The sequence below is a fragment of the Eulemur rufifrons genome, chromosome 15, assembly GCF_041146395.1.
Source record: "Eulemur rufifrons isolate Redbay chromosome 15, OSU_ERuf_1, whole genome shotgun sequence".
NCBI classification, from domain to species: domain Eukaryota; kingdom Metazoa; phylum Chordata; class Mammalia; order Primates; family Lemuridae; genus Eulemur; species Eulemur rufifrons.
In genome coordinates, this window is record NC_090997.1 from 4,487,101 (window position 1) to 4,553,436 (window position 66,336).

A 66,336-nucleotide genomic window follows, 5' to 3' on the forward strand; every position below is an offset into this window, starting at 1 on the left:
GAGAATGTTCAGACTCACATGATCAAACCACAGACCACACAGGGAATACTGCAACCCTCACGTGTCTCCCACTTTTGTTCATCTCTCAGCATGTGGCTCCATCCTCAGCAGGCTTTCCCCTGCTTCATGGGAAGCATGACCGCCAGCCTCACTGCACTCACATCCTTACCATGCCTCCCCAAAGGGGAAAAAGCTTCTCTTCCCACTCTAGCTCAGAAAATCCCAGGGAAGGACTCTGATTGGCCATCTTGGGTCATATGACCAAGCCCTGCAGTCTGAGTGGCAGAGTTCTATGATTACCAGTCATGTGGTTAGGCTGAGAGAGAAGTAGTTCTCCAAAAGAAGGGATTGCTGTTTTTGCAGACAAAACGATAGATAACTACTTTATACCACCAGGGGAAAATTGCTCTTAATATTTGGTCTTTAGTGCAAGCAACACAAGCCATGCAGATGATGTAAGTAGAAAAGGAAATTACTAGAGGATAAAAGGAGCCTTCTGCTTCTAGCATCATGGCATCATGGCTGAGAATAGCTAAACCCTAAAAAACATATTTTTTTGAGATATAGCTGATCTGACAACAGATAGGGTATGTCTCCAAAGATACCACATCTCCTGGACAAGGGAATGGGGCCTGGTCAGGGCCAGAGCAGCAGGCAGTTAGATATACAAACCCTATGTCCTAAGGACTAAAGATTTGGAGATTTTCATGTATAAAATATAGCATATTTATGACATAGTTAAAGAAATAAAAGATATAGTCACAAAGAAACCACTCAACAAACCCTATCCATGTAAAATTACAGTAACAAGGTAGAATTTGAGGATGCAAACAGAAAAGAACAGACCTAAAATACAGGACAAAACTAACCAGCCAGGCAGGAGAATGTGGCCAGCATCAAAGTGTTCTGAGGTCTGTCTTGTATTATTTGGGGGAGGGGCGAATATACTGTTTAGCTACACATTGTTAAGCTATATATGCATTTTTTAAAAATCTGTTTACAAAGGCATAAAACACAGAAAGTTTGAAAGTAAAAGGAGGGGAAAAGATAGAGCAGGGAAATATTGGCATAAAACTCACCACCTCTTCACGCAGCTCAGATCTCCCTCCCGGGGCCACCTTGCAGCCCAGCCTCGACAGGCAGGTCTGACTGTGGCGAGTGCTCTCAGTGTCATTTTTTTGGGAACTTTTCCACAATTATAAAATATGACACACACAGAAAAATGTACAAGACAAAAATGGGCAGAATAATTATAAAATGAACACGAGAAGCCCCCCTGTGTTTTATCATGCCTCAGTAACCATCCTTTTATGTTACTCATGTCCTCCCATTTCGTTACAGTTCCATATACTTATGCATCTGAAATACTAGAAATTAGTTTTGTCTGTTTTTGAACTTTCTACAGACGGAATCATTCTGCATATATTTTTTTGCCTCTGGCTCTTTCTCTCAGCATTGTTAGTAAGGGTCATCCAGGTGGTTTCATGCAGTTGCCATTCACTTATTTTTTATTACCGTATTATATTTTATTGTACTACTGTGCCATAATCTATTTATCTATAGCCCTGCTAATGGGTGTATGGATTGTTTACAGTGGGGCTATCATGAGCAAGGCTGCTGTGAGCATTTTCCGTGTGCCTCCTGTGTGCGTGTGCGTGTGTGCGTGTGCGTGTGTGTGCATTTCTCCAGTCCGGTGCATGTACCCAGGAGTGGAATCGCTGGGTCATAGGTCAGGCATATTTTCAGTTTCACTAGATAATGCTCATGCACCCATTTACACTCCCAACACATCCTTGATGACACTTGGTCTTGTCAGATTGTAAAACTCTCTCTGCTTTTGTTATATGTAAATAAATTCATTTCAGCTTGGTTTTTGAAAGATAGTTTTGTGGGGCAAAGACAATTAGGAATAAACAGATGGATTTTTAAATGGAACTTTAAAAAATATAAAAGTTGAAATTTAAAACCTCATTGAAGGCATATTAGATACAGCTGAAGAGAGAATTAGTGAGCTGAAAATAAATCCAAAGAAATTGCCTAGAACATAGCACAGTGAAACAAGGAAAGAAGAGTTTGAAAAGATTTTAAGAGCTGTGGAGGGTAGAATAAGAAGATCTAACAAATATTTGATCAGCATCTCAGAAAAAGAGAACAGAAAAAGAGGAGAAGATGAAATGAATTTGTAGAGATAATGACTATGATACCTCCAGAAGTGATAACCGACATAAATCCACAAAGAAAGCACATATCCCAAGCAGCAAAATAAAGATAAACCCAGGCATGGATAACTTGTAATAAAAACACAGAACACCAAAGACAAAGAGGTGTTTGTTTTGTTTTGTTTTTGCTTTTGTTTTTTTGTGACAGAGTCTCAGTCTGTCACCCCTACTAGAGTGCAGTGGCATCATCATAGCTCACTGCAACCTCAAACTCCTGGGCTCAAGCGATCCTGCTGCCTCAGCTCCTGAGTAGCTGGGACTAGAGGCACTTGCCACTGCACCTGGCTAATTTTTCTACTTTTAGTAAAGACGAGGTCTCACTCTTGCTCCTCAGGCTGGTCTTGAACTCCTGAGCTCAAGCAGTTGTCCCACCTTGGCTTCCCAGAATGCTAGGATTACAGGCGTGAGCCGCTGCACCCAGCCCAAAGTGATCTTAAAAGCAGCCAGAAGAAAAGGATAGATCCACCTAGACTCAGAAGTCACAAGAGATGCAAGAGACAATAAATGCTGTCTTCAAAATGTTCAGGAAAAATAAATGTCAGGCAAGAATTCTGTGCCCCACAAAAATTAGCATATCTTTATTAATATTGGATAAAAATAGTTTTAAGATTTCAAAAAACATTATCAACAATAAAGTCTGTACCTAAGGATAGACATCAAATCAGTTCAAAGATTCAACTACTCTAAACACATAATTAGAGACTCTCAAATATATGAAGCAGAAATGCACAGAACCAGGCCAGGCGCGGTGGCTCACGCCTGTAATCCTAGCACTCTGGGATGTCGAGGCAGGAAGATCGCTCAAGGTCAGGAGTTCAAGACCAGCGTGAGCAAGAGCGAGATGCTGTCTCTACTAAAAAATATAAAGAATTATCTGGACAACTAAAAATATATATAGGAAAAAAATTAGCTGGGCATGGTGGTGCATGCCTGTAGTCCCAGCTACTTGGGAAGCTGAGGCAGGAGGATTGCTTGAGCCCAGGAGTTTGAGGTTGCTGTGAGCTAGGCTGATGCCATGGCACTCTAGCCCGGGCAACAGAGTGAGACTCTGTCTCAAAAAAAAAAAAAAAGAAAAGAAATGGACAGAACCGCAGGGAGGAATCAAAAGGTCCAACAGGGTAGTAAACATTTTAACAAAACTCCTCCAACTTTAATATGTCAAGCAGACAAAAGTCAGCAGAGATATAGAAGATGTGAATGATGAAATGAACAAACTTTATCTACTGTGTAGAAGTCTGCACCAAACAATTAGAGAATTCACATTGTTCTCAAGCACACATGGAATATTCACCAAAAATGATCACGTCTTAGTCAGAGAGCAAGTGTCAAGAAACGCAGACCCCGGTCTATAACCACAATGCAATTATGTTATTAGTCATGAACAAAACAAGTTAAATAAAAATTTTCCATACATTTGATAATTTAAAACACAATCTTTCAAAATAAGCCAGGTTTGGAAGTTGGAGGAATATGTGGGAATATAGATTTTAAAAAGACTGGCCATACATTAATAATTACTGCGGAATCTGGCTGATGGGTGCCGAGGAGTTCATTATATATTCTCTTCTCTTTTACGTATTTAAACTTTTTCCGTCATAAAAAGTTTTTTTAAGGCCGGGCGCGGTGGCTCACACCTGTAATCCTAGCACTCTGGGAGGCCAAGGCAGGAGGATCGCTCAAGGTCAGGAGTTCGAGACCAGCCTGAGCAAGAGCGAGACCCTGTCTCTACTAAAAATAGAAAGAAATTATCTGGCCAACTAAAAATATATATAGAAAAAATTAGCCGGGCATGGTGGTGCATGCCTGTAGTCCCAGCTACTCGGGAGGCTGAGGCAAGAGGATCGCTTGAGCCCAGCAGTCTGAGGTTGCTGTGAGCTAGGCTGACGCCACGGCACTCTAAGTCGGGCAACAGACCCAGACTCTGTCTCAAAAAAAAAATAAATAAATAAAAAGACTTCAGGGCTGCAGTGAGAGCAATGGTGGTGGGAAATACGTAGCCTTAGAATCTCAGAGAAGAAGAAAAGCTAAACATCAACACACTAACGGTCCACGTTAGGGAAAGAACTGTTGCATAAATAACAAGAAAGGGGCTGTCAGGAAGTGACAAGGAGCAGAAATTAATAGGTAGGAAATGTGGGAGACGATCAATAAAGTCAAAAGTTGGTTCTGTGAAAATACCAATTAAACTGGCAAATCTCTGGTGAGGCTGATCAAGGGGAAAAAACACAAGAGGGAGAAGTCACAAACAGTTAGAAATGCGACAATTAGGAAACCTTGCCACCGATGCAGTGGAGATTAGAGGACGAAGGACGTGAGGGCAGTTGTGGGACCTCAGGAGGGCGAGAGAGTGCAGGCCGGCTCCCGTGCCCAGGGCCACTCCACCGGCCCGCATCCCTGGGAGCCAGAGCCCAGCTCGCCACCGTCCTCCGGGGGACAGACCTCAAACAGCTCCTTGTCCTCACGCTGCTCGGCAGCTCTCGGCACCCTGTGGACTGGGGAGCCTCGGAAAGTGTGTTTCTGCCATTTTCCTTGGAGAGACAGGCCTCTCCAAACTTAGGACGTGTGGTCAAAAGAGGCTGGAAATGCTTAAGATGGTAAATTTTATATAATGTGTTTTTTACCAAAATTTAAAAAAAAAAAAAACACCAGAAGCTAGAGCAGCCACAAGACATTTCAAAGGGCCACTACAGAGAGCAGGGATGAGGAGCCGCCAAAAGCTTGAAGTCTGGGGTTTTGCCCTCCTTGCAAGCTAAGGGGTCAGCCTGCTGAGGTTTCATGGGTGGTGGCCGAAGACCCAAGACTCTGGGGTCAGAGACAAAGGACTTTATTACTCAAGGCACAGCTGGCACGTAAGGGTTTCAGGTTTGTGATGGTTCCTCCTGCCCCACAGTCCCACGGAGCGAGGTGAAGCACCCACTTGCATCCTGGGCGCACAGTGGGCTTGCGTCACAGCTGAGGAACCCCAAGCTTCGGGAACTTAAGTCTTTTTTAAGAAATGACAAGCAGGCTGGGTGCAGTGGCTCACGCCTGTAATCCTAGCACTCTGGGAGGCCAAGGCAGGAGGATCGCTCAAGGTCAGGAGTTCGAGACCAGCCTGAGCAAGAGCGAGACCCTGTCTCTACTAAAAACAGAAAGAAATTATCTGGCCAACTAAAAATATATATAGAAAAAATTAGCCGGGCATGGTGGCACGTGCCTGTAGTCCCAGCTACTCGGGAGGCTGAGGCAGAAGGATAGCTTGAGCCCAGGAGTTTGAGGTTGCTGTGAGCTAGGCTGACGCCACAGCACTCACTCTAGCCCAGGCAATAGAGCGAGACTCTGTCTAAAAAAAAGAGAGAGAGAAATGACAAGCAAATCTGCCTGACCTTTGCTCTGGAAGGAGACGTCCTTAAATAAACCCCTGCTTAGGAGCAAGACTTTATCTCTATCTTCCAAGACTGTCAGATATACAAACGTCCTTGAAAAGACAGCCCAGAACAAAGGTATGCGTGTCATGGAATTCAAGCGCAGGACGGGTGCCGGCGTGGAAAGCAGAGGACACAGGCTGCACAGTCGAGCCAGGCCCGTGGGGGCCTCTCAGAGGAGCAGTGCTGACGGACAGCCATGGACAGGGAGAGCACCAGGGAACCCAGATCCTCGCAAGAGCCGATGTAATGGGGAGAAGACACGCTAATGGCTGGTCATCCTGCCAGCCAGGCAGGTGGGCGCTCCAAGCTAATCTTAAATCTATTTTGAAAAATGCAGAAATATGACACATCTCAGGTCCAAGTGTTTAGACAGGTGCCATTGCTGCAGAAGGGTCTGTCTCCACCATCCTTTCAGGCCCTCTCAGGGGCCCACCCCTCACCCACCCTTGGCTCCAGCCCCATTCCAAGCCCCTGGCTGCCTTCTACCCCAAAAGAGCGCTGGCAGAGTGAAAGGGATATTATTCGTTTTTACCCCATCTCACCCCAAAAGAATTCTAAGTAACCTCCCCAAAATACATAGAGAACAAGATTTTTTAAATCAAGAGGCAAAATTGGGGTAAAATAAAAATGAAGGCAGAAAAGACAAAGCAAAACCAGGAATAAGTTTAGCACCCACTGGCCGGGCAAGGTGCTAAGTGTCCACCGGGCAGATGAGTGGATAAAGAGAACGTGTGGCTGGCAGCAGCAGCTCACCCCTGTAATCCCAGCACTTTGGGAGGCTGAGGCGGGAGGACTGCTTGAGGCCAGGAGTTTGAGACCAGCCTGAGCAACATAGTGAGACCCCATCTCTACAAAAAACAGAAAAATTATCCGGACATGGTGGTGCACACCTGTAGTGCCAGCTACTCAGGAGGCTGAGGAAGGAGGATCACTTGAGCCCAGGAGTTTGAGGTCGCAGTGAGCTATGATGAAGCCACTGCACTCTAGTCTGGGCAACGGAGTAAGACCGTGTTTCAAAAAAAAAAGGTTAGCACCCATGGCCTTAATCATGCACCCTGGTAATCCAGGGCTCCCTGGATTGGGCTCTGAGTTTCCCAGCAGCCAGAACAGAAAGGGAAGTTACATTGTCACAGGGTCCGAAACATAAACACAAGACAGTCAATCAGGAGAAATCTGGCCTTTCAAGTACTACCGTGGGAGAGAGGTATCTTCCCTGGTCCCCTCCGAGAGAATACCAGGTGACGCAGTGAAAGCATCCTCAGTGCTGTCCCTTCCGCAAACTCCGCAGCACATCTGCTGTGACGCTTTCCTACAGCATCCCTCACTGAAGGTACACACAGCCCACACTTTGAATCAGTCACAGAAATTCTAGGCGGGCCAGAACCCCCATGGACTTCTCAAAGGTCTCTCAGAAAGAGTTACAGGGCTGACTTGGTACCAGGGCCCCACCTGCTAACCGGACCTGCTTAGACCTGCTCTGACCTCATCGCTGCCTCGCGCCGCCCTCACAGACCTGTGTCACAACTGGGCCTCCACGCTGTACCTGGGCCCAGGCCCTTCTCGCTTCCCTCCCACCACGGTGGCAGACGTCACTAACTCACCCAGCACTGGGCCTCAGGCTCTGCCCAGGCTTACACGGGAAGAGGGCTGTGACAACGTTGCAACCCATGCAACTGACCAGAGATACCCAGGACTCTACCTCAGCAAGAAAGATATAAACAACCTAAAAGGAAAAGAGGCAAAGGATCTGAATGGGCCTTTCAAAAGAGAGAAGCCACTTGTGTCCAATATACACGAGAAGCTGTGCAGTCTCACTAGTCATTAGAGAAATGCAAATTAAAACAAGAATGAAATAACATTTTACACCCAACAGATTGGCGAAAATTAATATGCCCAACAGGAGCAAGTGAAGAAATGGGAGTTGCACAGTTTGTCGGCGGGAGTGTAAACTGGTACACCCACCATGGAGGACGATTTGACAAATCTTAGTCAAGTTGAAGACACACAAGCATGATGACCCACGATTTCCATTTCCAGTCGGCACTGCAGAGATACCCTTCTGTTTCTCGTCCAAGGAGATGTGATCAAGAAGGTTCTCTGAGGCACTGATCACAATCATGAAATATTATGAGCAACATATTCTCAGCAGGAGAGTAGATAAACTGCATTATCATAAAATAAAAGATACAGAGATTACAATGGGTGGATTAGATTTACATAGATCAGCACTGATAGATCTCAAAAGCATAAGGTTCAGATAAAGTAATTTGCAAAATGATATGTAATATACCATTCATGTAAAATTTTAGAACACAAAACAATATCATATATTGTTTATGGATATATGCCTATTTGGTAAAAGTTTTTTTTTTTTTTTTTTTTTTGAGACAGAGTCTCGCTCTGTTGCCCGGGCTAGAGTGAGTGCTGTGTGGCGTCAGCCTAGCTCACAGCAACCTCAAACTCCTGGGCTCAAGCAATCCTCCTGCCTCAGCCTCCTGAGTAGCTGGGACTACAGGCATGCACCACCATGACCGGCTAATTTTTCTATATATATTTTTAGTTGTCCAGATCATTTCTTTCTATTTTTAGTAGAGACAGGGTCTCACTCTTGCTCAGGCTGGTCTCGAACTCCTGACCTCGAGTGATCCACCCGCCTCGGCCTCCCAGAGTGCTAGGATTACAGGCGTGAGCCACCACGTCGAGCCTGGTAAAAGTTTTAAAACATGTTTGGGAATGAAAACTACTTCAGAGAAGGGAAAAGGAGGGAGGCCAAGGATGGGCTTTAGTTCTTTCTGTAACACATTTTCTTTTCAAAAAGAAAACAACAAACTGAGGCAGGAGGATCGCTTGAGGCCAGGAGTTCGAGACCAGCCTGACCAACATAGCAAGAGCCCGTCTCTACCAGAAATAGAAAAATCAGCCAGCGTGGTTATGCATCTGTAGTCCCAGCTACTTGGGAGGCTGAGGCAGGAGGATTCCTCAAGCCCAGGAGTTTGAGGTTGCAGTGAGCTTTGATGGTGCCACTGCACTCTAGCCTTGTATGACAGAGTAAGACCCTGTCTCAAAAAAAGAAAAAACAGATAAGCCAAAAAATAATTTTTTTTTTTTGCCTTTGTTATCTGGGCGATGGGATGGGAAGGTGAAAATATTAAAAACAAAATAACCTTGTTGGAGGATATATAGATGTTTTATATCATTTTGTGTACTTTTCTTCATGCATCAAATCTTTCAATTTTGTAATAAAAAGCGAAACAAACAGAAAGAGTGCTGTGACCCCTAGCGACTGGTGCGGGCGGAGCAGGGGAACAGGCAGGAGAGGTCACTGTTCTCCACGCCTGCCTGGAATCCCAGCTTCTCTGACCTCCCGAGCCCCTGCCCACGTCCCAGAGATTCGGCACCCCCACCTGACAGTAGGTCTTGCTGGCACCACCCAGCTCCCCCGAGGCTGCCCGCCCCCCCGCCAGAGGTGGTCACCAGGATCTGAGAGGCGGACAGCGGGAGCCTGCTTCACGCAGCTCCCCGGGTCCCCAGACCTGGCCTCACTGGAGACCTGCAGGGAGCCCCCAGTTTTCAGGCCTCATCCTCGGCCTTACCCACCAACTCCTCCAGAAGGGGCTCTGTCCCCTCTCAGGGCAGCTGAAGGCTGATTGTGACAAGAGGCTCTGTCCAGGGGACCTTCCCCAGGGAGACGACACACCCTTCTCATTCACAGCCGGGCCTGTGCTTCTACCCAGTTTTTATATTGACTGCTTTTTCAGCCATTTATGAGCAAATCCTTCCTGATAAAAGTTTTTAGGTTTTTTCTCTTGGTGGAAGAAGAAAATAAAGAGTGGGGAGGAGAGCAGGAAGCGTGCACCAGAGGATGGAGTGACAGGCGCCGGCCAGGGTGCCCACGGAAATGGAAGGTTTGAGGCAGAAGCCGCAGGGGGTCAAGCCAGCGAGGTGGGTCACGGGGCTCACCTCGGGGCCACAGGGGCCTTCTGGGAAGGCTGAAGGCTGGGACTTTGACCCGCAGACCAACAGATGGCCACACCTTCTCCTGAGGGTCATTCCGACTGCTCCCCTCTCTCCAGCCGGGACCAGAGCAGCCCCCAGGCACTGCTGGTAAGAGTCCAGGGGTCCTGTGGGACCCAGCGTCCCCCACACTGCTGCCCGGACACCCTGGCTGCTGCCTTAACCATGGTGCTGGCCTGGAAGTGTCTCAGGGCAACAGACAGACACTTGCTACTGGCACCTAAGCCGCCAGGGAGATGGAAGCCCCACCAGTGAGGAGGGCTGGCCTGGGAAAGTTGTCTGAGTTCCAAAGTCACGCTCTGGGTTCCTGGTCCCGGGCAGGAGTTAAGGCCACAGGCCCAGCTTACGTGTCTTCAACGACCAGGAGAGTGGACGATGCCTCCAGCCTATCCCCAGCCAGGGTGTCTCACCGGGCCACCGATGTGAGACTGGAAAGGTCGCGGGATTGCAGGCGTGGTAAATGGAGACATGGAGCCGAATGCGGATTCCCCTCCGGAGCTCCCGGAGGGTCCTCACCCCCATTCCTGCCTCACCTGCACTGGACCCCCTCGGGCCTCCTTCCCTGCCTGTACAGCTCCCTGGAGGCCGCAGGGGGCCTCAGAGCCGAAGTTTTCCTGTGAAAGACAGGCTGGGAGTGCCCGGCAATGTCACAGCCCAAGAGGCCCCCGGCCCCCCGGCGGTCCCCGACCCCGCCACAGCCCCATGTTCAGAGCAGGCGCGGCGACGCCGGCCACTGCCACGAGGTGGCGCCAGGAAACCGCGCTGAGACTCCCAAACCCAGCGCGTCCCCTCCGCAGGCCATGCTCCTCCTCCTCCCTCCAAATCGGGACCCCGAGGCTCCCAGGGCCTCCAGGCCACCGGCTGCCGCGGGTCCCGTCGCTCCCAAACCCGCACTGGGGCCCCAGTTCACAGGGGAGCCGGCTGGTGGCACCTCCGTGTGGTCCCAAGGACATCTCGTTGAAGGAGCCCATCAGGGGTGCAGCACACCCTCCCTGCAGGGCCCTGGAGTGCGCCTTGCTCCTCCCGGATTGTGAAAGCGGCAGAGGGAACAGAACGTGGAAGCGAAATAAGACATTGCCACCGGCAGAGCTCGCGCCGTGCCCTGCTGGGGCCGGTGCCTCACACCAGAGCTCCCCAGCCTACGGTGAGTTGTATAATTATTTCATTATATTAATATATTACAGTGTATTAATAATAGAAACAAAGTGCACAATAAATATAATGCACTTGAATCATTCGGAGACCATTCCCGCCTTCCCGGTCCTTGGAAAAATTGTCTTCCGTGAAAACAGTCCCTGGTGCCAAAATGGCTGGAGACCGCTGCAATACAATACAGTATTGCTGACCTTTATGGAGATGCTCCTGCTGCTCCCCATTCTGTGGACTGAGAAACCAAAGCCTGGAGGGACTGGTGCCCTGCCAGGCTGCGCAGCCACACCTGGGCCCCTCAACCCCACCGAAGGGCAGAGGTGCTGACCACTGCGCGTGGCCAGGAGTCACCCAGGGTCCTGCACCCTGAGCATGCCGGGTCCCAAGCACAGGCCCCCTCCGTCCCACCCCAGAGCTGGAGCCCTCTGCACCCCCACACCTCCTGTCCCGGGAAGCAGCGTGAAGTCATAGGAAGAACAGGGGCTTTGGAGCCCGGAGATCCGGGCTATAGCTTGGTCCGCAGGTACCGGCTGTGTGATCTTGGGCAAGTCATTCAACTGTACTCATGCCCAGCCTGGGGAGTTCTATTAGAAACTAGATACATGAAATAAAATACCTGGTGTGTAGCGGGTGCTCAATAAATTATTATTAATACAGGAGTGTGGACTGACTCCTAGTTTGTGCCAGGTCCTCCGCTGGGGTTCCAGGGACCCCAGAGACGAATGAGATGTGACTGCTGCCCCCCAGGAGGGACTGCTGAGCAAGATAAGATTCCCACTCTTTCCCAGAGATCCAGGAGAGCGAGATGTGGTGTGACGGAAGGGAACCTGGAAGGCTGCAAGAAGAGGTGGCACTTTGCTGACCTTGACTGTGGTGGCCTATTTCTTACATTGCAGATTAGACATGTGCTGCAGATTATAGCAATTGTCGCTACCTGTACTGAGGCTGGTTCTTCACCCACATTCATTCACCGAATGTGTATTGAGGGCCTTCTGGGTGCCAGGTTCCCTGCCAGGTGCTGGGCACAGCCCTGAACAGCAGTGACTGCCCACCTGGGGGAGAATGGACGTCAAAGAAGTTGCGACACAAACACGCTCTGAACTCCCGTTAAGGTGAATGCCTCACGGAGCGTCGGCAGTCAGAGCCCAGGCGGGCATACCAAGAGTGGCGTGGCAGGGGCGTCCTCCCTGACGCAGGCAGTAAGAGGGGGTGTCCTCAGCAGCAACTTTTAAAACAATAAGAACGACTAGAAGCCAGTCTGCTCTTCATTATCACTAAGCACAGCAGTTCTAAACAACGTCCTCCCCCCAGATTCTTTTGGTGGTTTAAGACCTCAACAATTGCTTTAGTTACTGTTGACTTTTACCAATACATATGTAAGTCTCAAATTAACACATTTTTATTACTTATGCTTTAATAAACATCGCATGCTACTTGAAAATTAATTGGGAGAATTCCCAGTTATTTAGCCACTCCCCAACGCTGGGAGACAGCTTCCCGTGGTCAGCGGATTCAGAACTGTTTACACTCGCTGCAAAGTGTTCTGGAATCCCTGTTGTACTATATTGTCCCGTGGTTAAACATTGGGTTTGAAATAAACGTTGGTAGCATAATTTTATGTGACCACTGGAGTTTTTATTTGTTTAAAATTTTTCAGCTGGGAAGATATTTGAAAGCCACTACAATCAATCCCCCCCCCAAAAAAAACACAGATATTGACATTACTGTAATTTCTGGAATTTATTGTGAAATGAATTTTTTCTGAATTTCTGCCAAACTTATCCTTATGTTTAAGGCTTTCCCTAATTATTTGTGCATCTGTTGCTTCATGTGAAAAGAAATATTTCCAAATAAAAATAAAAAATTTTTTGGTCAATTATGATTGAAGATAGATTGACAAAACTGCCTGCACTATTTTTAGAACATGAATATCAGAAGATCGATTTTGACAAAGTCTTGACAAATTTGCAGGGGTCTGGAAAACAAGGTGTAATATTATTGATTACTGCAACACATGTAGATATATATTTTCCTTCTTGTCAAAAAAATGAATTAATGTAATTAAAAAGTAATAACCCACTACTTTTTTTGTTCTATCATATTTGTATTATTTTTACTAGGATGATTACATATATGAAATTCAGTAAAAAAAAAATCTAACTGTATTTTTATTGGCCGTTATTATTAGTCATGTCACGATTATCACTGGAAATAATGTTTTATAGAGATGAGGTGTTAAAAAGGTTTCCTGCTCTGGTGTGGAATACTCCAGGCGTGACACTGCAGTGAGCGAAGGCGTCCCGGAGTGAGCGACATGCTGAAGGGTGAGCTGTAGACAACCAGGAAAAGAGGGTTGAGGGTGCTCCAGGCAGAGGGGGGAGTGAAGCCCCCAGTCAAGGAGAAGCTTGGTGTGTGGGAGAAGCACCACTGCTACTGTGGCTACGGCAGAGTAAGCAAAGTGAAAGCCCGGCAGGGGCCATGTGATTCGGGCAGCACTTGATTCAGGTGTGAGAAAACCCAAAATAGTGACTTAAATTAGATCCCATAACAGCATCCACTAACCAAAGCCCCAAGGTAGGCAGGCGATCTAGGGCTAGTGTGTATCCCAGTGTCAGGGACCAGGCTTCTTAGTCTTAGTATTCAGCCTCAGCACTGCCTTCCTCCTCGTGGCCCAAGGTGGCTGCCAGAGTGTCAGCCATCATGTCCGCATTCTTGTCAGCAGGAAAGACGAAGGGGCAAAAGAAGCCCCACCCCATCCTCACATGACACCAGGACATGCTGCCTGTATCCAGTTGGCCAGGATTTAGTCATGTGGCCCCACCTGGCCACAAGGGAAGTTGGAAAGTGGGTTCTTTAAATGGTTGTGCCCAGCTACAAATAGGAAGTTCACTTTGTAAAGAAAAAAAGGATGAATAATGGGGAAGGGGCAACCATTCTGCCGCATCATGAAAAGAATGTTGGTTTTTATCCTAAAAGCAATGGTGAGCCACTGAAGATTTTAAGACCAAGAATAGCCCGGCATGGTAGCTTGCTCCTGTAGTCCCAGCTACTTTGGAGGCTGACTCAGGAGGATCGTCTGAGGCCAGGAGTTTGAGGCTACAATGAGCTATGATTGTGCATGTGAATAGCCACCACACTCCACCTGGGCCATCACTAATTTAAACAGAAAAAGAGGAGGAAGCGGAGAAAGAGAAGAAGAGTATGATCATCCTTGCATGTTAAGAAGAGAATAAGGAATGGATGGGCAAGCCAGGGCAGCTTCGGGGGAGCAGGTTAGGAGGCTACAGCAATAATCCAGTACGGGGGAATCGGATGTGGAAGGAGAGGTAGAGGATGGTATCAAAGATGCCAAGACTGCTTGCTGGAGGGTGGAAACAGTTACAGAGTTTGGCAAGAGTGGAAAAGAAGCAAGTTTGTCCGAGATGACATAGTTCATTGTAAACTTTTGACACCCAAATGGGGGTTTCAGGTGGGTAGTGGATACACAAGTCCAGAGCACAAAGAGAGGCCTGACAGGCAGATCGGAGCGTGGGGTTCATGGGGAGGACATGATATTTAACGCCAGGGACCAGTGAACACAGGTGCAAGTGAGAAGGCCGAGCCTGGGACGTCTGGCAGAGAAAGGCTGGAAAGACAAGAAAGTGGAGAAGGAGCCTGAGAAAGAGGCCGAAGACTGCAAGAGCAGCAGGAGGGGACACATGGAAGCTAAGGGAACCGAGTGTTTTGATTAGAGAGGGAAGGTGGCCCCCATGTTAAGGCCAGTGGAAGGCTTCCCCTGCCCACGGCCTAATCTGGCCCGGACTGCTGCAGAGGCAGGAAAAGGGTGGGAAAACCTAAAGTCAGCAGTCAGCAACCTGGGTGTAGACCTGGCTCCAACACTGCCCTCTCCAGAACTCAGTTCCTCATCTATAAAATGGGACATGGCACCAACTACCGTGGCAGATACTGTTATTGCCTCTCCACACCATGCCTCCTGACTCCCTAACAGAACCCCAGTTTTATTGGGGTAACTGTGACAGAAACTACCAATTGACCCAATATCCATTCTCCTTTCTTCCCAAGAAATGGAAGTTCTAGCTGAATACATGACTGTCTAGCTAAAGACTACATTTCCCAGCCTCCTTTGCAGTGAGGTGTGGTCATGTGACTGCAGTGGATTGTTACAGGAAAGGAACCCTGAGCTTTGGGAATCTGAATCTTTTATAATGGGACCTGGACAAACTTGCCCTTTGATCTGGAGGAAAACACTATCTTCCAAAGCTGTTCGGCACAGAAACCTCCTTGAAAAGACGGAACAAAAGGCAATGAAAATATATACAACTATTATATGTCAACTTAAAAATACAAGGAAAGGCCAGGCACAGTGGCTCACACCTGTAATCCTCACACTCTGGGAGGCCGAGGCGGGAGGATAGCTTGAGGTCAGGAGTTCGAGACCAGCCTGAGCAAGAGCAAGACCCCGTCTCTACTAAAAAATAGAAATTATCTAGACAACTAAAAATCTATATAGAAAAAATTAGCCGGGCATGGTGGCACATGCCTGTAGTCCCAGCTACTCGGGAGGCTGAGGCAGGAGGATCGCTTAAGCCCAGGAGTGTGAGGTTGCTGTGAGCTAGGCTGACGCCACGGCACTCTAGCCAGGGCAACAAAGCGAGACTTTGTCTCAAAATATATATATATATATATATATATATATATATGAGAAAAAAAGGTAATTGGTGCCTCTGCTTAAATGATATATAGAAACATGAGAACATGGAGAATTAATTGTCTCCCAACATTGCACTAATATTGGATTATGAATGAATAATGGTGTTTTATGGCCACTAAAACATGAGGACAAACTGTTGGCAGCTTCTGGGAAAGCTTCTCTTCTTCTTTCACTGTATGTTGTCATGTCTAGACAAAATGCTTGGTGACAGGCGGCCATCCTGTGACCATGAGGGAAAACATGGCCAGCACCCTGGCAGTCAGAGAGATGAAGGTTGAAAACAACCTTGGTCCATGATGAAGCTGTTGAGCCGCTCAGTTAACCAGCACTGGAACTGCCTCACTCTGGCCACCTTGTTAAAGAGAGCGTGCATTTCCTCACTGCATTTGAGTCAGGGTGTTCAGGTATACGCAGCCTGAGCCTTGCTCACCAGTACAGCAAGCCTCCCTCCCTCCTGGAAGGCTGTGGGGCAGCGCAAAAACCCCAGGTAAGAAGCCCGGGGCGCTTCCCCGTGAGAGACAGAGCTGGTGCTATCAGGGCGTATGGGGTGAAGTAGCTCATGCAAAACCGTGGATACTAGTTGTTTGCTGCCTAACAGTAGGGGACTGGGCCAAGTGACGCCTTGGGGTCCCTTCCAGCTCTGAGCTCTACAGCTGTGTGACCCCACCTACTCTACCCAGCACAGCTGCACCTACATTCCAGGGCCAAGGCTCAGGGGGGGCCCTGCACATCTCCTGGGGTGGTGGATGCGGACAGGAGTGCAGGCAGGGGAGGTTCCCACTCGGTGCTCCGAAGGGGAGCTCACTCCGCCTGCGTTCCCACCGTTCCCACCGCAGGAAGCCCCAGCAGGGCACTAGGACAGCACTCTGCCCTCACCCTGGAGCAGCAGGCTGCAGAGCCAAGGCTCTGGAGGGGAGCAGACTTTGGGGGTGGGGACATTCAGAGGGGAGTCTGGACCACGAGGGGGAGGACCCTGAGGAAGAGTGAAGGCTGGTGACACACGCAGTTTCACAGCGTGGCTTAGCGCTGTGGGTGACAGATGGTTTATCAGATCGGTTAATCGGGACTCATGGGCCCTTTGTTATCCTCCCACGGAGCGCGCTGGTGCAGGTTGGCAGGGGAGATTTCTGGGGATGCTGGCTTTTATAAGCTGAACGTGATTCTCTCAGGCACCCTGAGCCAGGTGGTCGCGGTGGGGGCGGGGGGAGGCAGTGCGGGGGTCGGTATCTGGGGGAAAGGAAGGTATTTTATCACTCCTCAAATCCTTAAATTACTCTCCTCCCAATTAAACTCAAAATTTAGGCCAGGTGTGGTGATTCACATCTGTAATCTCAGCACTTTGGGAGGCTGAGGAGGGAGGATCACTTGAGGCCAGGAGTTTGAGACTAGCCTGGGCAACTAGTGAGACCCCCATCTCTACAAAATTTTTTTTTAAAACATAGCTGAGCATGGTGGCACATGCCTATAGTCCCAGCTACTCGGGAGGTTGAGGCAGGAGGATCGCTTGAGTCTGGGAGTCTGAGGCTGCAGTGAGCTGTGATGGTCCCACAACTGCACTCTAGCCCAGGCGACAGAGCAAGACCCTGTCTAAAAGAAAATCTAATGTAACTATTGAGCATCTAAAAGGTGCAAAGACACGATTTCCACCCTCTGCTGGCTGGACATGCTGGAGGGGGCAGATGGAACAGGCAACATCACTCATCGTTCAGCTTGCTTCCTCCAGGCAGCCTTCCGGGAGCAGCACGCTCCTCAAGCCCCCCGCCCCCCACTGCTCCTCCTCTCACCCGGGTTACCCTCCTGCTCCCCAGTCTGCCCCGTAGCCCCCCTGGTGGCCCCCCGTCTTAGCTCAGTCAGCACCTCCACCGAAACTGGCCACTGTGGACTCCACCCACCGGGCTTGTGTCCGGCACGTCGCCAGGCACAAGGAGCAAGGGGGGGCGAGATGCTGTGAGTGGCTCAGCCTGCTCCGGGGTGAAAAGGAGATGAAGCCCCCTCTGGGAGACCTGGGGGGAGACATAGGGAAGAGACGAACAGAAGGAAGGGGCTGGGCACGGGGCTGCCCTGTCAGGCAGAGGGAACGGGTGGCAGACCAGACGTGGAGGGCAGGAGGACAGGCGCGGGCGGGATGGAGGGAGGCTGTGGGTGGCCTTGGTGCTGCAGGCCACGGGGAGCGGCGAGAGAACTCTGAGCAGGGAAACTAACCATCGTAAAACTGAACCGGAGCAGTCGCGATGTGCCCAGCACCAGTACAGGCATTTGACGTGGACTCGCTCTTTTGATCCTCACTCCAACCCCGCAAGATGCATATTAGCGTCCCCATTTAATGGCGAACGCCCTGCAGAGACCAAGTGGCAAAGCAGGACTTGAACCTGAGTCTCTCCTCACCAGGAGCTGACATTTATTGAGCACTGACTGTGGGCCCCGTGCCTTCTAGACACCATCTCTCTTAATCATCACAACTGCCCTGGCGGGAACTCGTCAGGGGTCACTTAGGCTTCAGAGGCCCTGCCTGCATGTCTAACCACTATGCGACGGTGTCACTGCCCTCACCTCCGGAAGTGGCGTCCGTCTTTACCCCCGTGAAGCTTTCAGCACAGGGCGGGCACAGGGTAAGTCCCCAGCGCAGGTCAGCTCCTGTCTCCTGCCTTGCAGACCTGCCTCCGGGAAGCAGTCCTGGCCCCGTGTGGCAGCCACCTCCAAGCTGATGCCCAAAGATCCACACCTCCTGGCACCGATGCCCAGGTGTGGCTCCTCCCACACGTCGCAGGGTGACTGTGTAACCGACAGAATATTGCAGAACTGACAGTGTGGGGCTTCCAAGGAGGCACCAAAGGCATCGCACCACCTGCCCTGCTCTCGGCCTGGGTCACTTGCTCTGGGGAAGCCGCCACCGTCTCAGGAGGACACCGAAGCAGCTCTACGGAGAGCCCACAGGGTGGGGGCTAAGGCCCCCTGCCAGCAGCCCAGTGAGTGAGCCACCGTGGCAGTGGCTCCTCCAGCCCCTGTCAAGCCTTCAGACAACTGCAGCCCAGGCCAGCACCTCCACTGCAATCTCACGAGAGACCCCAAGCCAAACCACTCAACTAAGCGGCTCCCAAATCCCGAGCCCCACTCGCCAAGTTGTGGAATAATCTGTTACTCATTAACAGACAACTAATAGAAGCTCCATTCGGAGTCCCGCCCGGAGTGCAGGCATCTTCACCTCTGTGAGCGTATCTCCTCAGACTCTCCGCTGAACTTCAGAGCTGTGCAACCGGCGGCCCTCAGGAAGGTCCCTCGGGCGCTGGGAACTTGGCACGGCCCCGACATGTGTCTCTTAAATCCACTCCCTACCATGGTCCAGGCCCTCTTAGTCTCTCCCCTCGATTACTGTAATAGTTTCCTCACGATTGTCCTGCCTTGCATAAAAGACTGCAAAGAACAAAGTCTCAAAATACCAGTGGGTTACACGAGACAAGAGTGTATTTCTCTCTCTCATTCAAGAGGGCCAGAGGCAGGCAGTCCAGGGCTGGCACTCCGAGCAGTGGCACCAACATCCCAGGCTCCTTCTGCCTGGCTGCTCTGCCCCAAGCTTTCCTCGAGGTCTAAAATAGCTGCTCGAACTCCAGCCATCATATCCACATCCTAGCCATTAGAAAGAAGTTAGCTAGAGAAAAAGAAAAGATCCCTTCCCTTTAAAAACATATTGTTCATTTCCCACTGACCATATCTAGCAAGGGGAGAAAGGAAACACAGTCTATTTTGAGGGTCAAAATGTGTCATGTGCTCAGCTAAAAATACAGAGGTTTAGCAGGCAGGAAGAAGGGGAGACCAGGCCTGTGGGACAGTCTTTGCAGCACCCTCCACACTGTTACCCAGTAACAGGGTTTTATTATTACTTGTGTTTGTTTATTCTTCATTATAAAATATTACAGCTTAGAAAGCTGAGGCCCAGAGAGGAGTCACAGAGTTGGTGGCTGTACCACCAGTAGACCCCCACCCACCGCACTCCCTCCCCCTCTGGCCTGCTTTCTCAGCAGGGATTATTTTATAATCAGAGAGATAAAACACACAAACATACAACAAAAGAGCATTCCACTTTGACCTAAGTTACAAAAGAAATTGAGAACAACTATTCACAGTTACATCTTTTAAAATTAAAAAAAAAAAGGAGGTGACCCCACGTTTCATGGAGGCAAACTCTTTCCTGGCCTAATTCTTGGAATCGGGAAAAATTATTACACTTTACTTTCTTTTCACCTCAGGTTCTCTGCCTTGAATTTGTAGAACAGAAGCCCTTTTCTTCCTTTACATAAAACTTATTGTTGGGTGATGTTAGTAATGGGAAACAAAGACGAAATATGTTGGAGCTGCTTAATTATTTTTAAATTTAATTTTACTTTCTTTCTTTTTTTTTTTTTTTTTTTTGAGACAGAGTCTCACTCTGTTGCCCAGGCTAGAGTGAGTGCCGTGGCATCAGCCTAGCTCACAGCAACCTCAAACTCCTGAGCTCAAGCAATCCTCCTGTCTCAGCCTCCCAAGTAGCTGGGACTACAGGCACGCACCACCATGCCCAGCTAATTTTTTCTATATATGTTTTTAGCTGTCCATATAATTTCTTTCTATTTTTAGTAGAGATGGGGTCTCGCTCTTGCTCAGGCTGGTCTCGAACTCCTGAGCTCAAATGATCCGCCCACCTCGGCCTCCCAGGGTGCTAGGATTACAGGCGTGAGCCACCGCGCCCAGCCTACTTTCTTAAATTGACAAAAATTGTATATAAGAGCTGCTTAGTTATTATTATTATCATTATTATTATTTTGAGACAAGGTCTTTCTCTGTGCCCCCCGCCAGAGTGCAGTGGCCTCATCGTAGCTCACTGCAACCAACTCCTGGGCTCGAGTGATCCTCCCATCTCAGCCTCCCGAGTAGCTGGGACTACAGGTGCGAGCCACCATGCCCGGCTAATTTTTCTATTTTTTGTAGAGACAGGGTCTTGCTCTTCCTCAGGCTGGTCTCAAACTCCTAACCTCAAACAATCCTCCTGCCTCAGCTTGCCAAGGTGCTAAGATTACAGGCATAAGCCACCGTGCCAAGCCTAAGAGCTGCTTTGTTTTTAACAGATGGCATAATATAAAAGAAATGAACCTGAATTTCAGATTTAGCGTGTAGTATATACACGGAATGTTAACAGTGTTGAGAGTGAGTACAAGGGACTTTCCCTTTGGGGATTATATATTTCTGTACCATTTGAACCTTACAATAAGCATGCATTGCACATATAAGTTAGAAAAAAGACATAAAATACATAAAATACAGTCTATACTCTTGCTAAATAATATATGCTTATTATAGAAAATACAGAAATATACAAAAAGAAAATTATAATTACCCACATTTTCACCCTTTAAGGAGATCACCACTGTTAATATGTTGGTAGGGGCCGGGCGCAGTGGCTCACACCTGTAATCCTAGCACTCCGGGAGGCCAAGGCGGGTGGATCACTCGAGGTCAGGAGTTCGAGACCAGCCTGAGCAAGAGCGAGACCCCCATCTCTATTAAAAATAGAAATTAGTGGCCCAACTAAAAATATATAGGAAAAACTAGCCGGGCATGGTGGTGCATGCCTGTAGTCCCAGCTACTCGGGAGGCTGAGACAGGAGGATCGCTTGTGCCCAGGAGTTTGAGGTTGCTGTGAGCTAGGCTGACGCCACGGCACTCTAGCCCGGGCGACAGAGTGAGACTGTCCCAGAAAAAAAAAAAATACGTTGGTAGGATGCCTTCACTCTTTTTCCCACACATGTATGTGTAGAGAAATAAATAGATGATAATAGATTTTTAAAACAAACTCAGGCCATTCTCGATATAGTTTTTTTCAACATTTTGTTACGAGATTTTTCCGACAGCAAAGCTAGAAGGATTGTTCACTGAACGCTCATACTCCCCGCCCGTATTCTCCCATTAATACCATACTACGCTTGCTCTATCACACAGTTACCCAGCTGGACATAATTTTTTTTTAATTATCATACAGTAATACTGACCTCTTTCGGCATACAGTTCTGTAAATTTTACGTGTGCAGATACATGTAACCACCTTGCCAATCAAGATTCTGAACAGTTCCTTCAAGCCCCAAAACTCCCTCATGCCATCCCCGTAGGGCCACACCTTCCCCCGCCACGAAACCCTGGGAACCACTCATTTTTCCTCACCATTGTTTTGTCTTTTCTAGAATGTCATGTAAATGGAATCATATGGCATGTAACCTTTTGAGACTGGCTTCTTCTATCCATGCTCTTACACACACCAATAGTTCTTTCCTTTTATTTCTGAGCAATATTCCATGCTGTGGACGTACCACAGTTTATTTATCCACGCACTCAGTTTGGGTTGCCTCCGGTTTCTGGCGATTATGAGAAGCTGTTTGCACATTCTTGTACAGGTTTTGGAGAGAATATAAGTTTTTATTTCTCTAGGGTTAGTATCTAGAAGGGGGAATGCTGGCTCACTGTGGTCTAATTTGCACTGACCCAACGGCTAACGTTGTTGAGCGTCTTCTCTGAGCTTACTTGCCATCTGTATACACTCTTTGGTGAGGTGCCTCTTCAGCTCTTTTGCTCATTTTAAATTTGGTTGGTTGCTTTCTTACTGTTGAGTTTTGAGAGTTTTTTTTTTTTAATGTATTCTGGATATAAGTCAAATATGTGATTTGTAAATATTGTCACTCAGTTTGTAACTTGTCATTTCATTCTTTTTTTTTTTTTTTTTTTTTTTTTGAGACAGAGTCTCCCTTTGTTGCCCGGGCTAGAGTGAGTGCCATGGCGTCAGCCTAGCTCACAGCAACCTCAAACTCCTGGGCTTAAACGATCCTCCTGCCTCAGCCTCCCGAGTAGCTGGGACTACAGGCATGCGCCACCATGCCCGGCTAATTTTTCTATATATATTTTAGTTGGCCAGATAATTTCTTTCTATTTTTAGTAGAGACATGGTCTCGCTCTTGCTCAGGCTGGTCTCGAACTCCTGACCTTGAGCAATCCACCCGCCTCGGCTTCCCAGAGTGCTAGGATTACAGGCGTGAGCCACTGCGCCCGGCCTCATTTCATTCTCTTAACAGTGTCTTTCACAGAACAAAGGTTTTAACTTTATAATGGCCAATTGATCAGCTTTTTTCTTTCATAGATCATCCTTTTAGTGTCATGTTTAAGAACTTGGCCTGGGCCGGGCGCGGTGGCTCACGCCTGTAATCCTAGCACTCTGGGAGGCCGAGGTGGGCGGATCGTTTGAGCTCAGGAGTTCGAGACCAGCCTGAGCAAGAGCGAGACCCCACCTCTACCAAAAATAGAAAGAAATTATATGGACAGCTAAAAATATATATAGAAAAAATTAGCCAGGCATGGTGGCGCATGCCTGTAGTCCCAGCTACTCGGGAGGCTGAGGCAGTAGGATCGCTTGAGCTCAGGAGTTTGAGGTTGCTGTGAGCTAGGCTGACGCCACGGCACTCACTCTAGCCTGGGCAACAGAGTGAGACTCTGTCTCAAAAAAAAAAAAAAAAAAAGAACTTGGCCTGAAGTTTAAACTGAGGTTCTTTTTTTTTGCATGTGGATGCAGTACCATTTGTTGTAAAGACCATCCTTTCTCCATTGAATTCCTTTTGCACCTTTGTCAAAAATCAATTGCCAGGTCAGGCGGGGTGGCTCACGCCTATGATCCCAGCACTCTGGGAGGCCGAGGCAGGAGGATCACTTGAGCTCAGGAGTTCAAGACCAGCCTGAGCAAGATCGAGACCCCATCTCTACTAAAAATGGAAAAAATCAGCTGGGTGTGGTGGTGCACACCTGTAGTCCCAGCCACTCAGAAGGCTGAGGCAGGAGGATCCCTTGAGCCCCGGAGTTGGAGGCTGCAGTGAGCTATGATGACGCCACTGCACTCCAACAGGGGTTGACAGAGAGACTCTGTCTCAAAAAAAAATAAATAAATAAATTGGCCATATTTATGTGGGTCTATTTCTGGACTCTCTATTCTGTTTCATTGATTTATATGTCCATTCCTCTGTTGCTATAGAGTATATCCTAAAATCAGGTAGCGTAATTTCTCCAACTTTATTCTTTTTCAAAATTGTGGTAGCTATTGTAGTTTCTTTGCCTTTTCATATAAATTTTTTTTTTTTTTTTGAGACATAGTCTCATTCTGTCACTCTGGGTAGAGTGCAGTGACATCATCATAGCTCACTGCAACCTCAAACTCCTGGGCTTAAACGATCTTTCTGCCTCAGCAGCCTCCCGAGTAGCTGGGACTACAGGTGTGCACCACCACGCTGATTTTTTCCATTTTTAGTAGAGACGGGGTCTCGCTCTTGCTCAGCCTGGTCTCAAACTCCTGAGCTCAAGCGATCCTCCCAGAGTGCTAGGATTACAGGCATGGGCCACTGCGCCTGGCCTCATATAAATTTTAGTATTAATTTGTCTATAGCTGCAAAAATTCCTGCTGGCATTTTGATTGGAATTGTGTTAAATCCATAGATCAGTGTTATGGGTTGAATTGTGTCCCCCAGAAGGATATGTTGAAGTCCTAACACTTAATACCTCAAAATGTGACCCGAGTGGGAAATAGGGCCATTGTATAATAGCTGCAGTTAAGAGGAGGTCAGAATGGAGTAGGGTGGCCCTTAATCCAATATGTCTGATGTCCTTCTAAGAGAAGAGACACAGAGACATAGACACACAGGGACAACTCTTCGTGACAACTGAGGCAGAAGTTGAAGCGCTTCAGCTGCAAGCCAGGGAACACCAATGACTGCAGGCAAGTCACCAGAAGCTATTAATAGAGAGACGCAAAGAAGAAGCCTCCCCTGGAGACTTCGGAGAAAGCACAACCCTGCCCACATCTAGATTTCAGACTTCTGGCCTTCAGAACTGTGACACAATAAATTTCTGTTGTTTTCAGCTGCCTAGTTTGTGGCACTTTGTTATGGAAACCCTAGAAAACCAATTCAATTAGTGTGGGGAGAAATTACAGCTTTACTATGTTGTGTCTTCCAATCCATGAGCCCAGTATGTTTCCCCACTTATGTAGATCTTTGATTTCTTTCAACAGCATTTTGTAGTTTCAGCATGACATCCTGTGTATATTATGTTAGAACATCCTGTGTATGCTGTGTAGGTTTTGTTATGCCCAAGTATTTCCTTTTTTCTTTCTTTTTGGAGCTATTATGAATAGTGTTGTCTTTTTCATTTCAGTTTCCAATTGTTCATTGCTAACATATGAAAATACAATTGCATTTTGTGTGTTGATCTTGTATCCTGTGGCAATGACAAACTCAGTTCTAGGAGTTCCAGGAGTCTTTAGCATTTCTGATGGCATTTATTCTATTTTAAAAAATTATATAAATTGCTATAAAACATTCTCTCAAAATTCACTCTTAATTTCACCAATTCCCTCCTGTTGGACATTTCTGTTGTTTACTTTTATTATTATTATAAATGATGAAATAAATTTCAGATTCTGGGACATAAATCTCTGACCCCTTTTCTAATTATGTCAGAAAAGAGATTCCTAGAAATAGGATTAGCAGGTCAAAGGTCTGAACCTTCCTCAAGTACTACACATGACTCAGCTGCTTTCCAGAAGGGTCAAACCGACTCATTCCCATCAGCAACATGTGAGAGGACTCCGTGGGCTGAAACATTGCCAGCACTGAGAATTATCATTTTAAAATTCTTTGCCATTTGATGGGAGAAAAATAGTATCTTCCCTGTATTTCAAAGGAATCCTTACAAACTGCCAACATGTCCTACCCCTGTAAAACCTTCCATGGCTCCCCATTACCTTTTTTTTTTTTCTTTTAGAGACAGGGTCTCATTCTGTTGCCTGGGCTAGAGTGCAGTGGCGTCATCGCAGCTTACTACAACCTCAAACTCCTGGGCTCAGGAGATCCTCCCGCCTCAGCCTCCCGAGTAGCTGGGACTGCAGGTGTGAGCCACCGCGCCCGACCCCATTACCTTCTGACTAACGTCCCTGCCCCTAGCTGACGGGTGGGCAACCCAACATCCAGCTTCCATTTCCTCTCTCCACTGGCAAGTTCTCCTGCATCCTTTCCTACCCTGTAGCAGGCATCACCACACAGTTGGTTATTTCCAAAACCCACTAGCCATGCTCTTCCGGTCTGAGCCGTGGCCCATGCCGTCTAGTCCGCACGGAATGCTTACCTGGCTTGTCTCTCCCTACCTCAGCTCGACTTATTTCCAAAGGGGTACCTAGAAAAGGTTTAGAGGGGCAGATTTGGAACTAGACTTGCTGTGTTCCAGTTAGGCTCTGCTGCGTGGCCTTGGGAAAGTTACTTAAGCTCTCTGTGCCTCAGTTACCACAACTGGAGAATGGCAATAAGGATAGCAGCCACCTCACTGGGTTGTCATAAGCACATCAGAAGTGTGTCTTGGAAGTATCGATACATCTCGGCTACCATTATTATTATTAGTCATAGCTGCCCCCTCCCTGACCTGGTCTATTGCCCACAGGAAGCAGCCCACTCTGTCGCAGCTCTTCCTCCATGGTGTTGCGTGTTAAATGCCTGAGCCTCCTGTTTCTCACTTGAATGAAGCTAATAAGCCCACACCTGCTTCCCAGACTCACATGATGATTTAAAGAGCTACAGGTAACCACATGCACTCCCCTAATGATCACCATCTCTGCCCACCCCCATCCTTGGAAGGAGCAGGATAATAAAAAGAGCTGCAATTTACTGAGCACTTACTGGGTGCCAAGCCCCGTGCTACCTCACTTAGTGTTCGCCCTGCCGTATGGCAGTCAGGGCCCAGGAAGGAGATGGAATCCAACCCAGAGGGCTCAGGGGACTTTAATGGAACGGCTCTTTGCAGGGGTAGTGGCAGCATGAGGGGATCAACCCGGGGACTGGCACCAGCAGTGATGAGAAGTCATTGCGACTCCCAGGGCTGAAGCTGTCCCAGGGACAGCCGCAGCTGCAGGGACCAAAACAGGGCCAGGGCGGGGCCAGGAGTACCCTGCCTTCTCTCCCTCCTTCCCACAGACCTCCTGCATGAGGTGCTGCCCAACAGAAAGCCAGCTGGCAAGAGAGCCGGGGGCCCAGGCCAAGAGGTTAGCCTCACTGGCACAGGGCTCGTCAGATGAGGGTGGACGGGGAGGGGAGGAGGGAATGAAGGCAGAGTAGGGAGCACAGGGAGGCAGGATTCTCCTTCTCCGTTCCATTTTGCAGATGAGAAGATGGAGGCCTAGAGACATGAAATAACTTGCCCGCTATCACAGCTGGGAAGATGCAGCTGGAGGAGAGCAAGGCTCTGAGGCCCTGGTCCCTTGGGCCAGCCTCCTAGGACAGGCACCGGCAGGGCTCAGGGGCAGCGTCCGGGGACCCTATCCCCTCCTCCCCTCACTCCTCTCCCACTCCCACCTCGTCCGCCCCACCCCCGCGCCGCCCAGACTGACTAAGGGTCCCATCTCTCTTTCCTCTGTGTCCTTCGCACTTTGGCTCTCCCCATTTCTTTTCCGTGTTCCCGGCTCCTTTCGGTCTGTGCCTCCACCGCTCCCGGCGTCCCCACGGTAGGCTGTTCCTCCGCGCTCCATCCGTCCTCCTCGAGCTCAGTCTCCCCGCGACTCTTCCCTCGGGCCGGCTCCGAGCGTCTGGGCGCCGCATCTCCGCGCCACCGCGCGCTGCTCCCGCGTCGCAGGCCCGCCGCTCCCTGCGGGCGGCAGGCGGCAGGCTCGCCGGCGGGGGGCGGGCCGCGCAGGGCTGGCGCGGCGCCGGCCTGAGTCACACGCATGAGGCAGCGTGAGTCAGGCGCGGAGGGAAGTCCCTGCGGAAGGGGCTTTCGGGGCCGCAATCGAGTCGCAGGGAAAGAGAAAGTGTTCGAAGGACCGCTTTGACACAGTGACCTTGTGTGCGCCTGAGCCGGACACACGCCCACACCCTCCCGCAGACGGCAGCTCGCACACCCCCGCCACCGCGGCGGCTCCCAGGTACGCCGCCCGCCGCCCGCCAGGCTGGGGCTGGGGCTGGGCCTGTGTCCGTGTGGGGACCGGCGAGGCGGCCGCCGAGGGTCCCGCTGCTCTTACAGTCTGTGCCCTGCACCTCCGCTGGGCAGTCCGGCTCCCACCTTCCAAAAGGCGTGGCGACAGCCCCCCAGCCGGCGTTGCTCACCTGCGGCCAGACCCCAGACCCGACCCCCCAAGGTGTCAAGAAGGACCCCTGACGGTCTACCAGGGCACCTCCTGGAGCCTGGTGGGGTATGGTAGAAGGAGGAGCACAATCTGAGGTCCTACAGCGCCCGCCAGAGGGCCAGGGACGAAACCAAGCCCCTCCCAGCCTCTCCTCCTAATCCTCTGAGGTTGCCTGCAATCAAAGGGTTCGATTCAATGACGGAAATCTTTACTGAACACCTACTACGTGCCAGGTTCTAAAAACCTGAGATAAACAAAACAGTACAGTGAACAAAGTGCCCTGCCTTCCAAGAGCAAGCATTCTGGGTGGGGGAGGGAGATAATAGTAAAAAATAAGCAAATTATCTAGACCAGCTCCACCCAATAGAAATAGAATGGGAGACAAGAATGTGATGTCAAATTTTCTAGTAGCCACATTAAAATGGTAAAAAGAATCACATAAAATTAACTTTAATAATATATGCTATTTAATGCTATATATATCCAAATGTAACCATCTCAACATGTAATTAACATACAAAAAACTATTAAGTTTCTCTACTTTTTTTTTTTTTTTTTTTTTTTTGCACTAACTCTTGGAAATCCAGTGAGTACTTTTACTTCCAGCACATCTCAGTTGGGACTGGCCACATTCCGAGTGCTGGTGGCCACATGTGCCTAGGGGCTACAGGAATGGGCCGCACAGCCCTGTTAGATGAGGGCTGTGGAATATCGGGGAAGCAGAACTGGAAAGAAGAGCTGAGTGAGGGCTGGGGAGTGTCTGACCTGGGCAGTCTTGACCAGGGTGGTGATGGCAGGACTCCACGTAAGACCTGCAGATTCCCTCAAAGACCCGAATCTAAGCTCTGCCACTGCCACTGGCCTTGGCAAGTCACCTGACCTTGCTGTGCCCCACTTTCCTCATCTATGAAATGGGGACATGGCATTATTCCGCCTGTGAGATTGGAGTAATACACCTGAAACAGAGAGGTACTCGCTAAGTGCTACCCTTATACCAGGGCACAGCCTCCCAATCTCAGAGTCACATCCTCCCCACCCTCAGCACTTGAGGGCCACCAGAGGCAGCCTAACCCTCCACCCCAGCCCCAGCCCCTATATCTTTTATCCATTTTTATCCCTTGTTACAGCAAAATACTTAATCTCCTTGGGCCTCAGTTTCACTGACTGTGTAATGGATGTTTTTGAGTTCTTGGGAGAAAAGCACTGTAGACTTCCAGGGGATCAAGCCACCCTCTTAAGATGGACCCAGGCCAATGCTAAGGTGGGTGGGGGCACTAGGTGCCAACCTCACCTCTCCTCTTTGGGAACTGGAAGAAAAATTGGCCTTCTTTTCTGCCCATGCCAGCCATTCTGCCCTCAAAGCCCCTTCCCACCAAGGACAAAACTGATGGGAATGGGATACATTTGAACTGTGGACAGATTCCAGGGAGCAGGGGTGAAGGAGAGGGCCCCCAGCCAAGAGGCTGCTGTGGGAGGGACTTTGGGTCACCTTTGCACATCTCTCCTCCTCCTGGGCTGGTCCACAAACCCAAGGGAAGTATGGGGATCAAAAATCAGCCCATTCCTGGGGACCCCTGGGCCCAGGACTGAGGGTGCAGCAAGGCTGGAGGTGGGGGCTGGGAGCAGGCCCAGAAGTGCCCAGGCACAGGAGGCTGCAGGGCCCAGGCTTGGGACGCAGATCCACCCTTGCTCCTCACCCAAGGCCTGAGAACTGGCCAGGCACCCTGGATGGTGACACAGAAACCTGGCTGTCAGCAGCTCCTGCCTGGCACTGCCCACAGCAAGCTACATTGCTTCTTGGGGAGTCCCTGGAAGCTGCTAGTGGTGCAGGCCGCTGGTTTTCTCTGCACACTAGCTTACCAGTCTGCCCCCAGAGACCCCACCTGACTCTCCACGGCATGCCGGGTTCCGAATAGCTGTATTTCCCGCCACCCAGACCTCAGAGATAAGGCAGGGGTGGGGACAGGGTGTCTCAGCATGGGTTAACCACCAGATTCACACTGTCCAGCCTCCAGGCCACACAGGTATTCTAGTCCCACAGACTCCCTAGTGGCCATGTTCCTTGAAAGTAAGAAGACAAGCTGCCAACCCAATTGACAGTGAGAACTGGGTTTTGGAGGACATGCCAACCGCCAGGATTTATGGGGTGGGGAGAAGTTCTGGGGACTGGGTGAGCAGGGAGCTGGCGAGGAGGTTTAAGCCAGGTTGGCAAGGAGTGGGGAGCCGGCTAGGCTCCTCCCCGCCACCATCTCCCACCCAGATTCCAGACCAGCAGGCTTGCCCAGCTCAGCCCGCCTCCCTCCTCCCTCCTCCGCTCTCCCACCAGTGGCTACCTCCCCTCCCCTCCAGCTACCCGCTTCCTCCACCCCTCCCCCAGCCCCTTTCACTCTCATTCATCCATCCATTCACCAAACTTTGCAGAGCACCAAGGCCCCCTTAGGCCGTGGTGGAGGCTTGCTTGCCACTATGGGGAAGAACAAAACAAAGCCCTGAAGGATTCCAGCGAATCTCCAGTGTGGGGTGGCCCCTCCTCCAGTCCACCTCCTTCCAGCCCAGCCCCCCTGCTCTCAGTTCCATCTCCAGACTTTGGCCCATGGCTTGTGGGGCTTTAAGTCCAGCTCCAGGCGACCCATGTGCTTCTAGGATCAGGCAGGCAGCACCTCCCCCCACCCATTCCCAGAATGGAGAGCCCAGGACCGCACTCGCAGTCCTAAAAAAAGTTCAGGGTGTGGATTCAGGGTGGCCTGGAGTTCTGGTCTCACATTTGATGTGACCAGGACACATCTCCACAACCTGGGCAGCATCCCCTAGCTGTGCCGCTCCTTCAGCGGTGCAGCCTGCAGAGGCAGAAGGAACCAGCCCAGGGTCATTGTTCCCCATTCACAGTCCAGGACACACTTCCACTTGGCTTAGAAAGCAGGCAAGAGGCCGGGCGCGGTGGCTCACGCCTGTAATCCCAGCACTCTGGGAGGCCGAGGCGGGCGGATCGTTTGAGCTCAGGAGTTCGAGACCAGCCTGATGCAAGAGCGAGACCCTCATCTCTACTAAAAAAATAGAAAGAAATTAGCTGGACAACTAAAAATGTAAAAAAATTAGCTGGGCGGCCAGGCGTGGTGGCTCACGCCTGTAATCCTAGCACTCTGGGAGGCCGAGGCGGGTGGATCGCTCAAGGTCAGGAGTTCGAGACCAGCCTGAGCAAGAGCGAGACCCCGTCTCTACTATAAATAGAAAGAAATTATCTGGCCAACTAAAATATATATAGAAAAAATTAGCCGGGCATGGTGGCGCATGCCTGTAGTCCCAGCTACCTGGGAGGCTGAGGCAGTAGGATCACTTAAGCCCAGGAGTTTGAGGTTGCTGTGAGCTAGGCTGATGCCATGGCACTCACTCTAGCCCGGGCAACAAAGCGAGACTCTGTCTCAAAAAAAAAAAAAAAAAAAAAATTGGCTGGGCATGGTGGCGCATGCCTGTAGTCCCAGCTACTCGGGAGGCTGAGGCAGGAGGATTGCTTGAGCCCAGGAGTTTGAGGTTGCTGTGAGCTAGGCTGACGCCACGGCACTCACTCTAGCCCGGGCAACAGAGTGAGACTCTGTCTCAAAAAAAAAAAAGAAAAAGAAAAAAAAAAAGAAAGCAGGCAAGAATGAGGGACAAGAGGAACAGAAGGAACACCTGAGAGTTGGTCCTCGGGGCCTGTTCCCCAATGGGTGTGACATGGATGGGAGCAGGTGGCTAAAGTTATAGGACTTGAGCCCCCACATCCTAAAGCTGGCTAATGCGCTGACATGGACCTCCAACCCCAGTGAGTGGTCTGGAAGGCAAACCCAGCCCAGGGCCTCAAGCCAGACTCCAGAACTGTGGTCCCCAGCCCCGCCCCATCCGGGCCGCATCACCGCCTCAGCTCCACCTCCCCCCAACACTTCAGTGGAAAAATGATCTTCCATGAAACTTAGAAACCCAGCCACACAGCAGGAGGTGACCACAGGTGAGCCAGCAAAGTTTCATCTGTATTTACTGCGGCTTCCCATCACTGGCATCACCTGAGCTCCGCTTCCCCCCACTAGCTTCGCCTCCCCCGTCCATGGAAAAATTGTCTTCCATGAAACCGGTCCCTGGTGCCAAAAAGGTTGGCGACCGCTGCTCCAGAAAACGCCCGAGCACCTAGATAATGGGGTCACACGCACGCAGTTGCTGCCCTAGCATGCTTCCAGCCGCCGGCTCACAGTGTATTTTCCGCCGTTCCTGCGTGGCAGGAGACATCACGTTTGGGGCATTTTACCTGCAGAGCCTATAATATTGAACTCTGGACTGCACACTGTCAGATAGTTACTTAGACCAAAGGGAAACTATTTTGTTCCACAAAAAGTGTAAATCTTACACTCCCCCAGCCCGACTCACACTCTGGTGAGCTGCCACCACTGCCGGGTCACCAGCAAGCAAACCACCAACTGGTCTGCCCCAGCCAAAGGGACAAGGCAGTTGGCAGGTGGCTGCCAGCTCCCATGACTAAACCTGAGACCAGGTGAAAAAACCAATTCCATGAACTGGTGGCTACCTATAAAATCTAAAGATAATGCCTGTTAGAAATGAGTTTGTGAACAGGAAAGCAAATGACGACAGCACAGAGGTTTTCACCTGGTGACACAAAAAATATGTCTCTGAAAGGTACAGAAGCCCCGGTGCATGTCCCTGCTGGGCCACCCTGACATTCCCGCAATGATTGCTGGGTTCCCTGCCCTTCTTGAGGTTTGGGGACAGATGCCCTGTGGCTTAGCCTTTTGTGGCTAACAGAAACCACGTTGGCTAATCATTCTTCATTCAACACATTTTTTTGAGTTTGAACACTGCTCTAGGCCCTGGGGATACCCCAGTGAACACAAAAGATAAAATTCCCTGACCTAATGGAGCTGGCATTCCAATGGAGGGAACTGGACAGAAAATATCGCACATATCATTTATTATTTATAATAGTTAAATAGGTGAGTTAATTATATAATATGTTAGGAAAAATAAAGCATGGTTAAGTGGCCGGGGGATTGCAGGGGAAACGTATGGTCTAAATGCTGTAGATGAGTAACATTGAACAGGGACCTGAAGGAAGTGAGGGGGCTAGCCCTGAGGACATCAGGGGGAAGAGCGTGTCAGGCAGAGGGAACAGCAAGTGCAAAGGCCCTGAGGTGACCTCATGCCTGGCAGGTCTAGGGAGCACTGAGAGGCCCACATGGCTGAAGCAGAGAGAGCAACAGGAGACGTAGGGCCTTGGGGGCCTTTGTGAGGACTTTTGTTTTCCCTCTTTGTGAGATGGGAGCCCCTGGAGGATTTTTAGCAGAAGAGAAACATGCCTTACATTTCAGGCAGAAGGAGATTTAGTATCAGGAATTAGGTGCTTACAAAACCATCAGAAGAACTGGAGGAGCCGGCTCCAGGCTGGGCCTCCTGGAACAACATGACTGAACTGCCGGCCTCTGCCCCGATGAGGGGGTAGGGAACCAGGAGGCCCCACCGGAATCTCGGCTGTCACCTAGGGGCAGGAGGTCTCGCTGCCACCACACCTGCCTCTTGATCCCCACAAAACTGGTGACGAGACGCTGGATGTGCTGCAGAAAACCCATGTCTCCAAAGCCCACACAGCACTATTTCCCTCCCTCACCTCTTTGGTGGGACCTAATTCACATCCACAACTAGCTTCAAAGGAATGCAGAGAACAATGACTAATGCCAGCCCACAGCCCCAAGCCCATCCGCATGCCAGACACCCCGCTGCCCCCACCTGCCTGCCTCCAGGGCCTCTTGGGAGGCTCCACCCACACCCCAGCCCCTGCCCTCTGCTTCCCCAGGCCCCCACTGAAGCATGTAGAGTGCTGGTGAAATTGCCCATGTACTTGTCTGTCCCACCCCACCCAATGTAAGGCCCTTGAGGACAGGAAATGTAGCTACCCATTGCAAGGCCCCATCCTCAGCGCCCATGGTGGTACCTGGAGGGATCCGTCTGACCAAGCTGGGCGAAGGCAGCCAGGCCACCCAGCCTGGGAGTAGAAGCAGTGGAGGAGAAAGGTGCAGAATCCTAAGCTATTTAACTGCCCCAAGACTCAGTTTTAACACCGTAAAATGGGGGCAATAGCATCACCGACCGGTATGGATGCCAAGGGATCTGAGAGAACTATGCATGCAGTGTGTGCTCATCAGCTCCACCTTTCCCTCAGATTTCTTCTGAGACTGGAGAGGGGCTGGGCTTTCCTGGGGATCCAGCCCTGACGAAGGAAGCTGATAAAGTCCATGGCAATTTGGGGCCATGCAGGGTGGGTCACTAGCTCACAGTAGGGAAGCAGAGAGGCGCGTGCTTCCTGGGCCCTCCTTTTCACTTGAGAGGTTTTCCCTCGAAAGTTGGAACAAGAAGAGGCCCTCCTCCCACTCTAGGCCTGCCAGGCTTCCTGGCAGCAGAGCTTGTGGTCAGCAGAGCCCGGAGGCCCGATCCTGCCAGATGACCAGATGTACTAGTAGCTGGGTGACTCTGGAGGAGAGTGTTCAAACACTACATATCAGGATGACTCTACTTCCATCTTGCCTGAGTCATTCCTAGTTGATACGGGCCGGGGTCAATCCCAGTTGGAATGGGCCAGGTCAGGTTTCTGCCCGATGTCTAGAGCCCTCTTTCACTCTTAAGTGCCCTACTCGTCTGCTAAAGCTGAGCATACATATCCTATGATCCCGTAATTCCTCTCCTGGGCATGTGCCCAATAGAAATCTGCACATCACCTCACCAAAGACATATTCTAGAATATTCATGGCAGCACTACATGTAATAGCCCCAACCCAGAAACTATCCAAATGCCCTTCAACAGAATGGACGTATAAATTGTGGTACATTCACATCATGCGACCATGCAGCTGTGAGAACGCAGCCACACGCATAACATGGGTGAGTCTCGCAGACATAACGTTGAGCAAACGAAGCTAACCCGGCGTGTACATGGTGTGTGATTCCGTGCGTATGTGCACAGAAAGAGGTGAAACTAAATGATGCTGTTGAAGTTCGGATGGCGGTGACATAGCCGGGCTGGAGATATTCCATTTCTTCATCTGGGTGCTGGTGACACAAAGGTGTTCACTTTGTAAAAATGCTTCAAGCTGAACGCATGATTTGTGCAATTTCAGCATGTATAGTTTTCATCAGTAAAAGGTTTACTTCAAAAAGTATCCTGGTTTGGACAACAGGTTACACAATTCTTGTTCTTTCCTCCTCCACCCCGTCCCCTCTGCCTTTCACGTTGGGCTCGACACAGTACATGCTCACACCTTAGCACCAACCCTTCGGAAAACCGCCACTAACCCAACCACTAAATGGAACCACCCACCCTGGTCTTTTCATCTACTCTTCTAGAACATAAGAATGGCAGTCAGCTGTTCTGAGAAATGCAGTTGACCTGAACTCCCCATTCCCTGGACATTCCTGTTGGGTTCACTGAAGCTCACTCGGCTGTCTATGAGGGAGTGTTTAATCGGACTCTCATCACCTGAAAATGCTGCCTGTGGAGAAGACTGGTTCTGATATCAACCAACTCCTCTGGGAACTGTCAGACCTTGGCCAACTGGCTGATGCCCCAGGCCTAGAGAAGCTCCCTCTCCCTGCCTGCCCTGTCCCTCAAGACACCCACCTGTCCAAGTTTCATGAAGTCCTGCTGCCCATCTCCTCCAGGACTTCCCTGACCACCCTGGGGTCCTAACTTCTCCTCTTGCAGCTCCTGCTAAGTCTTTTTTTAAGCACCTGGGCCCAGGTCTAAGTTTCAAGAGTACAGGGAGGGTGGGTGGGGCAATAAATAAATAAATAAATAAAGTACAGGGAACTTTGCCTGCCTCACGGATTATACCCAGGAGTTCAGACCAGCTCCTGGTGAATAGTAGGTTCTCAATAAATTCCAAATTAATAAAATGTTTTCTATCTCAGCATCTCCCGCATTGTTATTCAGCTTTCTCTAGTATATTCCTAATCCTGATGCCTCCAGACATGAGATTTGCCGGGACAGGATCTACATCTTATTCTTTTTATCCCTACCACTCCCTCTTCTGCTCAGTGCTTACTGAAAGAGGAAAGAAGGGAAAGGAAGTGAATTCAGGGTATTTGCAATGCACAAAGTATGGGGTGGGGGTCAGTGGGTAGAGAGTTATTTGGATTTCAAGGGTGTGGGTAATCCTGGATGGCAACAACCTACTATATTTATTTGCCTACGAATTTATTTATACCTGCCTCCTTCCAGCGAGGGTTTGAGGTGGCTTACAAAAATACACACAACACAAGGTAAAAAACAAGTCGGTGAGGAAATCAAGACGAGCGAAAAAGAAGAGTGGGAAAAGTAAGATCAAGTCGGCTTGGTAGGAGTGGGCCCAAAAGTTGGCCAAGTCTTCCCACAGCCCACTCGAGGCAGAAGTCCCTCTTAGGGAGGGCCACAGGTCCCACACTCTCACACCCGGACGGGGAGAACCGCCCCGCGGTTGGCCACGGCCGAGCGTGGGGGCCGACAGGACCCTCTCCGCACCGCCCCAGCCGCCAGTCCCAGAGCCCGGGCCTGGAAGCCGGGGCGGCCTTGGGGAGCGCTGTGTCTAGGGCTCGCGGCTCTAGGAGCCACCCTTGGCCCAGGCCTGGGGGCCCAGCTTGCTGCCACGGGCCTGTGACCTGGGGGGCGGGGGAGGTAGAGACTGAATGGCCGCTCCTCCACTCAACGCTGCACAAGTTCCCGAGCTCGGAACTTAATGCCCTCCACCAACTCCACTCGCGGCCTACTAAGCGCGAGCTCGGCACCCAGGGCACAAAGATGGAGGGAGCAGCGCGCTTCCACTCCGCCCCACCCCCACCCCCAGGCTCCAGACAAAGGGGCAGGCCGCCCCTCCCCCAGCCTCTCCCCAGCGTTCCCCCTCCGCCCTCTTCTCCCCTCCTCTCAGGCCGCCCTTCGGTGACTTCCTCTCCCTCCAGGGGCGGCCCCGGGACTTCTCAGGAACTGCGTTTCACCTGGGCGCGGGGCGGGAGCCAGCGCGGAGGGCGGCCTCAGGCCCATCCCCAGGCCGGGCCGGCCCCTGGCCCGCGCCCTCCCCTTTGAACTCGCGCTCTCGGCCTCCAGCGCCTTCCCGCCCAGCCACCCCCGCCCCCACCCGGCCGAGCACGTGCTGCCCGGGGCCCAGAGCGCCATCCCGCTGCCCCGTGGTGGGGGCTGGGCCCACTCCCCGCTCTGCTCCCCACCCCCACCGGAAACATTCCTGAAACATTCCTGAAACTAGGAGGCCCGGCCCCTCCAACTCCCCACCCCGCCTCCACTCCGGGCTCAGGGTTTTCCTGCGTCCCCCCTTCCCCGCCAGCTCGCCCCCTGAGGAGGGGGCTGGGCCAGGGCCTCGGCTGACCGGGGAGGAAGAAGGGGAGCAAAGAAAAACATGAGTCACAGCCGTGTGTCACTGCACCGCATTGCAATTCCCTGCATCACGGGAGGTGTGGAAGGCCGCCTCAGGGACAGGCGCCGGGAGGTGCGCCCGAGAAGGCCCGGGCCGGCCTGCAGGGCGCGCCGCCCCGACTGCGCCCTCTCTCCCCACCGCCTCCCGCCATCTTCCCACTTGGGCTTCCTCTTCGCTCCGCGCAACAAGTCTTTGTTGGGCCGGGCGCCGGGCGGGCCGGCGTGGCGGGTGTGCGCGCACACGCACTCCCTGCCCTCAAAGCGCTTCCAGGCGACCTCTGGCCCACCCTTTTTTTTTCTTAAGGCACAACGAAAGGGATCAGGGCCCAAAGTGGGACCGCGAGGCTGCAAAACACCATCCAGGTCACCTAAAGCAATGAACCCTCCCTCGGGTATACCTGCAACCAACCTGAAACAAACGAACCAATCGTTTGTTTCGCTTGAAGGCTCCACCTTGACTGTGGTTCGCTCGTGGCCTTTAATAAACTAAAACACTTTGGATTTCACAAGTTTCACGTTTGAATTTCACAAGACTTGTATTGCACCAGTTAGCCACACGCGGGTTGACACTGAAATGCACATGCTGACACCTGTCCGCCCCGGGGAAATCTGCGCGCCGTCTGTCTGGGCGAAGGGGGAGGCGTGTAGGCCGCAGAATTCTCCCAACTAGCGCGTTTCCCTGCACCCGCTCGGCCCACGTGGATGCCCGCCCGCCCCCGCACGCTCTAAGGGGCGCAGACCACACGCCCAGAAGACCCCAGAGGGGACGCCCCCCGGAACCCCTGCTCCAGGGAGGAAGGACGCCCAGCTCTCCCCCGTGAAAAGCTCCTTCGTGACTCCTCTGCGTGGGCCTTCCGGCATCTTCTCGGCGCGGGACCATGAGGAGTGGGCTGTCCCCTCGGCTTCGCAGCTCAGGCCTCCCGCACGCCCCTCCCCGCCGTCAGCACCCACCCGCGCGGCGGCGGCTGGCGGGCGGCCGCCCTTTTAAATCCCCGGACTCATTGGCCCCGCCCCCTCAGTGACACGGCTGGCGCGGGCGGGCCCGTCCCCCCTGCCCCTGGGTCGCTCTTTTTAAGCTCCCCTGAGCCGGGGCTGCGCTCCTCTAATTGGGACTCCGAGCCGGGGCTATTTCTGGCGCTGGCGCGGCTCCAAGAAGGCGTGAGTTCGCGGCCGCTCTGGTGGCTTCTTTTTTTTCATATCTATAATTTAATTAAATTATTTATTTATTGAGGCCGCGCACGGGCCGTGCCCAGCTTCCTGCCCCTCGCCATCCTTCGGGGGAGGGGGAATATTTTTGTCCCCCCGCCTGGATGTGACATATAAATACCCCGCGGGGGCCTGGGCGGCGAGCACGCGGCGGCGGCGGTCTCTGAGCGCCTTTGCTCTCTCCCCGGTTTCAGATCCGCATTTGCTACCAGCGGCGGCCGCGGAGGAGGCAGGCCGGTCCTCGGCGCCCAGCACCGTCGCTACCGGCAGCCCGGAGCGCGCACCGCAGGCCGGCGGCCGAGCTCGCGGTGAGTCGTCCCCGGGGCCCGCGGCGGCGGCGGCGGAGGGGGGCGCCCGCACCCCCGCCTGCACGCCGCCCCTCCTGCGAGCCGCCCGGGGCTGCAGCGCGCGCCGCCGGCTTTATTCCCAGGCCGGGGCGGCGCGAGCCGGCGGCGGGGGAGGGCCGCGCGGCGCGGGGGCGGGCGGCGGGGCCCGGCGGCGCGGGGAGGACGCCCGCACCCCTTCCCCCGCGGCGCGGACGCCCTGCGGGGGGCGGGGACCCGGGAAAGGCGCGCGGTGGGGGAGGGGGCGCGCGGCTGCGGCGAGCGCGAGTTGTGCACCCGGCGGAGCCCGGTGCACCTCGCGCGGCGGCCGCTCCCGCCCGAGCCCGGGGCGGGGAGAGGCACGGGCTGCGGCGCCGCGAGAGAGTGGGGGGTCGGCGCCCCCTGCAGCCTGGGGAAGTTCTGGAAGTGAGGGGGATGGGAAGGAACCCCGAAATTCGGCCCTCCTCCGTCTCGGCATTTCGCCTGGTGTCCCCTACGCAGATGAGGCCGAATCGCGGGCCTGGGTTTGGGGCTTCACCCCGACCCCACCTCTGGCCTGGCCCGCGCCTCCTCCGCCCCCAGGGCCGGGCCTGCCCTCCGCCCCCACAAACTGGTTTCTCTGCTTTGCTGGGCTCTGTTGGAACTAGTCCCTTTGACTCCCCGTTTCTGTTTTTTCCTGGGGTTCTATTTTGCGGGGAGGGCGTGCAGCGGGAGGGGGCTTTCTTCCTCTCCCCCGCGCCATCGCGCGCCAGGTTTCCTGCCCCAAGGCGGGTTTGGGTGCCCCCTCTGGCAGGAAGTGGGGCCGGTGCACCCGCGTGGCGGTGCATGCGGTCGGGGTGCGCTGGTTTCCCGCGCCTGCAGGAGTGGCCTGCGCCCCTCCCCCCGCGCGTCTTGGCCCCTAGTCCCGCCAGTCGGCCTGCAACGGCCTGGTGCAGACACTTGCAGAGTCACCCTAGGTCCGGCTCTGGAGCAGGATGCGACAGGGTCTTAAACCAGCCTCTAAGCGGGAAGCAAAGTGGCGGGCTGGAAGGGCCACCGGGAACCTACTCCATCCTGCTAGCCAACTTGCTGTGTGACCTTGGGCAGCTGATCAGGCTTCTCTGGGCTACCTTTTATTTATTTAATTTTCAAAGTAAAGGCCATGATGATTTCCCAGCGTAATTCTTGCAGAGTCTTTAGGCGTTCGAGGAGCTCACAGAGGTGTACAGAGACAGGCTTGAGGCCCCAGAGGGCTCAGTGCAAACTGAGGGATTGGGTTTGGGCCCTAAATGTGGCTTCTCCGGGACAGGCCTCTGGTGTTCAGAAACAGGTGGAGGAGACAGCGCTTCTTGGCCTCACGTGAGGGCCTTAGGCCTTCGTTGAGTTCCTGGGGGGGTTGGCCGTGGGGGAGGGGTGGACTAAAGGGTCCTCAGCAGCAGGAGATGGGGGAAGACACCAGATGGTACAAGTAAGGCTTCCAGGGAGACCCACCAGGATCCCCAGGCAGGCGGGCACAGGCTCTCAGGGATTCCAGACTGGCTTTGCCCAACTGGAACCCCCTCCGTGAGAGGCCTCAGGCAGACCTCATGTGAGGTCAGCACTCATTTAGCTGATTAATTTTGATGTTTAGTTTGAAGGGGGACCTGTGGTGTAATATAAGATTCTAATCACTGCCTGTAATTATAGAGCAGGCCAAGCCACTAATGATGGAGCAGGATAAATCACCAACCACCTTGTTTAAGAGGGTCTCCAAGTCTAAAATATTATAAAATAGAGTAATTACCAGACAAGTTTTGCTGTCTGGAGGGTCTCTAGATGCTTGAGGCCGGGGTTGGGGAGGCAGTGGGGGGCGGGGAGCTCAGGCCCTCCAAAAATCACAAGTTTGTGAAAATGTTTTTTCCTCTCATTGGGTTAAAATTAGAAATTGCTTCAAAAGCTGAAAAGAGGAAAGAAAAATCATTTTCAAATGGTCTAGTTCTTATTTTGGGTAGGGTGAAGGTTTCTTTACGGTGTGTTAAACTGTTAACCTAGTTTGATCCTTGAAGCAGTCTGGAGAGGTGGTCAGGTGCCCCATCGGTACCCCCCGCTCACGGATTGGGAGGCTTTCGGAAGTGGAGCTGCTGGGCCCGCCTTTTACCAGGGGCAGGCAGGGATTGGTCACTGGGAAGGCGTCACTGTAGGTCTCTTGGATGTCATCTGTCTGTAACTTGGGAGTGAGGAGTGGGATGGAGGTAATGGAGGACCCTCGCTGTTCCCGAATAACACAGTGCAGACCCTCCTTGCAGCAGGGCGTATTAGGTAAACTCAGAAGAATTGGGGTGAACCAACCCCCAGCAGGCCTCTGAGAAGAAGGAAGATGCTAGAAAAGGACCAAGAAGCTTTTAGGGTCAGCCCTGCCAGGGCTGCAGGGGGCCAGCTAGGGTGTGTCAGGAGGGTCCGTGTCAGCTGGAGAATTCCCTGACTGTACGTGGGCAGAGCAGGGGTAAGGGGAGAGAGGAGGACACCCTTCAGCTCTGGACCCCTTTTCCTCTCCCACTCTGCCCACAGCAGGCCCAGCCATCTTCTGCCGTCAGCCATCCCCATCTCTGAACGGGGGCTTTACCCTCAGAGCAGAGGAGAAGCTGGCGGGTGGGCACCAACCCCGGTTCGTGATTCACACTTTTGCGTTTTAGCGTTTAGTTCTGAGGCTTTAGTTCTGAGGCTTGGACCTTACCCGTCAGCAAGCTGGGCAGGGGATTGTCGGCCATGGCTGCCAGATCCCAAGGTCTCGTTCTTTCCACTTTCCTTCCTGGTCCCCTCTGAACTGCCCGGGCTCCCCTTAAAGAAAAGGCAGCTGGGGGTCCTGGCGATATATCAGCCCCCACCGTGCCCACACCTTTGCCCCACCCATGCAGCTGGGTCTGGGCTGGCTATATCACCAACCCTGTGGGGTGGTGTCAGGCAGGGCAACAAAGAGCCCTTCTGAAGAGAAGATAAGGAGCTGATTAGGGCCAACGGCCCTGCCCCACCCTGTGGCAGCATGCTGGGGTGGCTGTGTGCTGGGGTGGCAGACCCCTCCATGCTGAGCAGGGTGGAGGCCTGGGGTCCACTGGGAGCCGGCAGTTCTCTGCAGTGTGCCTTGAGGGTAGGGGGTGGTGAGGGGTTAGGAAGTGGCCAGAGCGAGATGTTTGTTTAAATCCACTCTTCCCGTCTCCCAGCATCCCAGCCATCACTCTTCCACCTGCTCCGAAGAGGAGGGAAGATGAGCGAGTCGAGCTCGAAGTCCAGCCAGCCCCTGGCCTCCAAGCAGGAAAAGGACGGCACTGAGAAGCGGGGCCGCGGTAGGCCGCGCAAGCAGCCTCCGGTGAGTCCCGGGACAGCGCTGGTAGGGAGTCAGGTGGGTGTCCGAATCTTTGCCTCGGGGGTACCCTTTTGGGCTAGGGAGGGGCCTGGTGTCTCAGCAGGTGGGAACATGGTGGGGGGTGCAGAATCATTCCTGGGTGTGTGTTTACGTGTCCTCCCCGCCTGTGTGTGCTCCCGCCCCGTGTGTGATTCTGGTCAGGTCCTCCCGAGACCCCAGGAGAGAGCTGGGGCCCAGGTATTCAAGGTGGGTTCTGAAGCCAGTGCCTATGCTGTGGTAAACCACCTACTTTTTTTTTTCTGGTGTACTGTGGACCAATGAATTAGCAAATGAAAATGAGTGCACATAAAATTACTGTCAGTTTGCTGTAAAAGTTTCTAAGTAACTTACTGTCAGTTTCTGTACTTGTCGTCCCAGGCTGGTTCTCGCACAGGCCACACTTTGGGTCGTCTTGGAATGGGCTTTGCCCCTGGTTCTTTCAATGGAAATCGAAGCCCAAGAAGTAAAAAAAAATGTTGGGGGATTGTTGGCAGTGGCCCTCAGAACCCTGGTGCTGCTCCCCACATAAGATCTCACAGGGCGAGGCAGCCTTCCTGCCGCTGTGAGGCATCCTAGGGAGCGTGGCCAGCTGGGCCTTTGTGGTGAGATCTTTGCTTCCCAAGAGGGAGCTGTCCCCCACGCGAGGGCTGGCTGGAGAAGCCCAGTCACTAACCTTTGCTGGGGAAGAGAAGGAATCAAGCTGATCCTTGCCCCTTAAACTTCCGGGCAGAGTGTTGCACCTGCAGGTATTTCCCACCTGTAAGGTGGAGTGTGGTCTGTGCTGGCCAGTCTCAGGGCCTTAAGGAGACATGAGCTGTGAGGAGTCTGGTGGCATTCAACTGCCACCTTCAGAGCCAGGGGTTGGGGGACTTGTCCTCCTCTTGGCCTGTCCCTCACCTGTTAGCTGTGGTCATGGGGGGAGCCGTGTTGGGTTACTGGAGCATGGTTATCATAAGCAGCCCGTGGGCAGCTGCCCTGGGAAACAGTAGCTGCCGGGCTTTTACCGCCTAGCTTCTATGCATTATGCAGAAGCTTTTTATTCTGTCTTGAGCTTATTAAAATTTCAGTGGCAACAATGGCAGGGATCTCTGGGGTCCAAGCGTAATTCTTCTTCCCTGGAGACATCCTAGGAGGGGTCCCTTCCCCCTTGGCTGCGTCCCCAACAGTCTCCAGCCAAATCATCTAGAGGGGTGGGCAAGTTATCTAGACGGGTGGCGGCGGTCCCGGCCCCGTGCTAGATACTTGCACACATTGACTTTCATAACACCCTGCAAGGTAAGTCTCGTCACCATTTACAGGTGAGGAAACTGAGGCCCCAGCATGGTGTCCTCAAGATGAGTGGCAGAACTGGGCCTTAGGTAGAGCCACCTAACATTGTCTTTCTGTCCCTGTGACAACTTTCCCAAGGGTCTTCTGACCATTCTGTTATCTCAGAAACCCCCAGGGACTCAAGGGGAAGGTGAGAAGGAGCTTTGCAAAGATGGTCCCGTTGAGGCCCTAGGTCCTGAAGGGCTTGTCACCGGGGCTCACGTGGACTCCTGGGTCGAGTGATTCTTGCTGACTTGACCCCGCTGGGGTGGAGCAGAGGGGGCTCTGTCTTCTGGCGGCGCTGAGAAGGTGGTGACCGTGTCTCTGACTGTCCCATCTGTCTTTGCAGAAGGAGCCCAGCGAAGTGCCAACACCTAAGAGACCTCGGGGCCGACCAAAGGGAAGCAAAAACAAGGGTGCTGCCAAGACCCGGGTGAGGCTTGAGATAGGGCCACTGCTGGGCACATGTGGAGCAAAGGTCCCTCTGATTTCTCCATGGCCACGGCTGGGGGGAGGTCTGGGAAGGGGCTGGCTTGTCCTGACGCCGCAGCCCCTTCCCTGGCACAGGAGTGGCGATGTGTCTTTGCTAATTGGGGAAAGCTGACTGGTGACTGAGGCCTCACTTATATGGGGTTGGTCCTGCCCAGGACAACAAGGAAATCAAGGCAGAAGTCCTGCAGCGGTAGAAAGTCCTGGTCTGGAGAAAGTCCGAGTGGGCAGAGTGGAGGCCTCTCTGCTGAGCCCTGGGCTGAGAATATTACCTTCTGCCCTTGGGTGCCCTGGAGCCTGAAGGGGTGGGGACAGCAGCAGAGGCCAGATTCACAGTGGCATCAGGCTTTCAGAAAAGTTGTTTTGTTTTTTATTTTTTTCTAAGACACGACTCATATCCTCTGAGTCATGGGTGGAGGAGGGAGTAGGGGGCGTGTGTGTATGTTGAGGGGGGCTAGTGTGGCTGGCCAGTCATCGCCAGCTGGGCTTGGGTGGACCTGCTGGGTGCGAGTCCTGGACTGCCCTGGACAGAGGTAGGCAGGTCTGCTCCCCCCACTGTCCCAGGCATTGGTCATTGGGTGACCGCTGTTGAGCAGTTTTGACTGAGGGGATATTTTCTCTAACCCTCTAGAAAACCGCCACAACTCCAGGAAGGAAACCAAGGGGCAGACCCAAAAAACTGGTAGGTGATGAAGCAGAGTCTGGGGCTCCCCTCATTGGCTCTGAGGGGAGGGTGTTGACACAGGTGCCTAACCCTAAGCACAGGCCGTGGAAAGACTGCTCTCCCTGGACTGCGGGGCCAGGAACGGTGGGGACGGTGCCCGGGGCGGGAGAGTGTTGCCCAGGGCTTCGAAAGGGCTGTGCCCATGAGAAGTGAGGGGTCCCAGGTACAAATTGGGCCACATCCTGGCCCGCTCTAGTGGAGGGGGTGTTCCTACCTCCCTCTGCTCCTAGAACAGACTCAGAACCACTAGGACTCTTGGGAGCCATCCAGTCTGTCCCTCCATCACAGAGATGAAAGCCACAGGAGGAGGCAGTGAGGCCTGTCCTCGCTGTGATGGGAGCCCGGGCCCGGGTCACTGCTGGGTGGGAGTTGCTCACAGAAAGCACCTCCATTTCTGGGCCCCCAAATAGCTGGTGGGGGCCGGGTGGCTGAGGCGGGAGACCACGGGTACCTCTAGGGGTACATTGCGGGTAGGGCCACACCAGCCTTCCAGCTCCTGGCAGTTTCTTGCCCCTAACCTGCCCCCTTAACTCCAAGGCTTTCGCTCATTCCTCGAGCTGAGCCACCACTGGGGTGGGGGTGGGGGTTAGGGGGTGCTGCTGGCCAGGCCCCACGAGTGAGTAACAGGAAACAAGTTGTTTTGGAGTTTGTGCCTGTCACGGGGGCTGTAGCCCCATGTGTGGTGTCCCAACATTCCCGCCCAGTGAGTGAGCCCCGGCGGCACACACTTCCCCTTCCTCCCCACCCTGGCCTGGGGTCAGCCCTCGGCCACCGGGCTCTCCTGTGGGATAAGGCCACCTGGTTCCCCTGCACCCACCGTGGGGCTCGTGTGCCCTCCAGCCACTTCCTTCCCGTGTCCCTTCCCTAGCCCCCCTCCTGTGTGGAGCCGTGCGGGAGCCGTGCGGGAGCCGTGCGCTCTGCGTGCCCTGGGCTGTGCCCTCCCGCCCCCACCTCGGGCAGGGGCCGAGGGGCCTGGCTTCTGGCTCTGGGTGAGAGCAGAATGTGTGTGGGTTTTTTTTCCTCCTTTTAAATTCTTCCTTTTTATGAATGAAACCCGGCCGTAGAGGTTGCTGAGTCACCCACACACTCAGCCCTGACTCATCCCCCTTCCAGAGAGCCGGGAGTGCAGGGGGCGTGGGGGCCGGCCTCTGGGGGTGGAGGAGGAGGGGGCCGGGCCTGAGCTCACACTTACAGCTCTGCCCACCTCACAGGAGAAGGAGGAAGAGGAGGGCATCTCGCAGGAGTCCTCAGAGGAGGAGCAGTGACCGCGCGTGCCGCCTGCTCCGCCACGGAGGAGCAGTGTCTTTCTGGGACTGGACAGCTTTGCTCCGCTCCCACTGCCCCCTCCCCAGGCCCCCATCACCACTGCCTCTGCCCGCCAGCCCCCTGCCCTCACCTCCACACACTACAGCACACCAGCCGCTGCGGGGCCCCTGTGGGCCGCGTGGGGAGCAGTGTTCCCCTGGCCTCGGTTCCCAGCCCCCTCCCGCCCGCGCACACACTCGCCCTCCTGGACAAGGCTAACGTCCCACTTAGCCGCACTCTGCGCCTGCCGCGTGTCCGCTCCCTTGGTGGTGGGGACATTGCTCTCTGGGCTCTTGGTTTGGGGGCCCCCTCTCTGCTCCTCCACTGTTCCCTCTGGCTTCCCATAGAGGGGCCTGGGAGGGCTCCCCTGGCCTTAAAAGGGGCCCAAGCCCCATCTCATTCTGGCATGTCCCAGTCCACTGTCCTGGCAGCAGCAGGTGTGGCCAACGGAGGGGGGTGCTTGGCCCCCAGGATGCCCCCAGCCAGCCTGTGTCTTTGTCACCATGCGGGGCTCACACCCACTTTCCTTCCCTCCCCACCGACCCTTGTCCGTGCACTAGGTTGGACAGCCCCCTTTGGGATACAGGAAGGAAGGCAGGAGGGATGAGTCCCCTCCCCCTCTGCACAGGGGCCCCAGCCCACCTCGCCCTGAGCCTGGGATCTGAGTACCTATTGGAATGATGGAGGTGCAGTCCCCCTTGTCCAGGAGAGGCCCAGATTCCCTGTTGGCGGCCTCCTAAGTTGGGCTGGGTCTGTTTGCTGTACTCCACCTGCTCCCACCCTGCACCGGGGCACCAATAACAAGGAGCTGGCCCTGCCCCCGCCCAACCCTCCTGCTCCTCCCCACCCCCCAAGGTTCTGGTTCCATCTTTCCTCTGTTCACAAACTACCTCTGGACAGTTGTGTTGTTTTTGTTCCATGTTCCATTCTTCGACATCCGTCATTGCTGCTGCTACCAGCGCCAAATGGTCATCCTCATTGCCTTCTGTTCTGCCCGCATTCCCCTCCCCCAAGATGCTCTTTGTGGGGAAGGGGGGCTGGGGCGCAGCAGGCTGGGTTACCGACCACCCCAGTCCCAGGGAAGGTGGGGCCTTGCCCCTAGGATGCTGCAGCAGAGTGAGGAGGGGGCCCAAACTGACCATGAAGGGTGTAGGGGCCACCTCCTCCCCCTGTTCTGTCGGGGAGGGGGTAGCCATTATTTGTCCCAGCCTGGGGCTCCCCTCTGGTTTCCTATTTGCAGTTACTTGAATAAAAAAAAAATATCCTTTTCTGGACTGAAGTCTGATGTGTGTGCAAGAGTCTGGGATAGGCGGGGCAAAAACCAAGGGTGCAGTGGGTGGGGGTCTGCCTTGGGAGGGGGTCTGCCCCAGGCTGGGGGGGAGGACAAGCAGCATTGGAGTCAGCTCAGTGAAACTGACCACACCCCTCGCCACAAAACATTTTATTTACAAAATATATATACTGAATGCTATACATCCCATCCCTGCCCTGTCACCATGGAGACAACTCAAAAGCCCTCTCAGGTACTTATGCCAAAGCCAAGTCCAGGAGGGTTAGAGAAACCAAAGCTGACTGCCAGCCCCACTCCCACCCCGGAAGGAAAAGCTCCCCCTGTTGGCGCCTGGGGGGCGGTGGCAGGCTCCGCACCCACGGAGGGCTGAAGGCCTAGGGCGGTGAGGCAGGGCGTGGGCAGTGGGTGCTGCTGGGAGGAGGGGGTATGGCGACCTGGTACCCAGCAGGGGAAGCTGGGTCAGTGCAAGTGGGAGGGGAAGCAGAACGCAGGGCTCTGGACGTCCCAAGGCCCCCCAAGTTCTGGAGGCGGGGGCAAGGGTGTCAGGTCATGTCTTGACATCCAGCAAGGGCATCCGCTTGTGCTGGTAGCCGCTCTGCCAGCCGTGTACCACCTGTTGAGACCACACCACAGGCTGGGCTCTGGCTCCTGGGAGTCCACAGCACTTGGAGGAGGCACTCACTATGGTCACAGCCCAAGTGGGGGGCACTGAGGGCTCTGGTTTCAGTATGGGTGAAAACAGGGCCGCCCCCACCTCTGCCTGAGTCTGCACCCCCAGAGCGCTCACCTTGGGGTCTCCCACATCAGAGAGTAGCTCCTGCTCAGCCTCATGCAGCTCCTCAGCAGGGTCGTAGCTGTACATGGGGAGCAGGTGATGGCGAAGCCGGTCCACTCTGGGGAGCCAGGAGGGGTCTCAGCCCAGCGGGCCCCCACGACCCTCATCAAACACCTGACTGCCTAGTTTCCACTCCCTACCCCAGGGAGGGGCACTAACAGTGGGCGCCTTTTGGGACATACTGTGGCTCCCAAAATACAAGCCTGATTGTACGAAGGGGCCTCTCCCCAGTGAGTAAACTGAGGCTGGGTGGGGAAAACAAATTTCAGGCTTGTAGCAGGATGGCTGAGGGACATCTTACAACTGCGCAGACAACCCGGATCCTATGGGAAGAAATGTAAGCAGAACACAGATCGGGGCCGGGAGTAGAACTGCGGTCAGGGACACTTACCGCTGCTTCTTCTGCACATACATCACCTGGAACAGAGACAGCACTGTGGAGGCTGCTGAGCCCAGGACAGCCCACAGCCAGAGGGGCCCCACCTCCACACCCTTCACAGGACAGCTGAGACTGTGCAGGCCAGCCCACCCCACCCAGCCTCGGCCACAGCAAAGGTGTGGGTGTCTATGTGTCTATGTGGGGGCTCCTTACCACAGCCACCACCACCCCAACCAGGGTGATGAGGAAGAAAGGCCCCAACACATAGCCCACCATGGAGTCGCTGTTGGCCTGGGGGGCATTGGGCACTGTGGTGTTACTCATGACATCGGCAGCAGGAGGGCTGGGTGGTCAGCATGGGCAGTGGTGCCTCGGGAGGGCGCCTCCACTGGGCTCCCTGGGGAGGAGGAAGGGAGGTTATCCATTGCACCCAGGGTGACATCCAGATTCTGGATCCCTCCCCGAGGGCTGGACATCTATGGAAACTGGTCCCAGGTCAAACACTGGGAAGAGGATCCTCCAGGTGAAAGCACTGGGTGTAACTCTCCAGTGACTCTCAGCAGATCGAGGGTGGAAGGAAGGGCGCAGGGGAAAGCTCTGATCCGGGCCCCGAGTCCCGGCCAGCTCCTATCCCTCCATCCGATGCTGGCCAAACACTGGCACGTCTCCACTTCCGGGGAAAGATGAGGTGCAGGTTCCCAGCTCCTGCCCCAGACCTCCTGGGCCGCTGGGTTGCCAGCACCTATCCAGTGGAGCAGAAGGGAGAGATCAGGCTAACACAGGAAGGCCCTGCGCTGCAGCCGAGGGGCGAGGTGGGAGCATTTGAAGAAGCCGGCGTCCATCCTGGTCCAATCCCACACTTCTGGCCATGGGCTCCATGCCCTCCTTGTCGCTGGTGTCCCCTCAGATATATAGTTCGAACACTTCCACCATCGGTCTCGTGTGCCAAGGTGGACACAAGTGAGTAAAGCTGGATTGTATCTTCGAGATGATGTCACCTCCCTCCGGTTTCCACCCGGGGCTCCGCCCAGGTCCCTCCTCTACCGGCCCGAGCTGACAGGAGGAGGTGGAGAGGGTCAGCCCCCACCAACAGAAGCAAGGAGACCATCCTGGGGCGGCAGCACGGAGATGGCCCAAGGTCTCGGACCCGGGTTCGCCTGGGTCTCCATCAGAGGGCGAGGTATGAGCTACCTACCCCGTGTCCGTGTGGCACGGGGCACCAGACTGCCCGTTCCCAGTCGCATGCTCACCGTCCCAGGCCGAGGGGGTATGCCAGGGTGGGGAGGGCCGCTTCTAGGATGCGGGCCAGCACCGGCAGGCAGGAGGTAGCTCTCACGGCGCTGGGAGGATCAGGCCAGGGATGGGGGGTGTTGGGGGATCGCGGAGGGGCCGCCCTGCGCCCGGACATCCTGGAATCCCGGCACCCCGAGGCGTGGACCCGTGCGGCGCTCTGCAGCCCGGCCGACCTGACCATGCCTTACCTCCCGCCGCTGCAGCTGGGACAGCAACGCCCTCGGTTGGCTCTGGGGCCCCGGAAGAGCCGGCAGGCGCGTGATCAAAGGACCCGGGGAAATGGGCGGGGCCTCGGCAGCCAAGCGTGGCCAATCCCAGTGGCGGGAGGCGGGCGCGGAGACGTCTGGAACCTCCAATCCGGAGGCGAGGGACGGCGGCGCGAGGGCAGCGCGGCCGCGCTGGGGCCTCCCCGCGGCGGCAGGGGGCAGCCGAGGGCCGCGCAGCGCCGGGGGAGCGCGCGGGGCGGGCGCGCGCCTTCCCGGCGTACCCCGGGCCGCGAGGCCGGGCGTCCGTCGCGTCCACCCTCGTGGATGAAGGCCAGGTGCAGGGTCCCGACACGCTCTAAGGTCCAGCCCACGCGGCCTCCGTTAGCGTTTGTAGCAGACCCTGGGCTGCGCTCAAGGCTGGAGTCGGGCAGGCCCGGCGAGCTCCTGCCGAGCCACAGGACCCCCAGGCCCACCGCCCTCTCGCGCCTCAGTTTTACCATCTGTGAAACAGGCTGCTGTGGGGACTAAATGATGCCATGGGTGAGGAGCCTCGCACGTAGGTGCCCTGAATGTCAGTTCCTCCTGTTCACCTCTTTCCGGTTTGGGGTACGCAGACGGAGTAGCGGGGTGAAGTTTCCCTGGGTCACAGGCAACTTGCTAAATCGGCAAACTTGGGTCGGAGCTTTCGTGGTCTGATCGTTAAAATGACACATACTTAAACGGAGAAATCTGAGTAAGACTAGTGACGTTTACCAATGTCGCTATTCTGGTTGATTGTATTTGTCAAGTGTTACCAAGGGGTAAACTAAGCAACGCGTACAAGGGAGCTGTGTATTATTTCTTAAAAACGCATGTGAATCTACAGTTACTCAAACATAACGTGTGTGTGTACACGTACATATGAATGATTTATGTATGTGTGTATATATAGTTTTGTAGCAGGCCTTCCTCCACACCCCTAACCTCCAAAATCACACATGATTGGGAAAACTCCTCACTGCCAGGTGATGGAAACCACGGAAGAACATCAAGGTTGTGGCAGCTGAACCAAGCTGAAGCCCTCCTTGGGTCATCAGGTGGTAATGGGGAAAAGGTACGACCTAGGTCACCCTGTTCTTTATTCTTGCCAGAGGAACCCTCAGGGGCATGCGTGAGATTCTGGGAGCCAGGCCCTACTAGTTAGAGGCAGCCAATGGTGGGGACATAGGGGGTCACTTGGTCTGGCCTTAGGTTTCCTCAGCCCCTTCCAGAGCAGGCTGGATGAGGGCCAGTCTGGTGCAGAGGCCTACCCAACTGGAAACCAGAGGGCAGATGGGAACTTATTGCCTCCAGACACCACCCTCTGACTGTGGCGGGGAATGAGGGATAGAGGGAAAGGAATGAAAGAAATGCCCGAAATTGGGAACTCCAGGTGAATCTCCTGGTGCTCTCAGGCTTTTGAGTCTGGAGAACAGGGAGACCACCCACCCTGAGCCTCTGCCAGGGCTTGGTCTTCACCCAACAAGGAAGTGGGAAGCATATTGTACACTGAATGCAATCGAAAACAACAACTTGTGGGATGTCTCTAAAATGGAGAGAAATTTTTCAGCACTAAATGCCTCTATTTAAAAAGAAAGAAAGAAAGAAAGGTCTCATGTCAATGACCTCAGCTATCACTTAAAACCAAAGTATAGGCCGGGTGCAGTGGTTCACACCTGTAATCCTAGCAGGAGAATCGCTTGAGCCCAGAAGTTCGAGACCAGCAAGACTCCATCTCTACAAAAAAATAAAATAAATTAGCTGGGCATGGTGGCACACACCCGTAGTCCCAGCTACTCAGGAAGCTGAGGCAGGAAGACAGCTTGAGCCCAGGAGTTTGAGGTTGCTGTGAGCTATGATGATGCCACTGCACTCTAGCCTGAGCAAGAGAGTAAGACCCTGTCATAAAAAGATAAATAAAAACCAAGTATGCAGAAGAAAAGAAATAACAAACATCAATGCAGAAATTTTAAAAATTAGAAAACAGGAAAACAGAAAAATCCGTGAAACCAAAAGGTGCTTCATGAGAAGATCGATAAAATTTATAAATCTCTAGCTCTCTAGCCAGATTGATCAGGAAAAAAGAAGACACGAATATCAGGAATGAGAGAGGTGACATAACTACAGATTCTTCAGATAATAAAAGACTATTTAGGAAATATTAGGAGCAACCTTATGCCTATAAATTTAGCAACTTAGGCAAAATGCAGGCCAGCCTGGCAACATAGTGAGACTTCATCTGGAAGAGGAAAAGGAAGAATAGGAAGAAGAAGAGGAGGAGGAGGCAGAGGAAATAGAAGAGGAAGAGGAAGAGGAAGAATTATTTGTAATAATCAGTTGGAACAGATACCAGCTAAATTTTAATAATGTATATTACTCCAATTCTGTCCTTCCCTTTATGTTGCTATTGATACAAATTTATCTTTATGTATTGTGGTTTTGTTAACAAAGATTTATAATTATGCATTTATTTTAAATCATATAGGAAACAAAAAGTTATATACCAAAAATATAATAATAGGTATTATTTGTAATAATACATACATTTTATATTTACCTATGTAGTTACATTTACCAGTAATCTTTATTTCTTTGTATGGCTTTGAGTTACTATCCAGTGCCCTTTTGTTTCAGTCTGAAGGACTTCCCTTAGCATTTCTTACAGAGCAGGTCTACTAGAAATAAATTTCCTTAGTTTTTGTTTATCTGGAATTATCTGTTCAATTTCTCCTTCATTTTGAATGATAGTTTTGCTGAATATAGAACTCTTGGTTGACAAGGTTTTTTTCTGTTTTTTTTTTTTTTCTCTTGTTAGTACTGTAAATATATCATCCCACTGGTTTCTGGCCTCCATGTTTTTTGACAATAAGTAGGGTGTGTATCTTAGGATGTTAACGTAATCCTCATGATAACCACTAAAAAAACAAATAAAGAATATATAGAAAAGGAAATGAAGAAGAAATAAAAAATGTTGCACTAGAAAAAAAATCAGACACAAAAGAACAAAACAGGGCAGTATTGGAGGAATTGAGAAACAAAAAAGATAGGACATATGGAAAACAACACTATGGCAGAAGCCCTTCAATATAAGTAATCACATTAAATGTAAATGGATTAAATGTACCAGTTAAAAGACAGTGATTGGAGATGGCTGTACAACACTGTGAATATACTTAATGACACTGAATTGTACACTTAGAAATAATTAAAATGGTAAATTTATATTATGTACATTTTACTACTCACTAGAGAGATTGGCATAATGAATTTTTTTATTTTAATTTTTTAAATTTTTTAGAGATGGAGGTCTTGCTGTGTTGTCCAGGCTGGAGTGTGCTGGGTATTCACAGGCACAATCAGTGCACTGCAGCCCCTAACTCCTGACCCTTAAGTGATCCTTTGCCTCAGCCTCCTGTGGACTACAGGCATGTACCATGATGCTCACCTGGAATGGATTTTGAAATGATCCAACTGGACTAGAACAGACATTTCTCCAAAGAAGACATACAAATGGCCAATAAGCAAACGAAAAGATGTTAAACATCATTAATAATTAGGGAAATGCAAATCAAAACCACAATGAGATACCACTTCACATCCATTAGGATGGATTATTTTTAAATAATAAATTTAAAAAATAATATGTATATTTTTTAAAAAACAAAATAACAAGTGTTGATAAGGATGTGGAGAAATTAGAACCCTTGTACACTGTTCATAGGAATGTAAAATGGTGCAGCCACTACGGAAAACAGTATAGAAGTTCCTCAAGAAATTAAAAATAAACTGGGTACAGTGGTATGCACCCGCAGTCCCAGCTACCTGTAGTCCCAGGTTCAAATGGTTAATTAAAAAAGTTCAAGTATATCACGTATATGTTGCTTTAGAGATTCACTTTATACCCAGAGACACAAATAAGTTGTAAGTGAAAAGATGAAGAAAGATATTCTATGCAGAGTAACCAAAAGAGCGAAAATGGCTATACTAATATTAGACAAAATAGGTTTTAAGTAAAAACTTGCCACACAAGACAAAGGACATTTTATATTGATAAAAGAATTCATCAAGAAGATACAGCAATTATAAACATATACACATCAAACAACAGAGTCCTAGAATATATGAAGCAAATGCTGACAGAATTGAAGAAATAGTTCACTATTTTTTTTTTAGATAGAATTAAAGGGATTTAATTTTTACAATATGGGGAGTAACTTAAATTCTCATGTGTCACTAGTGGTGGTGTGACATGGTACAACCACTTTGGAAAACAGTTAAAATTTTCTTATACTTTTAAATATGAACCTAGTAATGATACATTAATTTCACACTCATAAAATGAAAATATGTGCCTTCAACAAATGTATACAAAAATGTTTGTAGCAGCATTATTTATTTACTTTTTTTTTGGAGGCAGGGTCTTGCTCTGTCACCCAGGCTAGAGTGCAGTGGTGTGATCATAGCTCACTGTAGCCTCAAACTCCTGGGCTCAAGTGATCCTTCTGTCTCAGCCTCTCTAGTAGGTAGGACTAGAGGCATGCACCACCATGCCTGGCTAAGTTAAAAACATTTTTTTTTTTTTTTTTTTGTGTAGAGAAAGGGTTTTGCTATGTTGCCCAGGCTGGTCTCAAACTCCTGACCTCAAGTGATTCTCCTGCCTCAGCCTTCCAAATTTATTTATTTACTTTTTATTTTTAAAGAAATTTTATTTATTTTTTTGACAAATTATAATCATATGTGATTATGGGTTATGAAGTGATGTTATATGTATATCATGTAGAATGATTTAATCAAGCTAATTAAACAGTTATGAAGTGATGTTATATGTATATCATGTAGAATGATTTAATCAAGCTAATTAAACATATCTGCCTCTTTAAATATTTATTCCTCCTGTCTAAGTGTAACTTTGGACTCTTTCACCAACATCTTCCCATTCTCCTTACGCTGTGGCCTCTGGTGACCACCAATATACTCTCTGCTTCTATGAGTTTGATTGTTTTAGATTCCACATATAAGTGAGAACATGCAGTATTTGTCTAGAAATAGAAAGTTCTACAATAATAGAGACTTTAATACCTTCCTTTCGATAATGAAGGGAATATCCTAGATAGAAGATCAATATGGAAACAGAGGACTAGAAAAACACGATAAACCTCCTGGACCTAACAGACATACACAGAATACTCCACCCAGCCAGAGCATTCATTCTTCTCAAGTGCACAGGAAACATCCTCCAGGATAGACAATAGACAATAGGCCACAAAACAGAATCTTTCTTTTTTCAAACAGAATTTCTGTTGCCCCCAGGTAGAGTGCAGTGACATCATCATAGCTCACTGCAACCTCCAACTCCCAGGCTCAGGTGATCCTCCTGCCGCAGCCTCCTGAGTAGCTGAGACTACAGGTGCACACCACCACGCCCAGCTAATTTTTTCTATTTTTGATAGAGACAGGGTCTCGCTCTTGCTGAGGCTGGTCTCCAACTCCTAAGCTCAAGTGATTCTCCTGCCTTGGCCTCCCAGAGTGCTAGGAATACAGGCGTGAGCCACCTCACCTGCCCCAAATCTTAATAAATTAAAAAAAAACCTCCCAACAAACAAAAGCCCAGGACTAGATGACTTCACTGGTGAATTTTTTTACTAAACATCTAAAGGAAAATTAATTCCAATCTTTCCCAAACTATTCCAAAAAAATGAGAGGAGGGAGTACTTCCTAACTCATTCTAATTCATTATTTCCCTGATACCAAAGCTAGACAAAGACACAAAAGAAAACTACAGGCCAATATCCCTTATTAACATAGATATTAGCTCATAAAAGAATTCTCAATGAATTTAAAAGGATTGAGCTCACATAAAATATCTTCTCTGGCCACAATGGAATGAAGCTAGAAATCACTAGCACAAAGAAAACTGGAAAATTGGCCGGGCGCGGTGGCACATGCCTGTAATTCCAGCACTTTGGGAGGCGGAGGTGGGAGGATCACTTGAGCCCAGGAGTCTGAGGTTATAGTGAGCCATGATTGTGTCACTGTGCCCCAGCCTGGGCGACAGAGTGAGACCCTGTCTTTAAAACAAACCAAAAAACTGAAAATTTGCAAATATGTAGAAAGTGAACAACACACACTCTTAAACAACCAGTGGGTCAAAGAGGAAACAATGAAGAAAATTATAAAATACTTTAAACCATTGAAAACATACTAAAACTTATGGGATGTAGTAAAAGTGGTACTCAGAGGAAAATTTATAGCTGTAAATGCCTAAAGATCTCAAATGAGTAACCTAACTTTACACCTTAAGGAACTAGAAAAAGAAGAGCAAACTAAACCCAAAGCCAGAAGGAGGGAGGAAACAATAAAGATTAGAGCACAAACGATATAGAGAGTTTAAAAAAATAGAATCAATGAAAGCAAAAGTTGGTTCTTTGAAAAGATCAGAAAAGTTAATAAAACTTTAATTAGACTGAGTAAGAGAGAGAAGATGCAAGTAACTAAAATCAGAAATAAAAGTAGAAACATTACTATTGGGGATATTACTATTGACTTTATGGAAATTAGGATGGTTATAGGAGAACACTATGAACAATTGCATGCCAACAAATAAGATAATCTAGACGAAATGGACAAATTCCTAGAAACACACCAATTATAAAACTGATTCAAAAAGAAATAGAAAATCTCAACAGACCTATATTAAGTCAAAAGATTGAATCAGTAATCAAAACCTCCCAACAGGCTGGGCGTGGTGGCTCATGCCTGTAATCCTTGCTCTCTGGGAGGCCGAGGCAGGCGGATCGTTTGAGCTCAGGAGTTCGAGACCAGGCTGAGCAAGAGTGAGACCCCTGTCTCTACTAAAAAAAAAAAAAAAAAATAGAAAGAAATTAGCTGGACAACTAAAAATATATGTATAAAAAAAATTAGCCGGGCATGGTGGTGCATGCCTGTAGTCCCAGCTACTCAGGAGGCTGAGGCAGGATTGCTTGAGCCCAGGAGTTTGAGGTTGCTGTGAGCTAGGCTGACGCCACGGCACTCTAGCCTGGGCAACAGAGTGAGACTGTCTCAAAAAAAAAAAAAAAAAAAAAATTAATACCAATCCTACTCAAATTTTTCCAAAAAAATAGAAGAGGAGGGCATACTTCCCAGCACATTCTATGAGGCCAGCATTCTCCTGATCCCAAAGCCAGAGAACAAGATTGCACAAGAAAACTACACACCAATATTCCTTATGAATATAGATACAAAACTGCTCAACAAAATACTGTTACAGCAAATCCAATACAATAGCACATCAGAAAGGATTACATACCATGACCAAAGGGGAGTTACCCCACGAATGCAAGGATGGTTCAACATAGGAAAATCAGTGTCATACATTAATAGGCCAGTGTGGACAACAGGACAGTAACATATCCCATGTGTGTTCTTTCAGTCTACTAACAATCTTATTTATGAAGTAGATGTCACTAGTTACATTTTGGAATTAGGGACTCTGAGTGACTTGAGGCTTCAAAGGGTAGTGAGTGGGTCCAGGCACGTTGGGCCAGCCTGGCAAGGATGAGCCTAGGCCACGTGACGGTGGGAACAAGACCACCCACGTGATCATTTCAATGGAGGCAGAGAAAGCATTTGACAAAAACTCTACACTCATGATAAAAACACTTAGCAATCTAGGAATGGGAGGATAGCTTTTTCAGCAAATAGTGTTGGAACAGTTGGATATCTACATGCAAAAAAAACAATCAACTTGGATCTATACCTCACAACATATACAAAATTTGATGATTCCATTTATAGAAAACTCTAGACAGAAAGCAGATTAGTGTCTGCTTAGGGCTGGGGGTGAAGGCCAGGAGAGAGGGAGCACAAACAGACACAAAGGTGCTTTTGGTGGTGACGGATATGTCTGTTACCTTGGTTGTGGTGATAGTTTCATAGGCGAACAGTTCATAGGTCAAGACTTCAAATTGTGCATTTTAAATATGTTCAGCTTATTGTCTGTTAATTATATCTCAATGAAGCTTTTTAAAAATGTGATAAAGAATGCCTTAAAAAAAAAAAGAATGGAGCACTCAGTGGTGATCAGTACATATTTATTTTAGAAACAAATTAATGGCATTAGTGACTGGTGAGTCCATAGACTAAGCCCTAGGGATTGGGAAACGGGAGACACACCAAGAAAGAGGAACCAAGAGGGCAGCGGCGTCTCCTTGCCACCACCACGCTGCCCAGGCTGGCCCAGAGGGTCCCAACCCAGAAGCTGCTTCCTTCCACGACTTTGCCTACATTGGCTCACTTTTCTGTGTGAAATGACTTGGCGTTCCCCGTGCAGCCCGTGTTTTCCTACGTCTGAGCCTTCGCTCCGGCCATTCTTCCACTGCCTGTGCCAGCTGGAAGCCCATCGGCCCCTGGGGGAGGCTGCAGCAGGGGCCGGGCCAGCCTTAGGCGCCCACCCCATTCTGGGGTACGGGCTTGGTGGAGCTGGGCAGGGCCAAGGCTCAGGGGTGAGCTGCCCACAGTGGGCCTGCCTGTCCCCAAGGCATGCGTGAGGCGGGATAAGTGGGTCCTGGAGATGCTTCAGAGGGAGCCCCTCACTGACCAGCCCCTGACAGCACCCGATATTTGTGAGGTGTGTGTCCTTCATCCTGGCTTTCCTTTGCCTTCCAAACCTGCCTCACACCGCGCCTATTTCCCCCACTGTCCCCCGTCTCCTCCAGGCTTCAGCTGCCCCGGCGACAAGGTGGGGATGGAAGTGCCTGCCTCTCAGGGCAGAGGTGAGGGCCCTGGCCCCGTGCAGGCAGTAGGGGTTCAAGGAATTGTCTCAACTGATGGAAGAGTGTTTTGTAAATCGGCAAGCACAAGAAAAAGAATATTAGCTGTGTAATTGGTTCACACAACTTCCTCAGAGAGATTTTGCTCCAAGCAAAACAAATTTCTGTCAGCTCCACCCTGCGATCTGCAGATCCCCGTAACTGCCCTCCTCACTGCAGCCCCAACCCAATCTCGGCTTCCTTTGCTGTCCCAGGCGCAGGCCTGGCAGGAAGTGGCCAGCCTCCCGTTAGCTCCTGTCCCAGGTCTGGGAAAGTTCACAAGATCCTGAGCTGAGAGATAACGGGAGTAGCAGGAACTACGGGTTTCCTCCCTCTGAAAAAGCTCCTCTCCCTGTCCCCTCTTGCCCCAGACTCAAGGCAGGAAGAGAAACCTGGGGAAGGGGCCTCAGAGGACAGGCCTCTGTCACGTGCTTGCTGTGATTGGCCAGTGGGTGCCACACGGGTTGAGTATCACCCTTACCCCAGAGGAAAGGACCTCCGTACTGTGGCTCTCCCCCCTCCCCCATCTGCTCCAAACATCTCCCGCCCCAGGTTCCTGAGGGCATCTTGCATTTGCTTCCAGATCTGCGGGAAGTGAAGGGGTGTTTGTGGGAAAGTGTTGAGAGGACGGGGTGACACGGGGTACACGTTCCTTGCGTGGTGGACACCTCCAAAATGCCATCTGGCCCTTTGCTTGCTCCAATCCACATTTCATTTCCTGGGTACCTGCTCTGCGCCGCTCGGCCAGACACCAACCAATGGAGAGAGATTCTCCCTGCCTTCAGAAGCCAGCTTCAGAATGGGCGCATGTCTGAGGGGACACGCAGTCTAGCTTAGGGGGAAGGATCTCAGAGATCTTTCCCAAAGGAGGGCACAGGACATGTGAATCGTAAAACAGTGCAGTGGTGCAGGATACATTTGCAAAACTGCAAAACGTCCTGTGAGGCTTGGGGGAAAGGTGAGGCAGTGGTAAGACATCTGTCTGTTGAGTGAGCGGGGTCCAACTTACAAAATATGCTGGGTACTAATCCAAGGAGGTGGCACATCCTGAAAGCTATGGCTAAGTGTAGGAAGAGAGCCAGCAGTGTGGCCAGGGACGCACTGGGGGACAGGGGGGTCAGTGAAGTCAGATGAAAACAGATGAGCAGCCTTTCGACCAGTGTGGCAGTCCCTGGCCATCGGTGAGTGGCACTGGAGGCTGGGTGGAGGGGAGACACGAACCCACCGTGCCCCTGTGGTTTTCTCTGAGCAGCCTCAATTCGTAAATAGGAGGGGACAGGAATGGATGGATGAATTCAGGGTTGGCATTCTGAGGGAGACTGCAGTGCAAGGACATTGCACAAGAGAAATGGAGCAATTAACGGTGACCGAATGGTCAAGTGATGGACTTGGGGTCTGGACCTGGCACTGGCTGGATAGTTTGTGGCCAGGGGGATAACCATTTTTTTTTTCTTTCTTGAGACAGAGTCTCACTCTGTTGCCCTGAGTGAGTAGAGTGCTGTGGCATCAGCCTCGCTCACAGCAACCTCAAACTCCTGGGGCTCAAGCGATCCTCCTGCCTCAGCCTCCCGAGTAGCTGGGACTACAGGCATGCGCCACCATGCCCGGCTAATTTTTTCTATTTTTAGTAGAGACACAGTCTCGCTCTTGCTCAGGCTGGTCTTGAACTCCTCAACTCAAGCGATCCTCCCGCCTCAGCCTCCCAGAGTGCTAAGATTACAGGCGTGAGCCACCGCGCCTGGCCTGGGATAACCATTTTTAAAAAGATTTTCATGTCAACAGAGACAGAGCAGCTAGCTACTTACAGCACGGCCAGTGACCGGGACTGTTCCCTCAGAGTTCCAAGCCAGAATACCGATGAAAAGTCCCTTCTCCTGTGTCTATTTCCAGATCTGTAAAACAGAGGCCTGGACTAGATGATCCCTAAAACCCTCCCGGCTCAACAAGCATTCGCTGCTAGTGTCTTATTCGCATCCTCTTCACACCCGAGTGACCACCACACACCCTCAACAAACGTTGCTGAGCACCTGACGGGGTCTCGGCACATCACCAGGGCCCAGCCTGCTGACCGAGTGATGGTGGCAACCCGGGAAGTCCCTCCCTCGGCCTCTCCACAGCCCTTCCTGTGGGCTGTTGGGGGCCCAGCTGCAACTCCAGCCCTCATTCCGCACTCCAGCTTCAGTCCCTGCTTGCCCCGGGCCACCTTACAGTGTAAAGTGACCACTGCCAAGCGGGTGAGAGGGCAGGTTCTGTGTCAGTCCCCTTAGGTTTGACTGCGCTTCTTCTATTACCTTGGATGTGTTACTTCTATATTTTATTCTACAAGTTTTATGACTCAATTTTCACATTTGTGAATTTATTTTCACGAATGGTGTGAAGTAGGAATCTAATTTTATTTTTCTCCACTTGGCTAGTTGATTGTACCAACACTACTTACTGCAGAACCATCCTTTCCCCACTCAGGGGCACAGCTCCTCTGGCTATCGCCCTACGCCTTTGAGAATTACGTTTGTCTAGTTCCTTTCCTTTAAAAAGCAGTCAGCTTCCCTAAGCCTGCATTTCCTTGACCATGACCTCCGTCCGCAGACCGCAGAGACTAAGCGGAAAGCAGCGAACACAGCACCCAGCATCAAGGCCTGGAACACAAGAAACACCCGGTAGATAGTATCATCGCCCCCAAATTCCCAACTTGATGCAGTCACTGGTCTGTTTTAAAAACTCTGTTGGCTTCGCCAGTCATGTGGAATAAAGTTCAAACGCAGCCTGCCAAGCCCAAGCACCTGACCCCAGCTTACCTTTCCCGCGGCACCTCCTGCTTCTGCCTCCTCCCCGCCCACTGTCACTATCATGTTCCAGACGCGGCAAACCCAGTTCCCCGAGCACAGTGCCCTGCCCTCGCACATGCTGTCCCTGCAGCCGGGGACCCCTCATCCCTTACAAACCCTCTCAGACGACGCCTCCCTTGGGAAGGTGTTAGGCACTCCCATGGGCTTCTTTTATCGCATTCATCACTTTGCATTGTGATTCCTTGTGTCTGTAGTGAATGTGTCTTCTTCAGTAAACTCAGCACAGCCCTTGGCATTTCCCAAACAGGTGCCATCATTTAATGATCACACCCTAACGTTGGTGTCACAAACACTCCTCATTTAACACTTGAAACAATCCTGCAAAGTAGACTTCTCTCCCACCGAACAGGACAGTAATTTGTCCAAGAACACAGAGTTTGTCAACAGCTGAACTGTGACCTGCATTCTGGTCTGATTCCAACACTCACACCTCTGTTACGCCAGGAAGCCTTGTGATGAGTGACTGTCCTTCCTCCCTTTTCTGAACTCCTTACTTGCATCCCATCCTTCCATGGTCCTGCCACTGTGGCTCTCTCTGCCACCGCCCCCTCCTATTCCACTGCCAAGGCTTACTCTCCACAGGCTGTCACCTCTCCCATTTCATGCCATCTGTCACCCAAGCAGGTGCCTCTGTGAGGACTGTGTGTCCTGGGTTTAGCACATTGCTGGTATTCAAAACATAGGACATGGAGCCTCAGGGCTGTGTCCTCAGATGCGGAGATGTTAGCTGGATATCATAAGACCAAGAAGATAAAATAAGCCCTTCACGGCTCAAATCTGTCTGAAACCAGAAAGGAAACAAGGCTTATACCACCAGGCCTTCTTGGGCATAGTTATCAGGTCTGTGGAGATGGGAGCCGGCCTGGCTGAGCAGGAATTCTGCGGACTCAGACTGGCTTGGTGGCCAGAGCTACCACTGGGCACGTCAACAAAGGGTACAGAAGTTCAGTGCTGATTCCTGCAATGTTAGGAGCTGCACTGGTGTCCTTTGGTCTGACTTCCTCTGGTCACCTGTGCCCAAAGTTTTTTTGGGGGGGCGGTCTCTAGATTTCTCTCTCTCCAGCCACAAGTCATGCAGACTGCTGGAAGACCAGGCTGCAGAAAGGTAATCTCAAGCTTTGCACTTGTCCTCTGAGAATGAAATGAAGAATAATCCGTATGTAGTAAATGTTATGATGGGCCACCTGTAGAATGGTCCATAATGATGTGACATGGGCCAGTAGGGAGTTTCCAGAACACCCAAATCCCGACTAGAGGGGGCCAGTTGGTGGGCTCCTGAGTCTATCACTTGTATCAGCATCCATAAGCCCACAGCCTCATCACGTGCACTAAATCTAGCAAAAGAAAGAATTCTTTGATAGGAGGGTGATCATTATGGGATGGACAAAGGAAGCCTGCAGAATCAGAATTTTAGAGGTACCCTGACCAACAGACAGGGAATTTGTCCTGTGGTGGAACGAAGTCAGCGGGCTGTTACTGCTCAGTGACCAACCTTCTGCCCACTTCTGGCTATGCACGCAGGCAGCCAGTACACTAACCAGGTAGGGTTTGACCTTTACCGCCATATAAATGAGCCAGTTGTCATCTGGGCACATACATTAGTGTCTTATGAGTTAGGTTCGTGTGAGTTTTGTCCTGGAAGTGACCCTCTTCCACTGACATCAGGTTTCTTGGCTTCCAAATCCTGGCCAGTGGTGACATCACCAGAGCCGCGTCCCAGGGAAGCCAGCCTGTCTCGGTGGATGGACGTGTTTATCTCATTGTGAAATGCTGCTCATTCTCGCTTCTCTCTCCCCTGCATTCCCAGGTCCACTCCTTGAGTCTGAAAAGCCTCACACACAGATCACAACAGCTGCTAGACTGTTCCTCTCCAAGCTCTCCTGCTGGCTCCTCAGTCATGGCTGGTACCACATGACTGCCCGGAGTCAAGAATGTGACATGCATACAGTCGAAGTCCTCAGCCTGGCTCTTGTGGTTTTCCATAATTTGACCCCCTCACACTTTAATGCTCTTCCTTCCATCTGGGGTTAAGGACACAGCTCGCTTAATGCAGCTCTCCCACTGCCAACGCTTGCCCGTCCTCTGCCCCAAGTCCGACCTCTACACATCACAAACTGGCTCCGGCCCTTCCTGACCCCGCCCCCACACAGGAAAGCAGCTTCCTGCTATGCTTCCTCATTGCCCTGGGCTTCCCTCTTTCCCCTGCCCGCTCCTTTGGGCGCCCCCTGGGCACCCTGCAGAAGGGCTGGCAAGGGGAAACAAAACACTGCTTGGGACTGCCTCTGGCTTCTCCACTGCCTTCCTCACTGGAACTCCCTGAACAGCAGATCGTCCACAGGGCCGCCCTTGACCTCCACGGCAATCCCCAAGAATCCAGCACAGGAACGGGGCAAAACCAAAAGACCGATACGGAGGACTCAAGGGAAACCTCTAGAAAGAAGAGACCAGACACTAACAGGGATGTGCATGAAATACTGGTTTTTATTGGTTGGCACAAGATTACAGCCTACAATTGCAATGCCCTCCCCTCTCACACAGCTCAAATGGAAGGAAACTGATTAGCACATAGAAAGGAATGGCACGCTCACAGGCTTAAGCATTTGTTCTTACAAAAAGGAGTGGGATGTGGGGGTGGTGGAATTTTAGGGCAGTACCAAAGCTCTCTCTAGACTACAGGGGACGGGTCTGTCCGTCCCCTGCTGCTGGTACCGCGTCAGGGGGCACGTTAGTGAAGGGGAGGGCCACGGACGGCTGGCCTGCTGTTACAGGGGGACAGTGGGGTGTCTGCGGCGTACCCCTCTCGGGCCAAACCTGGGGCTGGACCGGCGCCCCTTTCTTCTCAGCCCTCCTCCACACCCCGGTGTGGCTGGCTGCACCCGCGGGAAGGAGATGTCAAAGAGCTTGACAACACTCGCCTTGAGAAAGGGAAACAGGAAAACTCAGTTTCCTTCTGCCTTCTCTGGAACAAACTCTGCCCTCAGCTCTGGGGGGCACCACTGAAGTCTTCCTTAGGAGCGCTGGGGGACACTGGGGGAGAGGCCAGCCTGGGCAGGTGGCCCTGAGTGGGCAATTAGAAAAGCTTGATTTTCCATGCAGTACCAAGCAAGGTTGTTTTGGAACGAAACAAACAACAACAAGAAAATGGAAAACAAGACCATGCACCCATGGGTTGGGTAGTTCCTAAATCCTGGAACGCATTTGGATCGGGGGTAAGGGCAGTATTACTCCAAGCGCCCGATTTATAACCCTACGCCAGGTGCCAAGAGGTCTAAGAGCCACACCCAACCTCTCCTTCCCTACAAGCACCATCCTCAGTTTTGTTTAGCTCATTTGGGGTTATTCCTGCTGTTCTCTTCAGAAGTGACTCTGCCTGTTGGTTGTTCCATTTTCTACCTTTTCTACAATTCTAAAACACACTGTCTAAACAGGGGGATACATGCTTGAGCCCAGGAGTTCGAGGCTGCAGTGAGCTTTGATGATGCCACTGGACTCTAGCCCGGGTGACAGAGTGAGACCCTGTCTCAAAACAAACAAACAAACAAACAAACAAACACACAACAGGTGATACGTATGCCCTCACTCTGTAGCCCAAGGGACTAGGTGACCTAAGGATGGCAAGGCTGCGCTGTTTGCTCTCCAGGGTGGTTGTGGTGGAAGTGGGTAGCAGCAGGGTTCTGGAGGGATCACAGCAGTCTAATCTGAGCCACTGTGTGACTCCCAGGGCTGGTCCCTGGGCACATGGACCCCTGGCTCTGTCTCAGTTTCTGGAGACGTTACTGAACTTGGCCATTTAGGCCTTGGCTAAAATGTACGCGCACTGGGGGAAGGGACAAGAAAGACTTTTATCCTTTGGAGAAAGTTAAACTTAATACATCTTAGCTACTTTGCCTCAGTCCGAGGGGTTCCCGGGAAACACTTGTTGAACTTGGCCAAGAGGAGACTACATCTAGATGGTATCCCTGCGATAGGGGAGAAAGCAAATCTAATTCATCTCTTTTAAAACTGGGATGGTCCCAGCGGTGTTAACCTTTCTGATGCTTACGGCAGAGGAGCGGAGTAGAGGTGATCGTAGTGAGGAAACCCCTTAAAAAACTGCAGGCTGTCTGGGGGCCACATACCACAGCTGAGCAAACGGAGCTGACACCTTGCTGCCTCCTCAGAGCCCGTCCCCTACCAAGGTCACTGGATGGGATAAAAGACAAAGTTCTTGAAATGAAGGCTGGGCTGGCAAAAGCCAGTATGAAGACACTACTCCTGGGCTTCCGCTTCCTCTCTCCGTAGCACTTGAGACAGTGAGACACTTGCTTCACTTTCATTTTACAATAGTTCAACATCTGCAAATGCCCTCGACTTCCTTAATTAAGCACATGAGAAACTAGTAGCTATCTTTCTTAAGACAGATGCACTGACTGAAATTTTACTCATTCTAACCACTCTTTTCTTTGATTACCAACCAGTTTAAAAGTTTTCAGATCACAAAATAGGACAGACAGACCTGACATTTACAAAACCGTACCACAACTTCGTCGCCCAGTTACTCCTCTGACCACAGTGCAACACGGCGTCACTGGGCCCTGCATGCCTGGTGCATCTGCGCCCTCCGCAACGCATCTCTGTCGGTCACAGACAGGAGCGAAAGGGTAAGGTTCAAGACGTTAACAAAACTCTGGCAGCAAATTCGATTTTTGAAAGAGGGGGGGGTCCTCTTGAAAGATTCTGAGTGAAAGTGCTCTCAGCCACGAGGGAAGAGGTGAAAGGTCAGGTTTCTGTCTGCAAGCTGTAGTTTAGGTGGCGGTTCCCTCCTGAACGCCTTCATATTCTTAGGAAGACACAAGCCTCTCGATCACTG

The 66,336-nt window shown here is 51.5% G+C and overlaps 2 protein-coding genes across 9 annotated transcripts; one reads left to right on the forward strand and one right to left on the reverse strand.

Moving 5' to 3' along the window:
• The first annotated feature begins 38,153 nt into the window (after positions 1-38,153).
• On the forward strand, positions 38,154-47,086 carry HMGA1 (high mobility group AT-hook 1). Of its 7 annotated transcripts, none has more exons than XM_069487434.1 (6): positions 38,154-38,277; positions 38,500-38,613; positions 41,805-41,983; positions 43,644-43,727; positions 44,415-44,465; positions 45,719-47,086. In XM_069487434.1, the coding sequence occupies exons 3-6, from the start codon at positions 41,849-41,851 to the stop codon at positions 45,770-45,772; spliced, it is 324 nt and encodes a 107-aa protein (XP_069343535.1). In that variant the 5' UTR covers positions 38,154-38,277; positions 38,500-38,613; positions 41,805-41,848; the 3' UTR covers positions 45,773-47,086. The 7 variants fall into 7 exon arrangements, with proteins under 7 accessions (XP_069343535.1, XP_069343538.1, XP_069343536.1 ...); XM_069487437.1 differs by having other exon boundaries at positions 38,154-38,257; positions 43,647-43,727; XM_069487435.1 differs by having other exon boundaries at positions 38,154-38,255.
• Positions 47,087-47,592: 506 nt separating this feature from the next.
• Positions 47,593-49,764, reverse strand: SMIM29 (small integral membrane protein 29). 2 transcript variants are annotated; one of them, XM_069488104.1, is made up of 4 exons: positions 48,591-49,764; positions 48,330-48,355; positions 47,891-47,996; positions 47,593-47,716 (listed from the first exon to the last, which is right to left on the reverse strand). In XM_069488104.1, the coding sequence occupies exons 1-4, from the start codon at positions 48,639-48,641 to the stop codon at positions 47,651-47,653; spliced, it is 249 nt and encodes an 82-aa protein (XP_069344205.1). In that variant the 5' UTR covers positions 48,642-49,764; the 3' UTR covers positions 47,593-47,650. The 2 variants fall into 2 exon arrangements, with proteins under 2 accessions (XP_069344205.1, XP_069344204.1); XM_069488103.1 differs by having other exon boundaries at positions 48,531-49,764.
• Between the last annotated feature and the right edge of the window lie 16,572 nt (positions 49,765-66,336).

What these genes read in the sequence shown, in the direction of transcription:
- HMGA1 (XM_069487434.1), top strand. Translation starts at nt 41,849, where the DNA reads ATGAGCGAGTCGAGCTCGAAGTCCAGCCAGCCCCTGGCCTCCAAGCAG. An exon ending in CAGCGCTGGTAGGGAGTCAG is followed by an intron (nt 41,984 to 43,643) that starts GTGGGTGTCCGA and finishes CTGTCTTTGCAG; the next exon opens with AAGGAGCCCAGCGAAGTGCC. An exon ending in GGGGCAGACCCAAAAAACTG is followed by an intron (nt 44,466 to 45,718) that starts GTAGGTGATGAA and finishes CCCACCTCACAG; the next exon opens with GAGAAGGAGGAAGAGGAGGG.
- SMIM29 (XM_069488103.1), bottom strand. Translation starts at nt 48,641, where the DNA reads ATGAGTAACACCACAGTGCCCAATGCCCCCCAGGCCAACAGCGACTCC. An exon ending in TTGGGGTGGTGGTGGCTGTG is followed by an intron (nt 48,356 to 48,530) that starts GTAAGGAGCCCC and finishes TCTCTGTTCCAG; the next exon opens with GTGATGTATGTGCAGAAGAA. An exon ending in CTGATGTGGGAGACCCCAAG is followed by an intron (nt 47,717 to 47,890) that starts GTGAGCGCTCTG and finishes TGGTCTCAACAG; the next exon opens with GTGGTACACGGCTGGCAGAG.